The sequence below is a fragment of the Liolophura sinensis genome, chromosome 1 (genome assembly GCF_032854445.1).
Source record: "Liolophura sinensis isolate JHLJ2023 chromosome 1, CUHK_Ljap_v2, whole genome shotgun sequence".
Lineage (NCBI taxonomy): Eukaryota > Metazoa > Mollusca > Polyplacophora > Chitonida > Chitonidae > Liolophura > Liolophura sinensis.
In genome coordinates, this window is record NC_088295.1 from 24,259,415 (window position 1) to 24,329,253 (window position 69,839).

Below are 69,839 nucleotides of genomic sequence, written 5' to 3' on the forward strand. Positions count from 1 at the left end.
TAGGATTGTTTAAGTGAAGTGGGGCTTTTTGGTCTTGGTCTTATCTGATATTCATGTGTAAGATGTGGGTTTTTCAAGTCTTCAATACTTCCTCGTAGGTGCTTTTAATCATGACTTTTTTATCCTCAAATGCTTAAGGTATGTTCATGTAGCATTACATAATCCAGAATGAACTCATTGCCAAGGGCTGTGATACTGATATATTACTGAGGCCAAGTTTTGGCCGCAGACATATATGAAGAATTGAACTAGCAGTGGTGGAGGAGGAGGGCAGGGAAGGGCATTGTGACCGACTAGGCAGGATTATTCTGGTCAGTAGCTATAAGAACCACACCACATACATGTACATTGTACATGTACTAGCACATCTACCCCATTTAGTCAGCTTTCAGTATCAGTATGAAGGAGAAGGTACCTCCTCAGTTTACATTGACCATGGCTGTCTCTGCAGCTCTTCCTGCATGTTAGCAGTGTTACACTGGCAGATGTAGAATAGCTGAAGCAGCAAGTCAACTGGGGTTGCAGTCTATTTCAGTAGTAGTTATATGTCTCATTGCCTATAACCTGTAATTGTTTGAATATGTGTACATAAAGAATGCCTCAAATTTTACTGTGATCTCAGGTTCGTCTTCATATTCTCTACAGGCAGAGTGAAAGTTTTAAAAATGTATATATCACTTGGTTGCATGTTCAAGTCAATATCCTGGCAAGTCTGTTGTTTAATAAAATTATGTTGCAAAACTATAAAGGATCTTAATCTTTTAAGAATGAATTTTCAAATCCTTATTGCCCTCAGATTTTATTGTTGGTTCAAGAATATAGACTGGGGTTGTTTGCTGTTTTGTTTGAATGCTGTACATGATGACATTGTGCATGAACTGTGCATACAGATACATATTTTCATTGTGGATTTCCATCTACAGTGTACCAATGATGCTTAACTATGGTGTAAAAAGTCTTTGGTGTGGTCTTTATGCTGATTGCAAGGTGTGTAGTAACAACTGGTCTGATGGTATTTGACAGCAAGACTTGTGTGTAGCTAGCTGATGTATTATGTGGTTGTGGATTAACTGATTCACATAGATGCAGCCTACTGCTGTGTACTATTGATTCTTCCAAATGACTCCCCTAATTACACTGGCATGGCCGGCGACGTCCCCTGTCTTACCTCAGGCTATAAAACTTGTCTCTAGCCATGCACTGATTTCTCCTGACTTTCAGGCAGACAATTTCCCAATAGTGGTCACCAGATCAGACATAAGCAGTGCTGTAGATATAGTCCATGTAGCAGGTGGATGTACAGTCAGCACCTGGAGGTTACCACAGTACATTACTGAGACATTCAGACTCTCAGATCTTACAGGCTTTCACAGTTTTGGATCATGGAGGCACACAGTTCCAAATAGAACAGCTGTAATCCTGTGATTTGGTATGATGGTAGATGTAGACTCAAATTCTCTCATTGCCACTTGATTTACACATTGAAAATGGGTAGAAATGGGTGAACATGCACTAGTTCGTATACAATTCAAGGCCATAAGTTGTGGCTGATTTTATATGATAATAAGGGAGGAATAGTAAGTTATAGTAAAGATTTTGTGAGTTACACCTTTCAGACGGACTATTCTGGTCACAAATTGATTATTTAAGACTAACAAACATGCATATACATGTAAGTTGTCCGCTAAAAGTACTGTGTACCTCGGGTCATATGTGGGAAGGTCTATCAGCCGTTGAGGTTCCCATTCGCCGACACCATAATACTGGCTGGTATCATATTAGTAAAATATTCTTGATTACGGCGTAAAACTTCAGTCAAGCAGATAAATAAATAAAGAAACAAATAAAGGTACTGTGTATGTCTTTCTTGGTTTGAGAAATCACTGTGGTGGTTTGTGGTATACACCATGGTGTTTTTGAAAGCCCACAGTGGTGAAAGCACAGCAGACAACTAGTCTCTTCGTCTGCTTATTGCAATGGCTGACACCAGTTAAACCTATAAAAACTGAAAAGAAGCAGATATGTAAATGCACCTCTAAGTGAAGTTGACAGGACTTGAATGTCAAGGCTATGTTTAATGTTCTTGTGTTATTGCATAGTTATTAGGCAAATTTTGTGCATCATTTCAGTTTATGTCACAGTAACATTATTGTACAAATGTCAAAGAAGTATTATATGTAGTACCACCACCAAAATGTTGCAATTTTAATATGTAGGTGCTTTGCATAGTGACCATGCAATCTCACTGAAGTCAGATTTAATAGTGGCACACAGTATTCACTGGTCACTAGGTACATATAGATCGGAAGAAATAGCTTCTGTCAAGCCCATCTTTTCTTTGTGCAATCAAATTTTAGTTTCTGTATTTGGGAAAGGTGATGTTTACTCTTTGACATCCTATCTGGTTGTGTATTTTTTCTCTCAGCCATGCTGGAAGGTTGGCGTTATGCTACTACAATTGATTTGGATAGGACAGATTCAGTCAAGAATTTGCTGTGGATAATCCGTGTGGGCTAAGGAGTGACTGTCTGAACCATCATAAACTTTCATTTTAGTAGTGCAGTTTCAAGTCAGTAGGCAAAGTCTCAAAATTTATTGAATAGGCGTTAACATGTGCAGACTAGTATGAGAATATAATGAATGTGACCTTTTAACATGGCTGAACCTGCAGATGGTTGAGGGTTTCCCCCTGAGCTCTACCAGGTTTCCTCCCACCATAAAGCTGCCCACTGCTGTATAAGTGAAGTATTCTTCATCTTGAGTATGGCACATAACTCCAGTCAAATAGATGAATATATCTAACATGGCCATGATGCTATACATGATTACTCATAACACTGGCCTTAGTGGCCGATATGGTTAGCACGCCAGAGCTGGCTTTCTCTCCATGTGCGGCCAGCTCTTGATGGCTTTCTCCACGCCATCGTGTAAGTGAAATAATCTTGAGTACTACATAAAATACCAATCACATAAATAAATAAATTACCCATAATGCAAGCGGAACATTTTTTTCATGTCACTTATGGAATTGAAGCAGTGATTCTGGTTGGTACTTAAGTTTGACTTCTCTGGTCAAGCAGGTGTCCAGACTTACTGACAGGAGCCAGGCACTGCTTCAGATCTACTTGTATGTAATGACAAGGCAATAAAAGGAGCAAGCATTATATCTGATTTGAGTGAAATTGGGTGTCAGTATTAACTTAAGTTTATCTTTATCAACCTTTGATTTTATCTATTTCCTGTGGAGTGTTGGGTTATATACATGAATGTGGGAGCTTGTACCTAATTGTTTTGTACCTGCAATAGAAATTCCTTGGGTCCTGTTTTTTTGAAGACCAGAAATAAATCTATTAAAAAACTGTATTGCTCCCTCTGTGGCGCAAACTACCAGTCATTCTCTGGCAATAAATGCACTTGTATATGTATTTTATAGTCTGTCTGTATTTCACTCAGCATTATATGTTCCTCTTTCTGGACTGTATTGATTATGCGTGATCACAATGTCAGTAATTTAGCCCTAGGGAGGCAACTAAATATAACAACACATCTAATACCGCCCTGTGGGTCGAGGGGCTCTGCATTTCTTTTTTTATGTGTTCATAATTGTTCAAGTTAGCAGCATGGTAAAACAATAGGATGTGACATCTGCCTATAAATCATATATGTACTCACTGCCTGATGGATGTCTGTTTATATGCTGTCTTAGTCATATCAACTTGTATGTACCAGTGCTTATGTATACACAATATCCTGGGAATGCTGACATGCCACGAGACCTAAAAGGTTTATGTGAGCAGGTGATGTAAGTTTATGCCAGTGCTGAGTTCAGTATAATTGCTCAGTCTCAATGTTTAACTTTTTTTTTACTTGTATTTTTAACCTTGATCTTTTGCAAAGGCCAAAGGTATTATGTGTAGGCCACTTTCTACATTTAAATGTGTAAAGCTTAGTGTTTTTGGTAGCAAAAGTGTTTGTTTACATGTCCCTGTGGACTCATAGCTTGTTTCTTCTTCCCTTTTCAGTGGGTTCAATCCCAGCCTTGTTCAAGGAATTTGCAAATTCCCCTCCTCTCACTGTTTTTGCTGGGCAATAAGTGATTGACAACCATCTGACTGTTTGCACGATCCTATTTTGTAGACCACTTACCTGTGCATGTGCCTTCCACCAATATGTTGGGCATATTATATGTCACACATGTGAAAATTTGTCAGTCATCATTGAAAAACTCTTGAGTATGACATTAAACAATCAACTAAATAAATGTTCCATGTATGTTACAGACGTGTAGGAGCTGGCTGTGTCAGAAGGAATCCCTGATTCCATGCTATGATTCCTGATGGGGAAGTGCTTGTCTTGTTGTGAACCAACCAGCCCGTCCTGTGAGCCTACCTTCACCAGCAGTCACCCTCCACCGCCATCTTCCCACGCTCGTGCCGCACCCCTTGTACCCCCCATCCACACCAAGGATGTAAAACAAGGCTCGGGGGATCGAGAGATTCCAGCGCTGCCTCCAGGAAAATTGCCTATTCCGCCCTCGGAAAAGAAGATGTTCGGACAGTACCCCAAACTACCACCAATCCTCAAACCCAATAATGGTGACACAAAACGGCTGTCTGTTGTGTCGCGTGAATGTTCAGACACTAAAATTCAGGCCTTGTTTGAACAATACAAGGAACCCAATGAAGAAGCCATGTTAGCTGAAGGCATTGAGAAGTTTTGCTCAGATTTAGAAGTTAAGCCTGATGAATTCATAGTGTTGGTGTTAGCATGGAAGTTCCAGGCTGAAACCATGTGTAAGTTTACCAGAGAGGAATTCCTCAGTGGCTGCAGAACTCTCAAAGTTGACACAATCAAAGGGTTACAGCTCAAATTTCCAGAAATGCTTAAGGATGTTCAAAATAAGCAACTATTCAAAGACCTGTACCGATGGACATACAAGTTTGGCCTGGATGCTGACACTGGGCAGAAAACACTGCCAATTGAAATGGCCATTGGGCTGTGGAAACTGGTGTTCTCCAAAAATCAGCCCCCAATTCTTGAATGCTGGCTAGAATTTCTCGAAAAGCATCCTAACATACGTGGCATTCCAAAAGACACTTGGGACATGTACCTTAACTTTACAGAACAAGTAGGGGATGATCTGAGTACATACGATGACACGGATGCCTGGCCCAGCCTTATTGACGACTTTGTAGAGTATCAAAATGACAGACAAAATCAGAATGTCTAGGTTAGCTCATCAGATGTTTTACCACACTCATCACTTGCATTGGTCCCACTTAACACAAAAGATATACCAATCCTCATCATGGTTTTATGACAAGCCTGCATTTTACAGTCCCAGATAGGCTGTCTCTGACTTCAGTTCAGTTTACTTTTATTTAAAACTCTCTTAAGTATTGACTACACATGTACATTGCTGACATAAAGTTAGTTAATGCTGTAGTAAATATCTGTATATTGCGCTATTTTAGCAATTTCTTGGAGTTTTAAGTATTGTTTTAAAATATCCATCCATTGTGTTTTAAGTACTAAATGTGTATTTCTTGAATGTGATTTTTGCCAAGTGTTTTGCCTGTCATCATGACAACAAGTGAATACATATGCAAACAATTTGTATATGAATGCTGCCACCTTGTTGGACGTTTGTGTTGTGAAATTAAACTTTAAAACATTAGAATGAGAGAACTAAATGCATCCACAGGACGCCATGGTGATATTTTTCAGCCAATGAATTCAGCAGTAATAGTAAAAGGTAAAATGACTTAATTCTTGACAGAACATGTAACTGTTGTTTATTAAGTGTTAAAATGTTTCTTATGTTTTCCAAAATAGAATTAGAGTGACTTCTACACGAACATGTAAATCAGGAAGATCAAAAGAACATGTACAAATTAATCACATTTTAATCTCAAGACATTTGACCTTTTTATATGAGATCAAAAGATAAGTTGAGTTTGTAGACAAAGTAGAATGTATTTTGTGATGGTGATCTTATTCCATTTTCCTTTTGTCCAGATTGCCATGGATAATACAAGAATTTACTTATTTGGTAAGGTCTTTAATAGATTGTAACATTTTCTTATTGTACAGGATTTACTTGTGTTAATCTTTGTTTGCCCTGAGACTGAGGCTTTCAACATGCTTCATAACCTATTGCCAGTATAAACACTCTAGACAGGTACATGTCTAACAAAATGCAAATGTACAGTAAGGTACATCCAAAGACATACAGTACACATTTTTTTAACCTTGGAGTAAAATCAGAATTTCAAAATAGCTTTTCTACGCCTCGAAAACTGATGCTGGTTTTCCAGGCTGTTCTTTGTTTTTTAATATGTAATATGTTGGAGAAATGAGGTTTCAAAGGCTTAACTTGCCTGATGTTTAGGTTGAGAGAATGGCCTGTGCTAGTAGCAGGTTTATTTCAGCTCTTCTCATTTATTGTACTTACAAAGTATTATGTATTTATTATGAGTGGACCTCTTATCACAATTCAAACTGTAACTGTTGGGCTTTAAAATGCTTAGTGAAGACATTGTTTGAATGAGACATCCAATAAGTTATGTTGAGAGTTCATGTCTCACTGAAATCTGTAAGAATTTCCAGGCTTCTGCTTTTCCGGGACTTTTCAGTAGCAGCCTCTGCTGAGCTTCTGTTTTGTTGTTGAGATGTGTAACATCTTGTTACAGATAGCACTGTTCCTAGCCGATTTTCTCTGTGTCCTTCCACCCTGTGTTTGTAGTCCTCTGATTGTGTCTTCTCTTTCCCAGCCTGGCCTAAAGGCTATGTCTAGTCATTCTGTGTAGTTCACATACATGTATCGGTAAAAGATTTATTTTAACATGGTCACATAGTGGCCCATCATTTATTGTCCAGTGAGTTGGTGGAGTACAATGACATTCTATGTTTCTTGAAAATGTTAAACAAAAAAAAAAACATAAAAAAACATCAGCTTTGAAATATCATCTAAAGTTGTGGAGATGGAAATCCAACAAAGAGTTTGTTGTGTGTTTTAGCCTACTTACCTGAAGATGCACAAGCTGCAAGCATCTTTTCTCCTTAGTTTACCATTCTCTGTGGAAGCAATTTAAGACTGATAGCAGTTTTGGAAGCTCATGATAATAATAGCGATGTGCTCTAGGTTAGTTTACTTTCCAGTATGCCTGAAAAGTGAATGTGTGACTAGTCTGCTTTTACAAAGGCCAATGTTAAACATGTTCACATGTGATACAATGGTGGGGACATGAACTCGAAAACTCTTTCATCTTGTCTACATTGGTGAAAAATAAGCCATATACGTTTAGGTTTTACGTTGACACCCTCAGTGTATGATATACTCCACGTGACCAGCACAGGCTTGTTGAAGATCAGGAAACGTCGGCTTTTACTGCACAATACGGCCCCCAAAACCGATATTCCTGTAATATAAACAGTTCAACTCAATATCCACACAGTTCAATCGATCTCGGTTAGTTGTCGTCCATGTATCTGAAAAGATCGTATCCGTTATTTTTAGCCCAGTCGATGCTATTCTGTATCTTTTATTCTAGAAATAGCCCTGATTCATCTGCTAATCTATTTCTGCAGCACGATCTTTTGAAGGTTTATGGTGGTGTACATGGTGTCTTGATGCCGAGAGATGATGGCACCGGATGCTTCGTGACCAGCGATCTGATCACTATAAGCTTGTGCAGTAACATGCCCCAGTGGGCCAAAGTGTTCGTTTCTGTGAGACGCTAGGAAAAAGCTACAGCTGGTGAAGCGTTAGTCATACAAAGTGAGTGCATGTGTGAATTCATTTCACGTGAATGTATTCTTCCAGTCGTTAAATGAAATCTGTTTCACACTGGTTACCATGGTGGTCAATACATGCCAAGTTCCTGGCAGCCTGTTAATCCGCCGGGGTATGTTATCTTTGAATTCGATCAACATACATGAAGGCCTGCCTCTTCCTGTACATACACGCATGTCCTGATTTGTATACGGATGTGTAGCCTGCACATATTCTGATGTGTTTATTTTGCCTCTGTAAGCCTGTTACAACTACCGACAGATTTGCACGGTGAGAATCGAATTCTGTTATTTGTATACGGTGTTCAGTATTAGTTTGGACATGCACGTAATGAGTACATCTCTGTCAGGAATAACAAGCGATTTATCAAAACCAAAATATAGATTGATTTTGGCACAGAATTCAATGAAGCAAAGAGGAGTAGATGTGTAGTGTATATATGGGGTATGGTTATTATGATGACTGAAACCCGCGTCTGGCGCGGGTCCCACACACTTTTTGAAAGTAGGTTCACTCCTCAACTCAGTCCACTATAATAAAGCCCAAAAATCGAATTGTAAAGTGAGAGAGATGTTTTGTGGGAGAGAGATCTATGTAAGATTGAGTGGCTATCGAATATTGTTCGGTCATTATCTCTGCGAGATGTATTGGCAAAGGCACAGTTTGTTATAAGACATCACGGAGGAAACACTGATTAAATGCATCATCTTGTTTTCTTCACTATTCAAATGGCCATAAATCTATTCATTATTTATGCTGAACGTTATCTTAGCTGGAATATAGCGGACGTCAAAAACATAGACTGCCTTCGGGGCGTCCCGGTTTAATCGCATATAATGAATGTTTGATTTGCCTTGTGACTCCAATATAGGCTTTACATTTCCCCATCCATCTTCCACAATTGCCCCGCGACGCTGTGTGATAGATGGATTAACTTCCTATGTGGAATTTCAAATCGAGACGGAAAAAAGTAGCGTCGGACACATTATTGTGGTGAAACTGAAATAACGTATTATTTTGCTATCCATTTCTGAAGGCCTTGACTGAGAGATGTTTCCCAGTTACATAGTGTTTATAGCATATTTCGATTGAGAAATTGCTTTTATCTGTCATACAGCTTGTTTGATATTGTCAGTGTCTGCCTCCCACTCCGGGTTAATGGTAGGTTTTCCAAAGACATTATGCAACACGATGTGGGCCTTCCGTGTTGTGCTCTATAATGACCGCGGAGAGATGAGTATGGCACCCCTTGTATACAGACACTCTCAAAACAGGCTTCCTGTTGTTGATTTGTGGCGTTTACATTTTTCTACCGATTGTCTGTGTATACGCATATACATACATCCTCACACACACACCTACACACACATGCACTGATACATACAGATGTAAAAGACTCTGTGTTGGGCATGACTTTCAGGCAAACATATTTTGGTTGTGGTTATGTTTATGAAGTGACATGTTTCACAGGCAGGCAATGAGTCTGCGTTCTTCAAGGTTTGACAGAGATGGAAGAACAGAAGCAGTCGTGCGAAATTTTATCAAATGAACAATTAATTAATTTCATTGGTGTTTTACGTCGTACTGAAGAATATTTTACTCATCCGACGGCGGCCAGCATTATGGTGGGAGGAAATCCAACAGAGCCTTAGGTCAAGCGTATGATATTTTGTTATTAACAGAGAAGTCTACATGTACTCTATCAAGTATTTACAGAAACTCTGCATACTCAGCCAGGAATACTCCATGAAGTAAGACGGATACAGGTGAAGATTTTTTTTTAAATCAAACACTGATTATTTTAAGTTCTTGTACCCAAGGCTTCGTTTAGGTAAATGTATAAGGCGTTTTTGTTTGAACTATATATCTTATCCCTTGAGTGGAGTAGTATTGTTTATACTACTGTTTCCATGATGGGACTCTGACGCTCGCGTGCATTTAAATTTCCTTCAATGGGCCCTAACACTTTCTTGTACTGGAATTTCAGAGTCTATTCAAGGAAGAATCTTAACATTGCAAGGGCATGCAATGTATAAGCAGGCATTAAGGTCCAGCGAACGAAACTCTGTAGTGTAAGAAAGTGATAGAGTCCACTCAAGGAAACTCCTGTAAGAATGCTTAAAACGCATGTCAAGGAAACTCACGTGCAAGCAGGTGTTGGGGTCCACTAAAGGAAACTTTTTTTTTCAGACAGGCGTCGTGGTACGCTGAAGAAAAACTTCATTATAAACGGGTATTAGGGCCCACCCAAAGATAACTCCACTGTAAACAGGTGTTAGAGTACAGTTAAAGACATTCTATTACAAGCAGATTTCAGGGTCCACCGAAAGAAACTCCAGTGCAAACGGCCTTCAGAATCCACAAATGGAAACACCAGTGTAAGGTCCCCCCTATAGGCAGACTTAATGAGGCCAGTTAAGGAAACTCCTTTGTAGACGCGCGTTAGGTTCCACTCAAGGAAAACTCCAGTGTAAGGGGCATTAGGTTCCACTCAAGGAAAACTCCAGTGTAAGGGGGCATTAGGTTGCACTCAAGGAAAACTTCAGTGTAAGCAGGTAGCATGGTTCACTCAAGGAAAGCTTCAGTCAGTTTAAGCAGGTAGCATGGTTCACTCAAGAAAAACTTCAGTCAGTGTAAGCAGGTAGCATGGTTCACTCAAGGAAAGCTTCAGTCAGTGTAAGCAGGTAGCACGGTTCACTCAAGAAAAACTTCAGTCAGTGTAAGCAGGCACTATTATCCACCGAAGGAGACGCCATGCCATGTATACATGTACTCCAGTTCAAGCAAGCGTTAGACTGCATTTATGTGCAAGAAGGCTTTGGAGACCCAAGCAAAGAAACGCCAGAGTAAACAGGCGCCGGAGTCCACTCAAATAAACTCAAGTGAAAGCGGACTTCACGGTCCACTCATGGAAACGCCAGAGTAAACATGCATTAAAAGGTCCGCCAGAGGAATCCCCAGAGTAAGTAAGGGTCGGTGTACAATGCAGGTGGATGCTAAACAATTAAAAAGACATTGGCAGCGGAATTAAGATTTGAAAAACTCAATGCGATATAAGCATGTATCCACAAGTGATTTCTCTACTTTCTACACTACAATCCTTCATCTTTATTTAATAGCCTTAGTAAGTGGATTGTTTCAATGTTTCAAAAGACAGGCCATCGCTTCATAAATGTTAAGGACATTTTTAGTTGAAAAACCCTATTCAGGTTACTATTCTTGCTTGGGATGTAGCGCGGTTTAAGGAACTTTCTGATTATGTTAGTAACATCTAGGTGGAATTCGGCAGCGCGACACATAAGCAACATACAGTTACCTTGATAGGTACTGACTATCCTTCCCTATTAGCAGACCTTAATTAATTCAAAGTTGAATACGACATTATGAAGCTGAGAAATAAACTCTGTACAGCCCGCTCCTTTATACTCGCCAAACGTTAATACCTTCTAGTGGTACATAATCATGATACATGAATAAAGGAATTAAGTAGTGAAGGAAGTGTACCACAGTTCACTAGGATGAAATGATATTACCAATTCCCCAGACTGAACATCTTATCTGGCCGAATAAAAATGACGCAGTTTCAATATGACCGCTGTGTTTATATGAACAGTTGCAATAAAGACGTATAGCTGAGATAGGCCTACCTTTATACCTTTTCAGGCTTACTAGCAGAGATATCGTGTATAATACAAATGCGAGTGAGTGATGGAGTGCTTAGGGTTTAACGTCGTACTTACAAATTTTTCAGTCATATGACCACGAAGGATTCCTTAGAGTGCATGTAATGTGCATGTCTCCATGTTGCAGGACAGATTTCCATCGTTCTTCCGTCTAGTGCTGCGTCACTGAGTCGACTTACCGAAGCCAAGTTATTCGCGCCACCCGGAGCCATTACATTCTGATACCGGTCAACCAGTCGTTGCACTATCCCCTTAATGCTGAACGCCAAGCGAGGAAGCTACAACTTCCTCTTTTAAGGTCTTAGTTGTGACCCTATCCAGGATTGACCCTGAATCTACCGCCCCCGAAGCGGAATACAAATATGAGCCTTTCAATGTTTAAATGAAGTGCTGCTGTCTACCCGTATATACGCGTCATTCCAAATCACTGAAAACTGCAGAGGGGCCACTACATGTACTTGAAAGTATAGCTGTAATTTCGATATATATATATAAATTTTTAAAGACTTTTATGCTAATTTTATTTATTAAAATGATTTTAGGGAATTTGACTTTGGATTTTGTTTTAAACCGTTCGACGGTCTGATTAACATTATACCTTAGAACTTGAAATAACATTTAAAAACTTATTATCTTTCTTAAACATAGAACAATGTCAAAGTATACAACTAACTATATGTAATAATGTACGGAATTCTCAAATTATGGACAAAGGGGTATATCTGATTTCCAAATAATACCCCCGAGGCATTTAAAACGCGCCAGATCTAATATTTCTTATCACGTGTATCGGTATAGTGTCACTGGTCTAGAATTAAGCATGACTTTTCACAGCCCACGCCATGCAGCCTTCGTCTATCGGACCTACAAGGATATACTATATATACCTGCATACACATATGAAAAATCTCATGAAAGCAAATCAAACTAACATCACCATCAACCGCATATGTCTACTATGTCACCAGTTGGCGTTGTGATTTAAAACATTTTCCTTTTATGGACTATTTATCTTCAGCAAAGAAAATGTTCAGTACGTGAACGTTATTAACTTAGAAAGTCTTAAAACACAGCTTCAACTTCGTTGCTTTGCTTAACGTTTAATCTTACGAAATAGTCATGATTTTACCTGCTTTTGTCAATGAATAAATTTGCCTTCTTTGTTTTTAACTTTGAGGAAATGTTCAATATCTAAGAGTTGATGTAGAGTGTACAAGTATATTATCTACTTACACCTCTATTATCTGAAACACAATGATGACATAACGACATGATGATAAAAATGCAAATATAGGGCTACATACGCACATTTGTTTGAAGAGGGGTTGCTAGTATTTAGATCTGGTATCAGAAATTATTCCAGCTGACACCTTCCATGGGTTGTATCTTACTTCCATGAAATTCTAGAAGAACTGCTTATTTTTACAGGGCGTCCCTTTCCACTCCTGACGTAACTATTAGCTATATCATCACCGCAACATAGGACCCAGAATTTGGATTCAGAAATTAATAATACTATATCAATTATATGAATTCCTTCAAATTTACAGCGCCATTAAAAAATGGGAATAACAAATGTGTGCCTATAGAGAACAAATTGCATTTGTGGGTACATGAAACACCAATAATACAGGAGTTGACATACATGTACCTTGCTGAATTTGCATAGCAATCGGATCAAAACTTCAGGCATTTTCTTGGGAGGAAAGCAAAGAGTTGATTGTCATTATCCATGAACAATGGAGTCTTGGACGGAACAGAGACTTGTGTGTTGTGGGTCAGCATACATACACACCGGTAACAATTTTCAAAGTGCATGGCGTTAGCCGTGTAATCTTGTCATATCAGCACACATAAATTAGTCTCGGCCAACCATTGATAACAAAACAATTGTCACATGTCTGAAGGTCAAACTGTATACCAAATTGTCAAGTAGTGGTAGTAGTTGTTGTATGTTATATAATAGAGTGGATATATGCACTGTATACATTTTTCATGTCAGCACATATGTTCAGAGTACAGTAATGCTATGAAAACTATAAATCCTTCAGCTCCATTTCTCCATAAATGTCCTAATTCGCTTACTAGTGTCTTGTAATGTAGGTCAGAGTATGGCTGCTGGCCAAGTGAGTCATTTCCCAAACCTAAAATAAGGCTGTGCTGATCATAAAAACTGGTTAGCATTGTTTGAAAACTAAGTCATTTAGGGCTCAAATCGATCTGATTTTATGTATATCGTTGTCAGGGAAGAGGTATACATATGATCGAATTTTAATCAGATTGGGTTCAAATGCCCACAAACACTCCTTCATAAATGTTGCAAAAAAGTCTTCCCAGTTTATCCTTAAGCACTGAATACGTGTGGAGCATGGTGAAATTTCTTCATTCTACTTCTAGGATGCCTTTTATGCATCGTCAAAAGTTTTCTTATCCAGAGCTTTCTGATATACAATTGGCACATTTCATCTCATACATATGATTTATTTCACTTAAATGTTGGAGATGACATGATAATGAATGCATGTTAAGAAAATAATATGGCACTCAAATTCGTAGACCTCTTCATTAATATCTATTAATAATATAATTTCAGACCTATTTACCTTATATAAAATAACAGCACTGGATCCCTTTATCAATCTCAGAACTTATTTCAGTCTAAATTATTGCTGCTTATCAAACAAAGATTTGACAAAATGTTTAAAATAACCCAAGAAACATAATACTAAAAAAAAAAACCTTCTTATGCGCATGAATCTTTTCCCAACTGAAGGCTGCCTGATGTACTGCGTCTGCCTGCACAATAGCCAATACAGGCCAAATCATTAGGATAATTTCTGCAGATCAACATATGCATTTGACACTGGCTCCTCAGGATAAAAATAATCAAACGGTTAGCACAATATAAGTATTGTAATTATTCAGAGCTGCTGTCACATGTAAACAAGTAAATCTCAGGCCTGATCAGGAGTGGCTGGCCCTTATGCCCATTTTGAATTGTAACAATTCTGACTGGTGATAAAATAAAGGTCAGTTTTAAGATCAGGTCTATGACAAGTCAGTATAGCGAGTAGTACCAGACATACACAATATCCTATTATAAGTTGAACGTCTCAAATCCATGTTAAAAAAAATGAATATTGGCTTAAATCGTGACTGACAGAGTTAATTACAATGAAAACATGAGATAGCAGATGTCTGTTGGTGTTATACCCACAAACTGACATATCTGATTCTATCACACTAATTCTTGTCTTCCTCCATAAACAAAGCAATATCATGGACCAAAAATCGAGCCCAAAATATCAGCTTCCAGTTGTCTCCCTTTGCTTGTATACTTGGTTCAGGGCATCTCTCAGCCTACAGAGAGTCTGGAAGTGGGTTTGCATCTTAGCCACACATTTGGTCAGGTGATCCAGTACAGAATCCTGTAAATTATATATAAACATGTCAACCATATTCAAACTAAATTATGGTTTTAGTGAACAATTTTAAACCAATCCAATATAAGGATTTTATATATGGATTTTAATATAATGTAAAAGGATGGACACTGAAAAAACCTTTTTATTCAAGATTATGACAGGATAGGACAATTAACTCTTTAAATCTTCAGCATCACATAAATCAATATTGCTCACTCAGTTTGAGAAGCAGCTGTTTGTATCAACTCAGACATTTTTATGCACAGTGTCCTATAGATTAGAAACTGCAGTAAAGTGTGCAAGTAGACCTGTAGTAACAAACTTGTGACTTGCATTGTCAGCACTGACAGCCCAGTCTACTATGTCTGTACAGGTGGTGATTTGTGTGACAGTAGAAGTGTACTTACAAACTCATATTGTGCAAGATCAGCACTGACAGCCCAGTCTACTGTGTCTATAGAGGTGGTGATTTGATTTTTTTTTCTTTTTTGATTGTTGTTTTACGCCATACTCAAGAATATTTTACTTATACGACAACGGTCAGCATTATGGTAGGTGGAAACCAGGCAGAGCCAGGGGGAAAACCATGACCATCCGCAGGTTGTTGACAGACCTTCCCACATACGGCCGGAGAGGAAGCCAGCATGAGCTGATCTTGAACTCACAGCGACTGCATTGGTTAGAGGCTTCTAACCGACTGAGCCACGGAGATTTGTGTGATAGCAAAAGTGTACTTACAAACTTGTAATGAGCAAGGTCAGCACTGACAGCCCAGTCTACTGTGTCTGTACAGGTGGTGATTTGTGTGATAGTAGAAGTGTACTTACAAACTTGTAATGAGCAAGATCAGCACTGACAGCCCAGTCTACTGTGTCTGCACAGGAAGTGACTTGTGTGATAGTAGACGTGTACTTACAAACTTGTAATGATCAAGATCAGCACTGACAGCCCAGTCTACTGTGTCTGTACAGGAAGTGACTTGGGGGATAGTAGAAGTGTACTTACAAAGTTGTAATGATCAAGATCAGCACTGACAGCCCAGTCTACTGTGTCTGTACAGGAAGTGACTTGTGTGATAGTAGAAGTGTGCTTACAAACTTGTAATGATCAAGATCAGCACTGACAGCCCAGTCTACTGTGTCTGTACAGGAAGTGACTTGTGTGATAGTAGAAGTGTACTTACAAACTTGTAATGGGCAAGATCAGCACTGACAGCCCAGTCTACTGTGTCTATAGAGGTGGTTACTTGTGTGGTAGTAGAAGTGTACTTACAAACTTGTAATGAGCAAGGTCAGCATTGATAGCAGAGTCTGCTACAAACTTGTAATGAGCAAGTTCAGCACTGACAGCCCAGTCTACTGTGTCTAAGGGAGGTGACTTGGGGGATAGTAGAAGTGTACTTACAAACTTGTAATGAGCAAGATCAGCACTGACAGCCCAGTCTACTGTGTCTGTACAGGAAGTGACTTGTGTGATAGTAGAAGTGTACTTACAAACTTGTAATGGGCAAGATCAGCACTGACAGCCCAGTCTACTGTGTCTATAGAGGTGGTTACTTGTGTGGTAGTAGAAGTGTACTTACAAACTTGTAATGAGCAAGGTCAGCATTGATAGCAGAGTCTGCTACAAACTTGTAATGAGCAAGTTCAGCACTGACAGCCCAGTCTACTGTGTCTAAGGGAGGTGACTTGGGGGATAGTAGAAGTGTACTTATAAACTTGTAATGAGCAAGATCAGCACTGACAGCCCAGTCTACTGTGTCTGTACAGGAAGTGACTTGTGTGATAGTAGAAGTGTACTTATAAACTTGTAATGAGCAAGATCAGCACTGACAGCCCAGTCTACTCTGTCTGTACAGGAAGTGACATGGGGGATAGTAGAAGTGTACTTACAAAGTTGTAATGATCAAGATCAGCACTGACAGCCCAGTCTACTCTGTCTGTACAGGTGGTGATTTTTGTGATAGTAGAAGTGTACTTACAAACTTGTAATGATCAAGATCAGCACTGGCAGCCCAGTCTACTCTGTCTGTACAGGTGGTGATTTTTGTGATAGTAGAAGTGTACTTACAAAGTTGTAATGATCAAGATCAGCACTGACAGCCCAGTCTACTCTGTCTGTACAGGTGGTGATTTTTGTGATAGTAGAAGTGTACTTACAAACTTGTAATGCTCAAGATCAGCACTGACAGCCCAGTCTACTCTGTCTGTACAGGTGGTGATTTTTGTGATAGTAGAAGTGTACTTACAAAGTTGTAATGATCAAGATCAGCACTGGCAGCCCAGTCTACTCTGTCTGTACAGGTGGTGATTTTTGTGATAGTAGAAGTGTACTTACAAACTTGTAATGATCAAGATCAGCACTGACAGCCCAGTCTACTGTGTCTGTGCAGGAAGTGACTTGTGTGATAGTAGAAGTGTACTTACAAAGTTGTAATGATCAAGATCAGCACTGACAGCCCAGTCTACTGTGTCTGTACAGGAAGTGACTTGGGGGATAGTAGAAGTGTACTTACAAAGTTGTAATGATCAAGATCAGCACTGACAGCCCAGTCTACTGTGTCTGTGCAGGAAGTGACTTGTGTGATAGTAGAAGTGTACTTACAAACTTGTAATGAGCAAGATCAGCACTGACAGCCCAATCTACTGTGTCTGTACAGGAAGTGACTTGTGTGATAGTAGAAGTGTACTTACAAACTTGTAATGGGCAAGATCAGCACTGACAGCCCAGTCTACTGTGTCTATAGAGGTGGTTACTTGTGTGATAGTAGAAGTGTACTTACAAACTTGTAATGAGCAAGGTCAGCATTGATAGCAGAGTCTGCTACAAACTTGTAATGATCAAGATCAGCACTGACCGCCCAGTCTACTGTGTCTGTACAGGAAGTGACTTGTGTGATAGTAGCAGTGCACTTACAAACTTATAATGATCAAGGTCAGCACTGGCAGCCCAGTCTACTGTGTCTATATTGGTGGTAAGGTCAGCCAGCATGGTTGAGACTTGAGGGAACAGTTCACTGGCAAACCTGCCAAACACAACAAATACTGGTATATTGGTTCATCCTTTGACTCATCTGGCCTCTCTGTAGATATAATTACATGTACATGCAGTTAATATCCTATAACCATTCACTTTTGTACACAAGTTGTCACAATATGTGTTTTATGTGCTTATTGCAAAATTGCTGAACTTGGAAGACCTCAACAAAATTTATTATTTTCTGAATACAGCCTTTGAACATGGTATTTTCTGAATTCAGCTTTCTGTAGGTTAACTATAACTAACTGGCACTCTGCCTTGTTCACCAATAAGACAATACCTGTAGATGTGGCTTTAATCAGATTACTAGTGGGGATTTAAAGCACTAAAACATATACCGATTAGCAATTGACAGCTGTTTTTAAAAAGCTTAAACCTCCATACTATTAAGAGACAAGCCTTGTAGCTGTGTTCTCTACTGAAGTGTATGAATACTAACATGTGGTAGTTTGCCTCCAGTTTGAGGAATTCTCCAATATAAGGCTGCTGTAATCGGTTCAGCAAAAACTCTTTTCCACTGATGATATTTTGTAGGTAGTTATTCAATTCATTTATTTCTTTCACTTTCACTTCTGGAATTCAAACAAAACAGATACATAAGTGCTTATAGTAATATCTCAGCAACTCAATGTTAATGATAAAACCAGACATGTTTACAGCTTGCAATAAATAAAATACATAACATTATACACACAGAGAAGACATTCTGTTTGGCCTCAAAACATGCTCTTTTTGTAATATTTCTACGTTCAAAATGAATCTACATGAACATATACTGTAAAGTACTTATTATTCGCTGGAATTTATTTTTGCAATTTTCTCCAAAACTATGTTTGCGGGAATTAATTTTCGCGTACTTAAGAGAATAGTGAAAAACAAATCTTAAAATCTTCCAAGATATGATATGGCCAAAATTATTCAAGCACGTCAAACAGGTATCACCATGGGTGGTTTTAGTCCTCCTTTGTTTCCTGCGTTGTTGCTAACCCTCCTGATCTGGATCAGAGATTAAAACAATGGGGGATGGCTTATTACTACATAAGAAGATTACTTTCTTGCCTATCATGAACAGTGCTCAAACAGGTGTCAGTTCTTGTCGAATCATTGATGAGAACTTTTAAACACCTGGCAAAGTGTCTTGTCACCTGTTGAGCAGTTCAACACAAAACATATGAATTCACCATTATGGGCACCAGTCAATCATTCTTGATCAAGAAACGTGGTAAATTTTGCATTGTTTTGAGTTTTAATCATCCTCTATAGCAGGTCAGAAAACGCAAACATTGCCACAGCTGTCAATCGGCCATTGTGCTGTTGTACACACTTCACCGTTTGTTAGAAGCTCACTCATTGCACCACAGGAGAGACACAGCCAATGGATTAGCGTGTATCATTAGAAGCCAGCACGTGCTGGTATCTTTTCTTTCACTTTACAGGCATAGCAAAGATTGATCAAACTAAAAACTCCCACTTTGTTTTATACCCACCAAGCCTTAGCACCAGAGTTTGTATATATATAAACCATAACCTTCCCTGGTGTTAAAAAATTTAGCGGGCCCCTCGGGCTTTCTTAGCAGAACTCCCGTCACCCTGGCAAAGATTTCACTTCATTATTACTACTACCTGTAGTATGTGATTCGATATTGGATATTTTTTTCGCTGGAATTATTTTTCACGGTAAATTACTGCTGCAAAATCCGCGAAAATTAGTTCCAAGCAAAAATAAAGTACTTCACAGTAAGTACTACATCCATATCTGGATTTTATGAGTAAATATAAAAGTTAGACCATATTTAAAAGATTAAGCATAAATTTATGACAGTGAATCAATACAGCTAAAAAAACAGTCCAGCGATAACCCTTGATGTCTCTTTTTGCATTTTATTTACATGTACTGTAAAATGAAAAAATGTAAGAAAAACAAAAAAAAAACATCATGAAAACCCGTCTATGAATCTGCATGGAATTCTCTTTCAGATAATGCATACTTTATTTAAAGCTGTTCCATTCCCTTACATCAGAGATAAAAGACATGCTTATACACATGTATTGCACATGCTTTTTAATCAGACCAACCCATACCTAACATATCCAATTGAGTTATGTCCCTTGTTTCTTTATCGTCCACAAATTTCTGCACTTCAAGGAGAACCTATCAATATAAAGAGTTTTACATCAGGCAATAATAAACTTTATGCTGGTACCCAGTTGTCCACTAGCTGTTTGTCAATGAACCTACCGGGGGCTTTATTTTCGTCACTTCAGAATCTAAACGCATTCCTGCAGATTTGTCTTAATGGAATCCATCAGAATCTAGCCTAAATCTTTACATGTACAACAAATCACATGTCCCAGCCATGTCAAGGTTTTAACCCTTAACATTATAGTCAACATTTAAGCCTAATGCCCACTTGTTCAAAGAAGGAAGCTAATATAAATCCGAAATTTGAAAACATTTGGTAATTCTGAAAAATATTTTTGTGACTTTTTGTGGGAATGCAAGGAGATTTCTGTAGTTTTGGCTCATGGGAGTCATGATGATATGCAGCAAGCACTATGGTGGGAGGAAACCGGGCAGAGCCCACGACCATCTACAACTTGCTGGAAGACCTTGCACAGCTGGAGAGAAGCCTGCTGGCTTGAGCTGTACTTGAACTTACAACGATTGCATTGGTGAGAGGCTCCTGGGTCCTTGTGCTGCACTAGCACAGTAACCACCAGTCCACAGAGGCCCCTACCACATGTACAAATAGCTACATGCACTAATCCAGAGTGCACAGCAGTAAATTTTAACAAACCCACACATATACTACCTTATTGTGTTCCCTTCTCTTTGTTGTAATTTCTCTCAGAAGTGAAATCAGTTTTAAAGAGGGGAGTTTTTCTTTTGTCTCTTTCATCATATCTGCACATTCATGATCTGTTCTCTGAAGCAAAAAAATATGGCAGTGAGATTACATTCCTTAACCATCCTGCTCCAAACGTTGCAAGTTCATGACGTAAACGTAACTTCATTCCAAAACAAGCAGCTCAGCGAAATGCATTGAACCGTTCAATGAACGTTAATGTTGTTTTCGTTAGAAATAAAAACATTCTCGGACATACCCGAAGATGGCCTGTTTTCTCGGCCAACAACAAGGCATTTGTCATCGACCTGGAGATTGTATTGTCCCAGGGATTGTGGGACTCGTCTACATCAATGCCAATACTTGATAAAATTGACATTTGCATCCTAAACACTATCGAAACCCGTTTACCATTAAAAACCAAAATATTTGTATTTACAGCCGTGGAAGACAAAATGTATCTTCTTTCGCGAAAGAGCGATGCACATCATCAAACCTCTGCTGCGGCCTTTTCACATTGACGTATTATTGCGCAGATTCGCTATCCGCGTACCAACATTTTACAGTCATCAAAGACACTGACTTTTCTGTAAAAAAAATAATTGCTTTCCGCATTATTATGTGCCTACAAACTTTTTTTATTAAACAATTTATTTTTGTTCTCGAGAATGTTTAATGTATATGTAATACAATGACATATGCATATGGAATGCAATGAAATGGATTATTTTGACGAGTTGCCTGCTAAAGAGAAACCAATTGGTTTTACCCTACGTTCGCACATATTCATTATAAGAGTTCAAAAGCCTCAGTATGCTCCTCAGGTAGATATATTATATTACGGGGCTACCCTGCGACAAACTGATCATGAGGGTTGTTCCAACCTGTAGACGATTGTATTCGTAGCAATGACCGTGTTCCCATTACACGGGAATAAACATGATATTCCAGTTTACCCTGCATAGGCCCATACTGCCAGGCAAACTGGGTACGCTCATCAGATGCACAATATGGGGTTAACCGACCACATTTTAAAAGCTGGTATACGTGCACAGCCGTAATTATCTCATGTACTCTCTCTATTATTCAACTCAGTAAAGGCCAAATTGTGTTTTGACGTGCACGCCATTCACACCAGGAGTTTAATTTAATGAAGATTATGCACTCACGTCGTGTGCAGCTCTCAGGTAATATTTTCCGAGGCGTACCTGTACATGTACATACATACATATGTATGTACATTTTGAGAAATATTGTCTTTTAGCAATATTATATATGCATCGTATTTTCAATACAAGAGCCGTGTATTACTGTATAACATATGATTTATTATCTACTATAAATGATTTGATTGGTATGTGTCTTTTATCACAAAAAACGGCTTAATTCCTACATACCGGTATATTATCATTATGTCAAGTATGGGCCTATGTCCAACTATTGTCTTTATACTCAGCATAAGTAATGATTTATGCCCCTGCATGACAAAATACAAAGCATCTTTATGAGTCACGTTTAATACACAACTAGATCTAACCACAACTACACAAAATACAAAGCATCTTTATGGAGTCATGCTTAATGACTAGGTCAACTAGGTCTATTTACAGAAGATCACATCGATCGCATCGCAATGATTTGTTAATCAAATAACTTTCTGAAATTCCAGTGCATTGACATCGAACAATATATATAGGCTAGGGCCTATATACGTTCAATAACAATCTAGGCCTATATGTAAACTTCTAACATCATACAGTTAAAGTAATTTGTTATTTGAAGAAGCAAAAAACATGCATCACAAACTACAACAAAAACGGGTTTAAATTAAGTTTTGAGAATCTTTTCTTGACAACGAATACCTGTCACAAAGTCACATGCCAGCCACGTATGTCAAAAAGTAGCACCAGCTATTTATATGTTTGCCTTTCACATACAGCAGTGCGAATCGGTAGGTCTATAGCTAGTGTATGCATGTTCACAAAATGTGGTGGTTGTATCACATGGGTGTTGATGAGAGAAATCAGTTTGCTTGAGTTTTCTCTGTTAACACCTAGAAAAATAGTTCGATTTTCTAGTCTCTGTGTATACTTCAAGGCCTATTTATATGTGTTAACACAAAGCGTGTGTATTCTGCTGCATGGTAATAGGCCGGCTATAACTATAAAACTATACACCCCTCACATATATAATAAACATAGCTATAATTTTTGTTTTATTCACAAATGTCATTGTTTTCGCCCTTATGGTCCAAGAGAGAGATCCCCTCCCCCTGGACCTCTATCGAAAACAATATCAATGACGCGCATGATAATGAAGTCCGCTATCCCGTATGTAACCAGTTTGAAGCATTTAATTTCTGTCCTATCAATATTTTAGCGACATCCATGGTTAATCATTTTTAAAGGTTAGACCTCTAAACTAATTATATAGACACAGATCTGTTGATCTGAGCAGAATCTGGCGTGATTACTGAAATGAAAATGCAACCTGCTGTAAGAGTACAATTCTCCTTCACAGGTTTAAGCACGGAGATAATGCAGGATACGCTGTACAATGCAGGACCGTTTTTTTGTTTCTACCGTTACGATGTGAGCATATTTAGGATAAAGGCTTAGTTTAAGACTTTCGTTGCCATGGGCGGTATGTGAAGTTCTATTTTCTGTGCGTGTAATAATTAACAGAGGTAGCCTACTAATATGTTTTAAAATGATTACGCTCTTGTAAAACCCGGTCATTGTGAGTCTCGGGCTGCTGAGTCAGATGTGTGGCAGGGTTTGTGAATTGTGTCTGCAGCGCGAAAACAAGTTGACAGAGCAGTGTACCATTTCGTCTACGTGCTGACAAATGTAACAAAAATCTTATTCAATTGAAAATGAAATAATCACAGAACTCGTTAAGTTTAAGTCTTTGGACACATTAAACGGTATATTTAGGCAAGATTATTGGACTGTTTTCTTCTTGGCGTGCGCAAGGTTTTCCGCCATGATTAACGGGGTGCTGTAAGGCACGTCCGTGAAGGCTTGAGGTTCAAGTTGAGTTTCACACGTTGTACATAAGTTTTTCAGGTAAACCATCAAGAATGTTAAAATTCAACACGTCCAATACATTATTCGGCCCTAGTTACCAAGATATTGTAAATGCATATTAGGGACTAAGCCAGATCTTTTGTAAAGTTGATTAGACAAATTGATGTTTGTAGGTTACAACAACAACGCTGTCATAATTATTAGACATGCGTCATCACGCAAGGCCATATACCCACCTGTTGTTTCCAGCCCAGGTAACCTAAACTTTGTAGATTAGAGATGTATGTTTATGATACGAAGATATCTCAAATATGTTCATGGACCATTGATTCAGCTGGTAATTCGACACCACGAGCCTGTTTTCACAAAACTTCGTAAATTAATTTTTCGTAAATTTTTTCGTAACTGACATCACCAGATGGAACCATAAGCTAAACAACATCTTTTATGAAAAAGTTATAAGAAATATGACAGATTGCGAAAGTGACCCCAGTTGCTTAGTCATGTAGTCATGAGGTGAGGTCGCCAAAGCAAGTGAATGGTAGAACGATTCTGTGGCTCATTATACCCTACGGCCTGGCCAATTCCATCTAATATGCTATTTTAAACTTTTGAAGTTCATCATCCATCCCTGTCTCTCATTAAATATGGTGCCAATTTCAAACTTCCACCTCCCTTCCACTCTTGGCAATTGCACCTGCTCTGCTTATTTCCTTGTCATTTTCCGATGGAGTCTCTAATACTATCCTCTTAATTTACCATTGATACCTATATTATTGAATTTGCAATTTTGAAATGCAATTCTATCACTTGTTATGACATGACATAAAGTCACTATCAATTTCATAATTTTGATTAGCTCAAAAAATAGAAGAAAAAAAAAGAAAGAAAAAAAGAAAAATATTAGTTTGGGTGTGTTATTAGGTGTGATTCTTCCTTTTATGTTAAAACTTAATTACCGTAAATCACTTTTAGCTGATGATTTTAAAAAGTGTATCCCATGATTCCTTGTGTCTGGTTGTAATTCTTGGTAATAAGACATAGCTCAGGTCATTGGGGGTCTGAGGAGTGTGTTCACAAGGTTGTACATGCTTGTGACAAGACCAGTAAACGCGTTTGCGCTTCACCGAACATGCAGCTGTTACCTCTAGTAGAATCGTTGCACAGCTACTGCTAGAATGCCCATCTCACATGTGGTGTGCCAAGTGAGTTGTGCGAAAATGCTTCAGTGAGCAACGAAATGTTAGCACAAGTGCCACCTCTACATATCTTCTTCCAAAATGCGTGTTTCGCCTATGGTCTGCAAGAGTGTGTCATGCCAAAAACAGGCGGATTGAGACTAGACGGTGAAGCGGTAACAAATAGACCTACATTGATAAGCGTGCAGGTCTTTCAAAACATCACTGAACAACGAACATGTGTCCTTAAGTAAATAAATATCCATATGTGTTTTAGAAGCTAATTTACAAATACAAATACAACACTTTTCTGCTGCCAAGTTACTGCAATTAGGGTCCAGCTTAGCAGGTTTACCCTTGTTGCAGTAAGAAAATCTATTTTCATGCAATTTGCTTGAATCAGTACTCATGATCACACCTTACCAATGTAGGCCTTGATGGCCTAACAGTAGCATTCATTAATCTACCCCATGTGGTGAGGGCCAGCAGCCAGGCTGTCACTGGTTGTCAGGGGGCTGATCCCCTGTCATCTCCTTCATCAACTCAATTCAGCTAAACTTTACGACCAGAAATTTTCGGCTAAACTCTATGTGATTTTTGGTATAGGGATTAAATATGTCTTAACGCTTCATTGACATATATCAAGGATGAACTACAGAGGATCATGGTTGCCTTGGAAAGTACAGAGGTTCATCACCCAAGCCTCCCAGGAAGCTGATAAAATATTTTACACCTTATAAGGTTCTAATATGGTGAAACATTAATTTTTTGTGTCTCGATATTCACTTCCACTGTGCAGGGCTAGGCCATCAGTGATAACAAGATGAGTGGAGGAAAAGACGTGGCCTCTAATCCCTTTGCTGCATTATTTTCTCCTGTTCCACAAACACAGCCACTGAATGCTGAGATTACCCTGAGTAGGGGTAAAACACAGAAATGTGATACTTCAGGTATGAATTATCTCATAATTGTATATGGAATATGCATAAACATTTGCACAAATGACGCATTGGGTGGAACATACAGGGTTATCACGTGAGAGTAGCTGGTTACTGAAAGGCTCTCGCTTGCTCAAATGGTAAAAATGCATGCCATGGCCAGATATAGCACATGTAGGGCAATGTTGAACAACTCATAAGGGTGCGGGGTTAGAAAGTTATGATTTCAAGCGACAAGATTTTAATGTTTTCTGTTATTTGGTATATAAAAATGGTGACATCTAGAGGTTTGCAAATCTAAAGGATGCTCAAACTATTCTACGAGATCAACCCCTACACTTGCTCGCTGCGATTGCGAAACCTTGACCAATGTGGTTGTGTTCTAATCCAGCGTCTGCATTTTTGATTACTGCTTAAAGCCAGGTGATTTGCTGGCACCTGATGAGGTGTGGCTTACACTGGGCACTTCTGTTTCCTGTGTCCATAAATTTGACTGTGGTCGTGTAGATGAAAGGGTCTTTATTACAACATTAAGTGCAAATCAGTCAAATAAATAAGTGCTAAAGTTTAGAAAGAAACACTTAAGGTGTGTAATGTAAGGGTTGTTCTGCAAAAATTAATATGTTGATGCGATCTGGTAATATATAATTCTGAGATACTGCAATGGAAATATTAATTTTCAAATTCAGTGTCAAATTGCTTCAAAACATACATTTCATTGCTTGACTAATGTGATAAAATTTTATTTGTCATTGATATTTATGTGTTTCATTTTTGTAGGTGTCAGCACGAATCCTTCCTCAAGCACTGAAACCACCTTGAAATCAGAAAGTACCATCAGCAGTTTGGCCGAAGAAAAACTAGATATTGACAGATTACTGGAAAGGATATTTTTGGTCACCCTTGATAAAGGTTTGTTTAATTACTAAAGCTACAGGTGTACATATTTGTTTATACTCTTTCAACTGTGCGGTTCCTTGACTACCATGACTGCTGGAAAACTTCATTTCTGGAAACAACCTCATTAGACAAACAGAACAGTGTCTTCTATCACAGTACCAGTATTTGAAGTATTCAGTGCTGCCTTTAGCCTCTTCTTTGTGTGAGGCAACACAAAGGTACATTCAGAAATCAATGCAAAGAAATGTAAACCTACAACTGAAGCAGTTCTACTGAGCAGGTAGCTGAATTAATGAACAGTGTGTATCTCTGGGTTGTCAATGTTTGGACTCTCCTTTGCTACTGCAAGTCACCTGGTTGGCGATACCCCGAGCTGTCACTCTCTGCTTCTTGATGCTTTGTTTCAAACAGATAGCCTTGCAAGCTCAAATCACTTTCAGTTTCATCAAAGCTAAAGCTTTAGTCATCGTGCTTTTATGATTGTTAGGGTTTCTGTTTCGCGAAGCAGAAGAGCTACTCGATATAGTTAAGCATGATGACATAATAAAACTGGCTCTTATTTAAAGCTAAGAGCACTTCAACTTTAAAGTGTCATACTTTGGATGCACACATTCTTTGCAAAGTTTTAATTATACTGTTTGAGGTCAACATTAACTCCACTATTTGAGATACAGTTTTATGAAATGTAGCCTTTCTTTTTAAATGTGTGAAGATTTTGAATTCATTCTTCACAGAATCGCATTTTGTGTTAACAGAAACAGGAACAGACTTGAGTCGTCCCATCAGGTGTGTGTTTCTGGGAGATGTTCTGGATTTTCAAGAGGAGCAGACATGGCTAGAAATAGACAAGGTAGATCAGGTAGGTCAGTCAGGTGTCAAAAGAGCCAAGAAGTTTCTATTACAGACTATGATAGCACAATAGCACATTTTTACTCGATTTTGTATGTTTGTCCATCCATATTCGTGTCTGGGCTTTACCTCCGAGAGTTTTCCACATAGAGCTTTAATTTTTGTTGGATACATAGACATACAGATGACGATATGTCGCTACTCACATTTGTCCATTTTCGCACTTGTCATCGTAACCAGGTATGCATTTTCCCCATATATACTATATAAATAGATATGATGTGTCCGGGCTGTAACTCCAACTGTTTTCTGCGTAGAGTTTTAATTTTGGTGGATACATACATACACAGATGTTGAGGCGTCGCATCTCATATTTGTACATTTTCGCTGTTGTTATGATAATCAGATAGCCATATTACTTATATATACTGTATAAATAGCTATGATTTGTGTCCGGGCTATAATTTGTTTTCTGCATAGAGTTTTAGTTTTTGGTGGATGCATTCATATACAAATGACGATGTGTTGCAACTCGCATTTGTTTATTTCCACAGTTGTCAAAGTTATAAGATCGCCAGTTTCCCTTTATGTACTATGTAAATAGTTATCATTTTATGCCGGGGCTATAACTCAATTTCATTTTTGGTGGATACATACATACACAGATGACGATGTGTCACGACTCATAATTTGTCCATTTTCGCAATTGTCATGGTAACCAGAGTGCCATTTTCCGTATATACCAAATAAATAGATATGATTTCATATCCTATATTTTGCAGTTGCCATGGTAACCAGATAGCCATTTTCGTTATATATACTCTATAAGTAGATATGATTTCGTGTCCGGGCTACAACTCTCAACCTCTCAACTGTTTGCTGCATAAAGTTTTCATTTGAGGTGGACACATTCATCCACTTGCGTGGTTGCCATGGTAACCACATACCTATCATCAGCACCTGAATGAAGATTCGTCTCAGGGGTTAAACTCACCACAGTGCTGCTGGTATTCTTTTATAGATTTCAAACAAATGCATTTGTGTTCACCTGTACTCTTGTACCAGATACAGGTGGAAGGCCCTGGGTCAGCATGTTGTAACTTTGGCTTACCTGTCATGGTTGTAATCACTGTGATGTTCTGCTTCAGATCGTGTTTGGTCGACTGATGTTGGAGGACCCAGGTCAACATGTTGTGGTCACTCGAAAGGGTTCAGACAGTGGGTCAGAATTGAGAGAGGCCAGTTTGGCAGGGGAGACAGAGGTGCTTCGCTATCTCTTTACATCCTACCAGAGACTCAAAGAGATTTCTCTGGAAACTAAGGTATGTTCTTAATGTTGCATGCGATGTATGTTAACAGTAGTGAAAAGAAAGAAAGAAGTTAAAAAGCCAAAGCAAAAAAGGAAAAACAAAGAACAGCAAAGAATGTTTCATGCAGTTTTAGGATTGAAGGTATGCTTTCAGGAAATTATACATCATGCACACCCCTTGCCGGTTTTGACCCATATACAGGGCACCATAGGGTAGGTAAATATGTGCAGCTGTCTTAAAGTAATCAGGCATTAAATAAGTATACATGTACATGTGTCATTGTTTATGCTTTTAATCACTGTTGGGGCTTGTAACACCGGAACTAATAATACATGTGACGTATGTTTTTGCCTGAACGCTGTTTCACGGACTTGGAAGAGTTCAGGTATATGTTTGTATTTATTTATCAATCTGATCAATCTCTGTCGCTGTGCTCCAGAATGTTCATGTATGTGGCAACACATGGGTGGAGGAAACCCATGGGTCTGAGTAAACCAGTAAGCCCTTAACCAGGTGCCATGTTTTTGTGGCTTGGACTTCATTATCCAAATGGGACCAACATGCTTTTACAGTGAAATAATGCTTTAATCTTATCGATATAACTTTGAATGTGTAACCAGAAGTGAACGTAAAAAGTCCATTGGGCATGATAGCATTTGGCCAGGGTTTTTTTTCTGTAATTAATATCTCCATAATTACTGATAATATACATCTATTACTATTTGTCTCAAAAGAGAAAAGTAACATCCTTTATATGTAACAAGTACGTGCAACATTTTATTGAGTTAATAGAACTGTATGATAGATGGAATTAAAACTAATGACTAGTAACATACAGAAACTGTTCATATCACACCACAGTTTGAATTCATAATTGTACACAACCTTCTCTTGTGCTAGAATTTATTTGTTTGTTGTACATCAGTCTCTACAGACACAGACAAATTACAGCACACAAACAATCACAGTCGGTTTAATTTCATGCATTCAGCATAAAGCCAACATAAGCATTTAATCCACTTCTTAATAGTGAAGTTAATGTAATAACAAATTACCTCATTTTGTAAACTTAATTAACAAATGAACTTGAAAGTACTCTATGAGTGTAAGGTGTTTTTGTTGTACATACATGCAGTGGTATAAATTCACAGTTTTAACTATTGTTAGATCAGCTTTATTACACACGTCTACCAAACACTACAGTTGGAAAGGTCTTTACACAAGTATTTCTTGTCTATGTTATGGATATATGTACACAGAGTGGAACAAAAGTCTGCACCCATGGGCAGTTTACTACAGAATTTGTTTTCATTCATTTTTAACATAATTTTGATCATTTAAGTATCATGTATGATTTTACATGACACCACATTTCTAGGGAAATGGAGTGGACGTCAAGGGCCGGTTGAATGGCCACCAAGATCTCCAGATTTGAGTCCTTTGGATTTTTTCTTAAGGGGACATCCTAAATTAGTGGTTTCTGCTAACAAACCAAGAACATTACAAGCACTAAAAGGTAACATCACACAAGAAATTGGAACAATAAGAAGGAATAACTCTATGCTTCAAATTGTCCAAAAATCATGTGTCTCCCGAGTAAGAAAGTGTTTAGAGGAGGGTGGATGTCAGTTTGAACACTTATTGTAAACTGTAAATTCTTATATAGTAAGTTGCCTATGGGCCCAGACTTTTGCCCCCACCCTGCATACTCATATGTTCATTCTGGTAAACTGTTACATTTCAAAAACTTTACTTGGTACACAGCAATTATTTAAAACACTTATGAAGTTTCCTGCCAAATAGGGTTGAACAGAGTTGTGAAATGGGTTTTAAAAATGTAAACACCAAAGTTTTTGTTATATATCTTGACATATTTGATCAGTCAATCAATGTGTAATCATTCGTGTGTAAACCAAGTCGTGATTACCAATCTAGTTAGCAAACAAATTAGAGGAATATTTCAAAGACAATACAATGTACATGTTGCTTTTCATCAGACGACACCATACATTTGGCTCACAGACTTGGGAACACAAAATTACAAGTTACCCAGATATGTCACATATATTTATCCTACATACTACATGTATAAACCTCTTATATAGTGTGCACTAGTTGAATGTGTACATGTAAACAGTGGCAGTGATTCAGCTGGTTCATATACATATCTATGTACAATGTGAGTTGTTTAAGAAATAGTTAAAAATATAATGAATGAAAAAGTAGAAGTACTGTACATAAAAAATTCAATTCATACAGAGTACGAATTTTTAAGATTAATTTTATACTTTTACGCAAGCTGTATTAGGTTACATGGTGTATACATGTATAAATGAGGTGTGAGAAGGTGATCAGTGATGTCAAAGATGTTCATACACTTGTAGCACAAATAAATGTCTTTCTGGGTCATGGTTATGAGTGCAGTGACCCAGGAGCCTTCCACCAGTTAGGTCGCTGTTAGTTGAAGTCCATCTCAGACTGGCTCCCTCTCCAGCCGTATGTTGAAAGGTCTGTCAGCATTGTGCGAATGGTCATGAGTTTCCATCCGGCTCTGCATGCTTCCCTTCCATCATGATGCTGGCTGCCGCTGTATAAATGAAATATTCTTGAGTGCGACGTAAAACCCCAATTAAATAAATAAATAAACCACACCTTAATAACAGTAATATTGTGAAGACTGCACATGATGATCCTGGCTAAAATTGCTGCAAGACTGCACAAGTTGAGTCATAATTGGGTAAATAGTGTCACACAGAAAATCAATAGCTATTTGTGCTGATTTTTTTTTGGTACATGGTCACTGCCTTGTTTGATCGTCTGTGAGTCATAGCCTAGATTAACCAGCTCCAGGGTAAGGAGCTATTAAAGGTCAGGACTGTACAAATGTTGTCTTCATGAAAATAAGAGCTAGATATATTCTAAGGAACAAACTACATATTTCATTTCTTCTTATCTTGATGATTGAAACATTTCACCAGACAGTGTCCTTTATAGCAATACATATTAATAGCATTTCCATGTGTGTGGCAACATTTCCTGCTGTCTTGTCTTCCAGGGGTTCGTTTACCATACTAGTATTTCAATGCTCTCTATTTCTTGTTTATGTGTGCACTTGTGGTTACATGTAAATATACTTATGTTATTAAATGTAAATATACTTTTGTTATTAAATGTAAATATACTTTTGCTGGCATACTTTTTCTGTTTTAAATTTGGATTGAACAATCCTGATAAATAGGTATGAAACCCATGTCAAATTCAGCCAGTTTATACTTGATATACAATTTTGCACATAATTAATCATCTAATAATTACTGAAAAAACATTGGTATTGACATGATTGGGCTGACTTCTTGGCCATTGACAAATTACATGTGGATACCATGAGATATTTAGGACATATTTTTCTTGGTGTGCCTCAGTATTTTTCCATTTCCCATGTGTACAGTTTTAGATCTGATTTGCCATACTTTGCTGTTCATTGTGAAAAGTTATATTACATATATTGTTACCATTGTTATGTTATAAGTCTTTATTCCCTCAGACACTGGTCTCTTTGTGAGGTTTGGTCAGTGCACAGGTCATGTTGGCCAGGGCAGCACACGGTAGCTCCGAGCTTGTCGGATCATCTGTCTGGTTTGAGCCTGGCCGATCCAGCAGGTCAATTTTGTAACACTGCTTGATTGTTTCACGGAAACGGAACTTCAGACACTCTGCCTTGATGGGATCTCGTCCATAGAAAAACTCAAAAAGTTTAGGAAGAGTTGCTGCAAAGAAAGTAGCAATTGCTTGTCCCAGAGTCGTCACATTTGCGATTTTGAAAACGTCCACGGTCAGGGCTACATACACGAGGAATATGGCTATCAGCAGAATTTTCAAAAGCCCATAAAATTCGTTCTCTCTCAGTGGCATGTGCTTTTCAATAATTCTGTCATACAGGACTTTAGGTATCATAGGTATGCCATCTTTGTTGTAGACAACCAATGGACAACCACTGTTGGCTGCACACTTTCCATCGTCCATATCATTCTGCAGGGCAATGCACTCCTCAAAGACAATTTTCTTCATGGACTTGTACTTCTCATTAAGCCTGTGTGTTGTGCCAAGCAGATAGTACATGGCCACCACTAGAATACTGACAACTGGTAAGGTGTTTGTGTAATGCTTGACTGTACCTTTGATCGTGTACAGGACAAACATCGTGACAGCCTTACAGGACTTGAGGAAAATTAGCAGGGCAAAGATCAACCCCAAGGTGACGATTAGGATAGAGAGTAAAATGAGCACAACTTTGCCATAGCTCCTGGTTTTGTACCTCATATGAAGCAGACTCTGAAGTTCCCCAGCTTTGCGCTTTGTAGTGATTATTTGCATGATGTTGTCACACGGGATGCAGTTTAGCAGGGGGAATAGCCACAGAAGACAAAAGAAACAAGCAGTCATTTTGAAAGGTCGGTGGAAAAGGCATTTAGGAGATGGGTGCTTACAGCATGGCTTAGTGAGAGTGTGAAGAACTTCTTTAAGCCAGAAGATCCAAAACCTTGGTTCCCAGATCAGAGAAAACCTGTATTGCATTTTCTGGTAGAGCAGTAGGAATCCATGCTTGGTGTCACATGGGCGACAGAGATATGATGGTAACTTAATACACCCCAGATATTCATTGCTTTCAGTAAGTGTGCTTAGAACAGTCTCTAAATTCCCTCTCATGGACAGGATTAATGTCATGAGAATGTACATGCAGAGGTAGAGAGAAGCCACGCTTAGGGTCGGATAGGTGAAAAAGGTCCCCAACCAGAAGTGGTCAAAGATCTCCAGATCGGTTATTTTCCCAGGAATGCCAAGCTCTCGTTCCACCAGGTAAAGATGACTTACCTTGTCCGAATAGAGGCTGATGTCCAGTGCAATGAGCAGGTACATGATGGCTGGGTACAGCATGGTGAAGAAACAGAAGCGTCTCAGCCTGCACAGCCAATCCCCTCTCTTGTGCAACAGAAACAGGTGCTTGATTGGCTTGGATATCCTCAGAGGAGTTGACGAGTCAAACACAACATACAGCAGTCCTCTCTCTTCATCAAAGTCTTCACCAGAAGTGTTGTTGTGGTTTGAAGAATTCAGATAAGAGTTTCCATTCCCCAGAATAATTCGGGAAATGGATCCGTGGCAATCAATCTCAACAATACTGTTTTTCTTTACATTCTGTTCAGGCCATTGAATACCATTTCTATCATGGTCTTGAGCTTGTTTCTTGTTGGAAGATTCGTTTGCTGGATACTCTGGAACCAGAGAATGGTTGAGACTTTCATGTCCGTCATTGTTCTGCTCGGGAACCTGGACAACAACAACATCATCCGACTCGGTAGAGGTGTTACTAGATTTGGAAATCCTGAAATCATTTGTTGACACAATGGAAGATCTGTGATCTCTGTCCACTTCAGCCATCCTTGACAGAACAGAATTCAAAATGGCTTCATCAAACTCTGACATTCTGGCAGAGTAGCGTTTGTTGACAGACAGACTGTCAGAGCTGGGATAACTGGGAGTGGCTGCAGAATCATGGGGAGTTAGATCAGCAGTGTTGCGGGAAGACCCTCGTGCTGAGTCAGATCTGTCATCATGTCGGAACTTACTATGGGTCAGCTTTAGCAGCATAGCATTACACAAGTTGTCATTTTGTTCATTGTTATGAACTGTCTGGTCATCAGAGACAGCGCTTGTTCGTCTTTCAGTCATTTCATATTCCTCGGTTGTTTTCTTTTTCTTCTTAGTTTCTTTCCTCCTTTTCTCCAGTGTGGCAAATGGATCTTTGATAGTTATCCCATCTACAGTTTGTGTGACCAAGTACATCTCCTCTCTCACATGTAAAACTTTCAACAAGAGGGGGCTTACCAGAAACAAGAAGAAGAACACTGTGTTTACAAATGTCCCATCTACATCCTTTTTCAAAATCAAACAGGTTTGGGCTTGGCTGTTGTTGCTGTAATGATCATATTTCCCTGATGTGGGGATGTCGCAGCACTTGTACTGGACATAGAATCTTGCTGACACAGCATTGTAAGATGCTAGTCTGGCATGGCACACTGATGACTTTAAGGTGCTATCCTTGCCAACCACTCTCATGATATTAGAGCTGATTGAAGCCATCAGTTGATTTTCATCCATTTTGAGGCAGTCTTCTGGAAGGGTGATGTCCATGATCATGTGATCTACATCTAAAGTCAGTGTTGTCAGAGAATACACATGGTACCTAAAATCCAACTCCAACAGTGGCCGCCCTGCACTGTTGTCCACCCATACCCAATCCATGGGTTGTAATATGGCACTATAGTTAGTGCCAATCTGTACATTGGGTGTAAAGTTCAGTTTGAGATAAATCAGTTGTTTCTCATCATCCTGAATAAGTGTTTTGAGCAGATTCTCAGTTTTGGTGGTAAGGTTTCCCTGGCAGTGTGAGGCAGGGCTCAGGGTCAGAGATTGTACCATCTCATATTCCACCTGTGGAAGTGGAGATTCTAACTGTTGATTCATAACTGCATGTCCAGACATGGCATAAACTATGATTAAGAGTAATGGTGACATCATCAGAGTAGAAGGAAGAACTTGTTGTTTGACTCCAGTTTCTGACTGATACCTGGCTGTGGTCCACCGTATTGTTATCAGTGCTAATGTCCTTTTTAACACTCTCTGGCTAGTGTTTCTTGCGAGTGAATGATGGGAAGCAAATGACTAGTCTCACATTGGTCTGTGTTGCTATTCAAGATATTCCCTTTGACATTGTCCTGGTTCTTCTCAGGTTAATATATTCCCCCCAGTTCTACCTCCACTCATCTATGACTCATCTCTTAGATTAGATGCTCAGCCTGATGTCTCCGCCATCTCAGACTTGAGTAAACTGCTCCCTGCACAGACAACAATTGAGCCAATTTTGTGGCAATGTATCTATATTCCAGAAGATGTTTGTCAAGATATTTTTGCTAGTATAGGTAAACAACAAGATATTATTAATGTGAACTACCTCTTTCTACATGTACATGTACACATATACATTCGGACATTGAATGTTAATTAACAGTTATTGTACAATTTAAGTCATATGATTTGTTTTGTGTGGGGATCCATACAGTAATTTTTGGAACTAAATAACTTTTGGGAAAGAATATAGATTAGTTATTTTTTTAATATGAACATTTTGTTATTATTGAATTGGTGGTCATTGAAATGTTGTGTAAGTAAAATTTATATTGAAATACATATATAAATTTGATTTTAAGGGAAGATTTTTGTAAATTTAAACTTACTGGTGAAGGCAGGTGTCAAGATCAAATGTCAGATACAATTACTGCCATTTATTGATTATACATTTTTACATATGTTCTCAGATATTCAAATGGTTTTAAACATCTGTTTGCATTTTGTGACCTGTTGCTTGTCAGAAAGCATGCAATTATTTATCTATTGGGGTTAGATGGCCTGTTTAATATATATAGAGAACAGGGATTGGTTGCTGTCATGTTTATCTCCCTAATATAATCAAGTTGCAGCGTTACATCAACAGGATATTGATCGCTTTTCAGCTCCACCAGGTCTTTGAGCAGAGTCATTTCCTCATTCAGTTTCTGGGCTTGGAATTTGGCCAGCAATGTGCTGTCTTATTGGAAGATCAGTGGGGCGTATTGAGTCATACTGAAAATGTTTCGACAACTGCAGTGAAAAAACGATGTTGGCTTATTCCTAGAAATCGAAGCAGTCTTGTAAATCTTGTGACCATTCAGTGTTGGTTGGGAGCTCATTGATCAGTTGATATCATCAAGAGATGCCAACGCTACTAATCAGAACTTTGCGAGGCATGGCAGAGCTGCAAAGAAAAAAAAAAATTTTATTGCATAATTTGAAATATTTTGATAATTTCAAATATTGAATGAAACAACCTTTACACTCATTTTTTACTATTAACAACTGCAAGTTTTTTGTTTTGAAGAATGAGATAATTTGCTACTTTCAGTTCTAAAAGACATAAAATGTGTACATGTACTTATGTATGGCGGTAACGTGCATTAGAATGAAAGCAGCCCTTTCTTTTCATAGAGATTCTGCTTTGAAGGAAACTTGGGTTAACAGAACCTGTAGGTTAACTCTGAAGGTTAAATGATTTGTTAGTGTACAGTTAGTATATCATGGGACAACCTTTCTTTTCAGCTGTCATATCTGATGTAGAAAAACTGTTTGGAATAGTTGTACCACATAAATTTGTTGTATACTGAATGAAATATATACTTACAAATACCTGGCTCGATCATGCCCCAAATGCATGAAATATAGCTGAAGTGATGTGTATAAATAATTGATCCTTGCACGTATAATTGTGACTGTGTGTCTTGGCACTCGTGTTAGGTTACCTCCGGTCAGCTGTCGGCACTGATGGTTATTATTGTCTTCAGTCTACATTCGTGTAGTGCCCTGAAGCACTCAGCATGCTACTTCTGTGGCCAAACACGCAGACTACTTTGTATTATTAGTTAAAACACTACGACTTGACTTGATCAAATACAATCTGTGGACAAAGTCATATCAGAGCTGTCTGAAAAAACATTGATCTGATTTCATTAACTTGATACGCATCCTCATACAGTCTTAGAATAATACTTAACCACTTCAAGCCTATTATTGATTGTCAGGATGCTGGCAATGTTAAATTTATTCTCCCTTACAGATGTGGAATTTGTAAACATTTTATGTAGAGTGTAACAATCCAAATGATGCCTCTTCGTGTTTTTTTTTTTTTCTCATTCACTTTTGAGTTTGCTAAATAGCTATAGCAGGAAAATGTTGAATTATAGATAGAGTATTTTTTATAAAAAAAAACAGTTGACAGTATAAAAATGTACTTGTAACATTTAAGATTATATGGTAAATAACTGTTTATTGTAGATTGTTGTATTGTGTAAACTTTCCTTAAAATGGTTCTGAAGGATATGTTAATACCCTGATTTGGTCTTTCAAAGGGCCATTTTCATTTCTTGTGTCATCTCTTTTTTCTTGATTAGAAAAGTTTAAAGTTTACCAGTCTAGTTTAACAGTTAGTGATCTAGTACAAAATAACATTTGTAGTTGTTTTCATTTTTGACCCTTCTCAGATAAGTTTGTGAGTTTAAGCCTTATTCATGTTAAACACAAAGGCAGCAAATGTAGTGAACTTCTCTTTAAATAGTTTTCATTAAAACTGTGTTTCTGTTTCCACACAGGTAGCGAAGTACACCTGTCATTTGCAAAAGTGTGAAGATGTGATACTCATGAATGCCAAGACCTGTTTACAGCACCCTGTATTGTTCCCTGGACAGCAGTTTCATAAACAGTTTGTGGACATCTACAGGGAGAATGAGCATGCCAAGATGGGTAAGCAAATGTGTTGTTACCTGCATTCCTCATTGTTATAACAGTCTATTGTTGTGACATGTGCCTTAGTAATAGCTGAATGCAGGAGCCTACAAGATATCTTAGGGTGATAAATGAAGTTCCATTTCATATTTTTTATGAATGAACTGTGTGGCAAACAAGGGGTCCCTGTTTCATTATTGTGTTAGTACATGTGCTCAGTGGATTATCATATCTTTTTTTCTTGAGGAAGCACTATAAGGGTTTATCCTGTCTTGTTCCTTCAGTGAGGTAGCACTGTAATGGTCTATCTCTGTCTTTTGCTGTCTGTGAGGTAGCATTGTATTAAATGTGTTAGCTTGCCCTGTGCCACTGAGGTAATACTGTATTGATTTGTCCTGTCTTGTTCCATCAATGAGGTACATGTAGCAGTACAGTGGGTTGTCCTATCTTGTGCCATCAGTGAGGTAGCACTGTAATGGGTTATTCTGTCTTGTGCCATCAGTGAGGTAGAACTGTAATGGGTTATCATGTCTTGTGCCATCAGTGAGAGGTAGCATTGTATTAAATGGGTTATCCGGCCCTGTGCCAGTGAGGTAATGCTGTATTGATTTGTCCTGTCTTGTTCCATCAGTGAGGTACATGTAGCAGTACAGTGGTTTGTCCTATCTTGTGCTATCAGTACGGTAGCACTGTAATGGGTTATTCTGTCTTGTGCCATCAGTGAGGTAGCATTGTAATGGATTATTCTGCCTTGTGCCATTTAGAGTGTGGTAGCACAGTAATGGGTTATCCTGTCTTGTGCAGTAAGTTAGGTTGCACTGTAATGGGTTATCATGTCTTGTGCAGTAAGTTAGGTTGCACTGTAATGGGTTATCATGTCTTGTGCCATCAGTGAGAGGTAGCATTGTATTAAATGGGTTATCCGGCCCTGTGCCAGTGAGGTAATGCTGTATTGATGTATCCTGTCCCGTTCCATCAGTGAGGTACATGTAGCAGTATAATGGGTTGTCCTATCTTGTGCCATCAGTGAGGTAGCACTGTAATGGGTTATTCTGTCTTGTGCCATCAGTGAGGTAGAACTGTAATGGGTTATCCTGCCTTGTGTCATTTATAGTGAGGTAGGACAGTAATGAGTTATCCTGTCTTGTGCAGTCAGTGAGGTAGCACTGTAAGGGGTTATCCTGCTTTGCGTCATTTATAGTGAGGTTGCACAGTAATGTGTTATCCTGTCTTGTGCCATCAGTGAGGTAGAACTGTAATGGGTTATCCTGTCCTTTGCCATCAGTGAGAGGTAGCACAATATTAAATGGGTTAGCCAGGTCTGTGCCAGTGAGGTAATACACATGTCAATTTAAGTGTTAAATGTATTTTGCAGTTACAACAAAACTTGGACATGGTCAACCTAAGCACTGAGAAAGGTTAAATGAAGAGCGGCGTAAGGACGTTGCCAATATCTGAAAAACATAGCTATATTTGATCAAGATTTCCGTGTTGAATGAGTGGATGATATGTGTTGGATATATATCTAGGATCTTAGGGGAAAACAGGCTAAAGAACATCAGTGTGCTAGTTTTGGCCTGATGATATTTGTACATATGTGAAATATAGGTTGCCATTGTTTTTCATGGTACTTTTTCAGGAGGAAGTGGAGATCACATGGTAGAGTTTTTTGAGAAGGTTACCATGGAGATAGATGAAAACAGGGAAGACGGCACCCTGCTTGAAGCCTTGAAACCGGTGTTTAATTTAATCAAAGCAAAAATTGATGAGGGAAGCAGTTTTGGAATAAACAATACAGCGGCCTTTCAGCACATGGGCATTCTGTATTTTTTTACCCGGAAGAAATGTACGGCAGAGGTAACTTCAGTTCTATCACTTTATGAATTTTTACGTTTGTATATAACACACGTAAAAATTATTATCTGCTGTGAAAATAATTTTTATGTATTATTTATTTATTTGACTGGAGATTTATGCCGTAGTGGGAGGAAACCAAGCAGAGCCCGGGGGGAAACCCACGACCATCCGCAGCTTGCTGATGGACCGTCCCACATACCGCTGTAGAGGAAGCCAGCATGAGCTGGAATTTGATATATTAAGTCACATATATTTTATCACTTTTTGATAATGTCAGTAGTGGGAAAAACATGATAAAATTTATGTCAATGAAGTATCAATTATGACATCAAAGATCAAGCAAAGTGCATTGATATGTAGCTTGGTATGGAAAACAAGGCAAAATAGCAGTGATATCCCACAGAAAGTTGAAGTAGTACTCAGTCTCTCAGCCCCTTGTTAAGTCTCAAAACCTGTCCACCAACAGATTGGCAAAGCAACAACTTAGCTGCTTGTTACAGCTATAAAACATGGCTCTGTTGAGTAGTAAATTTTGGGGGTATATTTCTGATGGGCAGGGGCAATCACTGCATTAGTATGTAAGGTTTGATCTCCATTACTAACAAATACAGAGTCAAAAGTACATGAATCAACATTTGGGACATGATGAATTTATCTATGATAGCGCAATATGCCATGTTGCACTATCTTTCCATGTGTAGTCTAGCAAAGAGAGCATGTTTCTAGCAATATATAAAATAAAATTCTGGGTCCAAAGGTTAATATGTATAGTGTTCATTTAAAATATTTTTCTTTGTGAAGTATATGTCAGAAACTGTTTTACTATCACTTAAAGCTTTTTCTGAGATCTGATGGATTTTGGCTGTTTACTGGCTACACTATGAAGCCCTTCTGAAGGTCTGTAGGATGAGAGTTTGTGCTGTCACTATGCCAACTTGAAGATGTTAAGGATGTAGAGTTTTGTACTGTTAAGCAGTGCCCGTTAGAAAAATTTGTGATGTCATTTGCGCCTGATCTGCGTATGCAATTCATGATACTCTACAATGGCCCTCCTTAGGATATAGAACCTCGGCAATACACCCACCTAATATAAAGTTGATCAAATGAATGGTTGGGGTGAAGATAAATAAGTGACAAGCCTACGGACAGTCTGAAGGACACACAGAGATCTGATAAAAAAAAAGTGCTAATGTCCCTCTAATGTGAGGTGTGCCGTCCCATAGACATTTACTATGCATGGTTTCAGGCATTCATGACCTACAATGCCCCTGTGTACTGGGATATTGCTCAAGCCTATGAGAAGACGTTGCTGGGCTCTCTACTGTCAGTGAGCTGTATCCCTAAAAGCCCTCAGCAGCCCACAGACCTTTTCCCCAACCCCTCCGAGATGACCAGGCATGACCAGGTCTTGGTAGATTCAGGGATATGGCAGGTAGGTTATACTTTACACATGGTTATCCTAATCTGAGTACAATGTGGGATTCTGAAATGGAAAGTTTTTTTTTCTACATGGACATTGCAATACTCTAAAATTTCTATTCTCTGCAGTGATTATTTCCCTGTATAGATCAGACGATATTTTCTGATTTTAAATCTTAAAAACACTTTCCAGAGCAAAACGACACTGTTGTCTATTCATATTATCATATATATTTACATAAGAAAATTGTGTGTAACTTCACATATTAATTGTGCGTGTAAATACCTCAGCTTTTATTACCCCTTAGACGAAAATTGGTCTGGGTGGAGTATTGTTGTAGCAGTCATTATCATTCCGTCCACATGGTTAATAAGGCAAAATGAAGAAACCTTTTTATTTTTGATACCTTAACCTATATTTTTCAAAATCATTAGAGTATTTTAAACCATATGTTGTGACCAGGGCATATCTCTTGAAGTTTTTAAGCAATCTTCATCAACCATGTATGAGAAGTGCACCTAGTGATGTAGAAGACTTCATTGACCTTGCAGTACTTTTTCAATGTTGGTGGGCCTGCCTGTGCCTCCATTACCATGTGAACACATCTCGTTCATGCAGCTATTCTAATGGGCGGAGGGCATTAAGCACATCACACAATATACTTTTGCATAGTGCACTAATGATACATCTGTATAATATATTCAACTGCTGCTATGTTGTCTTTCACAGTCGTTACTGACCCTCACTGAGTGTATCCATCGTTTGCTCTTCTCCATCATCAAGCTCTCACCAGATCTCAAACATCAGGTTCTTACGTGGCTAGGCAGCTGTCTGCATGCTAACAAAGGTAAGCAGAACCATTTCAAAAATTTCAGGACTTAATGAATTTACATTTTCATTGTCAAGATGACTTGCAAAAGAAAAAAATATTGTGTTTTGTTTTTTTCTGAATTTTGTTATGGATAACCTTGGGTCTGTACATAGGTGTAACATTCTATGTTTTGTTATTCTGTTCCTGAAAAACACAAAGCAACAAAAACCATCAAGTTTTATAGATACCTATGTACCCCTATCAATCAGTTTTCCGTGAAAGTGCAGATATGAACTGTGTTTTGTGTTGACAGGTCGATCTAAAATGCATGTCAGTGGGGTTTACTGCACAGACGGCTTCTCTCTAAATCTCTGTAATGTCTTACTGAGATTTTGTCAGCCTTTCTCAGAGCCTAACTCTACCAAACTGCTCAAAATACAGCCCAGCTATCTCACTGCTACACCTTCTGATGATGATGAGGCCAGACAGATGAATGTCCATTTAAAGGGTTGGTAGCGATATTGCCTACGGGATACTAGTGGTGTGAAACATACATATATATTCATTCTGTTGTAACTGTGATAAATACATTTTTGTATTTATTTTGTAGCTGTTAGAGCTTAACTTACTGACACAAAGTACACTAGCCAGTTGATGTAAATTGCTTGACCTGCCATGCCATCGAAATACACGCTCAATGACCGTGGACATTGAAGATGCTAGATTTGATGGGCCCACATTTAGTCTTGTGTTGATGAATAAACTTAATTCTGTATGTATTGTTGTTAACCTTTGTATCACTCTCCAGATTTAAGCAAAGAAACATGTCTGATTTCTTGTGATGGAATTCCCAAGCTTGCTCCTGCAGCCACATACAGCTTCATCACTGAGTGTTTCTATATGGCCCAGTATAGTATACATCAAGGCTTCTACCCTGTACATAACAAACTGAAGGAGCTAAACAAAGGGATGCATGAGTTACAGAGAATGTACGCCGAGCTGCAGGCAGCCGCTGGTGCCCAGGTTGCCCAGGTCAGGATGTTGAAGCAGGAGATGGAAAAGGGTGAGTCACAGAAAGCTAAAGCTGTTTACTGTGGGCCAGGTTCTCTATGAAGTATCATTGGGGACAGTTTTGAACAGAAAGTATTTTACTCTCTTGAATGACGTTAGACAAAAAGAGAAAGAAAAAGAGATAGAAATGTATGGAAATACAGAGCATGTACTTAAACTTTTCATGTATTTTGCAGGCATGTCCACCTTTCTGAGTATCAAGGCAGCACTAACAGAGCCGACACTGTTAGACTTGAGTGTGAACTTCCATGTTGCCTCAGCCACCTGGCTTACCCATCTAGCTACCACAGACTCTACGTCTGAGTTCATTCCTGTACGATTCCCTCTGTCTTCCACTGTGCCCAATGTACTGGCCTTCATTCCTGAAATGTTTGTGGAAAATCTCATTGATTTCATGTTGTTCCTACATCGCTTTAAGGACAGTTTGTTTGAGGTAAGTTTGTACCTTTTTTTTTATTCTTGAATTCACAGTTTTTTAACTAGTGAACAGAAAAAACAGTGCATTCAGTGTCATGATTTTACCCCTCTTCCAAAGTTGACAAACTTCTACAACATGTACAAATAGGCATGGGGAAGATTCAAGAACCATGTAAATTGCTTGTGCACTTGTCTAATTTCTACAAAGTCATTGGGTTGATTTATAATGTGTAAGTTGTTTGTCATCAAAGGCTTGTAGACTTAATGGATTTTAACCTGTTCATGAAGTTGTCCTCAAACTTGTACCATATGTGCACCCACATCTTTGTGTATAGTCATGTAGAAGAATCTGTTTTATTTATGGTCTATTGGTGAGAATCGCCAGAGGCCCATCATAGAGGCAAGAAAAGATGTGAAGAAATTGCCCAAAGTAGTTTCACCCAAGTACGACGTGTCAGTACGCTTAACGCAGTAAACCGTGTGTTATGGTCAAATATTAGCTTCCTTTTGTGATGTTTTCTTCATTGTTTTGTTGGGATTTATATCTTATGATTATGCATTGAATAAAAATTTTAGTGTTTGGAGTCGTGCTTTCATTAGTTATTCATTTAGTTTCGTATCATGAAAGGTTATTGAATGCGCTTTCGCTATTTTGAGGATCCTGAGGGTCAATGTCACATATCAGTCATCATCTTGATTGCCCGTGATAGCATATGTAGCAAAAAGATTTACACTATGTAAGGTAGCCTACGTTACGGCAATCAAGTGCTTAGTTAGTCACCAAAATGGGGAAAATAAAGAATGTGGAAGCTATCACATGGTGGGTATGACATTTGACCTGAACCCAAATGTTTCATATAAGGGGCGTGCAGGCGTAAATGGGATTAAAACTTAGATGATGCGATTCTAAAACTAAATCAGAGCGCACTGAATACGCATGGCGATTGGTGTGTACGCCTAAATTCCTGAAAGCTGTAGTGTACATGCGAAATTTATAGCAAACAGTCCTGTCAAAATCGAAAGTAGATCTCCAGTTTACGTGCGCGACGCTCCCCACGACATGTTAGTTTTGAGAAAGTGAAGGTTACAACAAAGGCTTACGTACCATTACCCACCGCCGTGGAGTTTAACTACTGTGATATTTGTATTTGTGTCATTTTGTAGTGTTTGCTTTGAAGAAGATGTTGCAAGGGCTAAAAAAAATGGTCATTTGAGATACCATGCATCAAGTTATTGCTACTGTACTGCATTAAACCATCCTACTATCGCTTCCAATGTATGGTTTCAATTCTACACCGATCGTCAGTTCTTTGTGCTATGTTAAAGTGTCATTGATGGTCCAGTTTCCAACGTGTACCGTGCATGCATCGGTGATTTCTGAGGAGAGAAATTGCATTTCTAATGCAATGAAATACAACGATCACGAGAACAGCTAGTGTTCAGAAACACTTTAGATTTGTACTATATACTGCCAATAAATAAAACACAAATAATAAATTTTTGTCTTCTAATGTGCATTTAGCATAACAAGCGTACTGGGATATCATGGTTTGATCCCAAAACAGCAGCTGTCTGTGTATACAGAAATGTTTCCACAGGTAAAAAAAAAATTACCTGTCGCATAAGGCAAGTTACCATAGAATGAAATAATACTGCAACCCCTGCTGTCAAAAACAAAATGAAAAAAGAAAAAACCAGTAGGCCTGCAGGTTAAGATGTAATAAATAAATGTAGGCTTATGAGCGTAGTTCAGATTCATTGCTCATGAGGAAGAGCTGAAAAAATTAATGTATTCTAGAATGTTATGACAAATCGTAATTCTGGGCATTCGACATGTACATACACACACTTGTTGTCCTATAATTAGCTATAAGAATCTAAATACCGGTAGGTTTATGTAAGCCTGTAGATGTATGTCTTTCGATTTTCCCAACCCCCTTCACTCATTCCACTTCACACTTTCCAGGTGTATTGCTGGGGACCCAAAATAGTTGAGTATTTTCAAAAAATGTGTACTGTGGTAGACTTACCCAGACGAAGATTTAATTGGATATAATCCTGAAAAAGCTGACAGATTGCTCATGTATTTTATGTGCCCTTGCCATATTTATGTTGTTGAGATACAACTATGCAATGTAAGGACCAAACCATGTATTACGATATGTTGCCTTGATCTGTTGCCACATATGTTAGCATTACAAATAAAGAAGATTTTATGTTCACATTAACCTAAGAAATAGAAAAGTTAATGACGTAGTTACAAAAAAAAAATTTCGGGAAAATGTCTACAATTCTTACAGAATATCGTAATATGACGTCTGGTGCAATGCATTCTCTTTAAAGTCATGTCATAATGAGGTGGGGCCGGGTCCTCCATTACAGACATAATAACTGATTGGCCCTTTGTGGGTGGAGAAGACCAGTGAAGATAAAGATAAGATAGCTTGTACTAGAAGATAAATGGTCATTAGTTACAAGAAAAATAAAAATAGAAGAAAAGCAATAGACCCATTTCACAGTCCTTGGGTGCTAGTTTTTCACTGATATTAACCATTTTTTTCAACGTTGATGGGCCTGTGCCTTCATTTGCCATGTAACAGTTTATCTCTTAATGCTTAAACCCTAGTTTACCAATCTCACACTGCATGTAGATGGAGGAATTGGAAATAGCCTTCTTTGACCTTGACATAATTTTGACCTTGACATTATTTTTTCAACATTTTTGGGGTCGTTTAAGTTGGATTTGGTGGTGAGATGTAAACTTAATACCTCTTGACATCTTTAATAAATTTCTTTGACACTTGTACCACATGTACATATACCTGACACCACCTACAGTACATGTAGAAGATCCTTCTTGTCTTCACTGACTTTGACCTGTTTTATCTGTCCTGTTGCAATGCTACCACTTTCTTGGATTGATAATGTGAATTAATTATTAGGGTATCGAAATGATATCTTGACCATGTTGATTCATGTGGATGTTAATTTGTGTTTAAGGAGAGCAGTGTACTGATGTACATGTAGATCTGTGTTTGTGTTGTTAGTCAGAACAGAACCAGCTGGAGCACATGATGACATTCATCCTGGTATTCATGGGAAGTCCTGCTCGTATGCGAAACCCTCATCATCGGGCTGAGCTAGCTGAAGTGTTGCGAGCACTAATGCCCACCTCTTCAGAAGGCTCACCATTTAGCAAAGGACTCCTCTCAACGTAAGCATACATGAACTTGTGCAAGATTTTTGTCTTGTGTGTCTTTACACCATTTCCTTGACATCATATTTGTTAATGCTGTGCTGTAGTTTCCCAGAAGCCTTGCTGGTTTCCTCCACCAATAAATCTGATAGGCATCTGACCAGTGAAATATTTTGAAGTATATGTATTGTGTGAAACACTGATGTGAATAATAAACACTGTTAACAGCTGTTTAAGATGCAGCCACTGGTAGAACATGTAGCTGAGATGTTAGTTCATGTGTTTGATGCAATATGCTTAAGTATGGTGTGAAATACTAAACAAGTAAATAAATATCGGTACTTTTGTATTGGCACAACTGGTAAGGGGAGACTACTCCTAGTGTGACGTGTAACCTTCAGAAGACTACTGTGTACAGTGTGCCTGTCAATTTTGTATTAGTGTTTACTAACTTTGTATAAGAAATGAACATGTATTCTACAATGTAACACATGCTTGACAAAACCTGATATAAGTCTTAGTTGCTCTGGGTAACAGGAGTCACATATTCCCCTGGCCTTTGTTTTAGGTATAACCGAGAACAGCTGTTCAAGACTCATCCCCTGGTAGAACATGTAGCTGAAATGTTAGTTCGGGTGTTTGTTGCAATCGAGATGACTGGACAGAATGTAGAGTTTGAAATCAAGTTCCAGTACAGACAACCCATGTATGCCGTCCTGGACTACATCTGGAAGATAGATGTCCATAAGAAAGCTTTCATTGTGAGTAAATTGGTGTGTTAAACAACACGTACATGTGTCGTCAAAGTTTTGTGACTCATTGTCTGTAGTGCTCTTGTGTGATACCAGGTTTTATGAATTGTTATTTGTAATGCCTTTAATTTGTAGTGCAGTATTTATATGGCCTGCCCGGTGGGAGGTAATGTCATACAGGGAGCATTGGCGCTGACATCTAATAGCAGTTAAAGCTTTTTTAAGGATGTTAAGGATGCTAAACTGGTTTCTTAAGAACTTCATGTACTAAGCTCAAGATGCAAACAGTTTTGCTCTGAATTGGAATAAATGATAATAACTGTAAATTTCTTTGGCTTGAATGTAAATGTCATGAAAGTACTTAATCTATTGAGCTGAAGTGGCTTTCATGTGCCTACTATACACAAGGTTTTTACTATCCTTGTTGTGGATTGTGTGGACACACTAAAAGCGTAATCCATATGTGAGATCCCATTATGCAGGGGATAAAAAAGAGAAGCTTAACTGAACAGCAGTACTGACACTTGTTTTATTGGTGTTGGTCAGTCAGTTTGATGGGTAGACTTCCAGTGTAAAGATTTACCAAGTCACTGCTCTTCTTTTCGCATATGATAAATAGTCTGTCTGTGACAGTATAATGTATGTGTGTCAAAATACTATATTTTGGTTTAGAGGTCAGTGATTGAACCTCACTTGAACATCATGCATTTTTACGAACTGTTCAGATGGGCTACCTTTGTTCTCTGAATGCCTTGTTATTAGTGAAAACACATAGTCTGTGTATTTATGTTAGAACCTTCAGTTCAGTTGCATTCTCTTGTCACCAGAAACTGGCAAAAGAAGCTGAGGAGAATATTGAGGCGACTGATGCACCTCTGTTTCTGCGCTTCATCAACCTGCTGATTAATGATGCTACATTTCTGCTGGATGAGGCCCTTCAGGTATGGTCATTTCACCTTGTCAAAAATGTGCAAACACTGGCAAAATGCTTCTATTTTATTTTCTGCGGAAAACAAAACTATCAAACGTATTGATCATAAAAAAACACATCTGAAAGATTTAAAAAAAAAAATGAATAGATTAAGTGCATTTAAATGTTTGATTTCTAGAGTGGGCTTCTAGATATTGGACCATATTTATATATTGTGTTGTCACATGGATGCCTGTTACATTAATGTTTGGCTATTGAGAAAATCCTATTGAAGTATGTGAACTAATTTTGACCATAAATACATGTACAGGATATGGATATGGTCCATAATTAAATACCACTGTAAAATTTAGAAGATTTAAATACCTTGAATTCTATTCTAAAAGATGAAGAAAAGTATGTTTTAAGGACTGCTCACAAATATACCTGTCCATCTATATTGCTTGTGTAATCTTTTGAGCAAGAAGTTTTTGTTCAACTTCAAGACACATAGTCTACCCATTGATGTCTTGACCTGAATAATTTTTTTAGAGCATTGCTTTATTTTTACATATTTATCAAGTGTTTCTTGCTGTTCCCCATAACTTTGAAAGATGCGGGGAGGGATAAGTGCGTGCTTTGGGTTTAACGTTGTACAAAACAATTTTTATGCACCCCTGCTAATAGGCGAAGCATACTAGGTTATAGTGATTTTGTCCATCTGTTTGTCCATCCCTTTTTGTGTCGGGACTAAAATTCCAACAGTTTTCAACATAGTTTTAATTTTTGGTGGATACAGAGATACACAGATAACGATGTGTCGCAACTCACATTTGTCCACTTCTGTGGTTGTCATGGTTACCAGATTGCCATTTCCTTATGTATACTATATAAATAGATATGATTTTGTGTCCGGGCTACAACTCCATCTATGTTCTGCATAAAGTTTTCATTTGTGGTGAACTCATTTGTCCACTTGCGCAGTTGCCTTTGTAACCACATACCTATCATCAACACCCATGAAGATTCCCCTCAGGGGTTATACTCACCATAATGCTGCTGGTATTTTTTTTATATATTTCAAACAAATGCATTTGTTGGGGGATAAGTTGTGTTCACCTGAACTCTTGTTCATTCATATGAAGGAGGCCTTAGAGTGCATGTTGCAGGATGGATTTCTGCTGCTCTTTTATTTAATGTTGCATTACTGAGACAACTTACCGAAGGCAAGTATGTCATCCGAGCCATTATACTGATATGCGTCAACCAGTCGTTGCACTTCCTAATGCTGAACGCCAAGCAAGGAAGCTACAACTTCCTCTTTTGAGGTCTTAGGTGTGACCCGACCAAGGATTGAACCTGGATCTACCTCGGTCTCGTATTAAAGTACGTGTATATGTGTATAACAATTTACAGTACATTGTTACATAGTTACTCTGAAATATGTGTTTACCAAGTATGTAAATTAGTTTCAGTATTCAGTGTTTCTCTTGTTTTATTTTCTTGTTTTATTGAACACTGGTTACCTTTATATGTATTCCTTTGGAATCACTATTATTGTATTTGCCTGCCACTCTACAGTCACGAAGAAGAACATGTATGTATTCCCCGACAGTCACAACATTCTGTCCTTTCCTGTTGACAGTACATGAGCGAGTTAAAGGTGAAGCAGCAAGAGAAGGAGAGTGGAGCCTGGTCTCAGCTGTCTCAGGAAGAGCAGGCTGCAGCCTACAGTAGCTTTCGCACCACCACAAGACTCGCCCACGTGTATAACATCATGTCCAACAGCACCATCCACACACTTACCTTCCTGACAGAGGACATCCGCTCCATCTTCACTCACAGCGTCATGCGGGAACGTGTGGCCAGCATGCTGAACTTCTTCCTTTTACATCTGGTCAGAGCCTCATACATGTCTTTAGCTTTACTTGTGACTTAGCAGTGGGGAGCATCTTTATTTAATCTGCCTGAATTTCTGTGTGGTACTTGTGACGTAGATTTCTGAAAAACTAAGACTTAGGACTACTTTCTAATTTTACAGATTTTGGATTTCTTCCAAATTTGCTGCATACTTTCTCCTTGCTGTGGAAATGGACTGATTTTTCTGTATATTTAATAAATGAAATTTCATTGAAAACAGGTGGATGGGTAGGTGGGTAGGTGAGGTGCGGGATTTTTGTTGGAAACACCCTGTCTGTCCGTCTGTCTCTGTAGACACGATTTTATCCATGCATTGCCTCCCAAACCATTGCATCGATTCTGAGAAGCTTACCATACACCTTGCCTATTATCTGAACTTGTGGATACTAGTTAAATTTTAGGACTTTACGTAACTGGGCCTTCCATGTGTTCAGATTTTGTCCGTGCATCTCCTCCCAAACTACTGCACAGATTTTTATTAAACTCACCATATATATGGCCTATTAACTGAACTTGTGCATGCTTACGTGTAATGGCAATCAGGTAATTATTTTCATAATTATCCCCATTTAGGGTGGGGGTATAACAGTACTTTTCCATGGAGATGTATTCAGATTTTGTCCATGTAACTCTTCCTGCAGTACTGAACCTACCTGTATTTCCATGATACTTCTTCATCTACATCTTGCCTATAACCTAAACTTGTGCATGCTCAAGTTCAGTGACAATTGGGAAATTATTTTCATAACAACACCCGTTCAGACACTTAGTGTAATAATGGAATGTCATGTACACTGAATTGTCTTCTAATTGCTACATGTCTCCAACTGGATGTTACCAGTAGTGCAATTACAAAGCCATGTGCACTGCAGACAGTGCTGTTGGAGTGGTGCGACATCACAAAGCCATGTGCACTGCAGACAGTGCTGTTGGAGTGGTGCGACATCACAAAGCCATGTGCACTGCAGACATTGCTGTTGGAGTGGTGCGACATCACAAAAACATGTGCACTGCAGACAGTGCTGTTGGAGTGGTGCGACATCACAAAGCCATGTACACCGCAGAAAGTGCTGTTGGAGTGGTGCGATATCACAAAGCCATGTGCACCGCAGACAGTGCTGTTGGAGTGGTGCAACATCACAAAGCCATGTGCACCGCAGACAGTGCTGTTGGAGTGGTGCGACATCACAAAGCCATGTGCACCGCAGAAAGTGCTGTTGGAGTGGTGCGACATCACAAAGCCATGTGCACTGCAGACAGTGCTGTTGGAGTGGTGCGACATCACAAAAACATGTCATGGATGCAACGTCACAAACACAAATCTCAAACTGTGACAAACACCTGAACTTGTCACGATCATTCTGAACAGTGAACCTGGGTAGTATTAATTTTACTGTGCATGTTATAAATTATTTAATTTGCACTCATTCGTTGTATATACTTTTGGTGAAGTTAATCATAATTGATAATTCATTGAACTAGTGCAGTGCTTATTGGATACATTTGGAAACAGTTTCACTGTCATTATGAAGCCCTTTAGTATATCTGACAGATGTCGGATTTCTGACAGATGTAGGATTTTTTGCTGAAGGAATGAACTCCTAAAGTGTTACACTATATATGTTAGTCTGTTTATTTTGTTTGATGACAGGTTGGCCCAAAGCAGAAGAACTTTGCTGTGAAGGACAAGAATGAGTACGAGTTCAAGCCTCATCAGATAGTCTCTGACATCACACAGATGTACATAAACCTGGGTGAGAATGATGACTTTTGTGCGGCTGTCTCTGCTGATGGACGATCATTCTCCCCTGACCTTTTCCCAAAGGCCGTCATTGTCTTACAGAAAATTGGCCGACCTCCAGAGATTATTGGTGACTTCCTGGCCCTAGAGGAGAAAATCAATGTAAGACATCTGTGGTTATAAACCTAAAGCATTTACCCAATGTATGGCAATCTTCAGGTGTGTTTACGCATTGACTTTAGAGTGCCATATCAAATTTAGATATATGTTTGTTCAACACCATGAAAGTGGTGAGAACATTAAAATGTTCTCCATGTGCCCATTCTTTACTTGTCCTTCCTGATTTCTGGTGAATAGCATATCTGGAAGAGTTTTCAACTTTATGGGAAGGCTCATGCTGACCTGTACTCAAGGTCAGCAGTGAGTCAGTGGGCGTTGATTTTCATCACTCTACATAAGCCAGTATGGCTATTGCTGGCCACCATGCCCTTCTCTTATAATAAGTTAGCATGTTCTGAAATTGGCAGTTTGTTTCATATTAAGACAGTGGGGACCTGTAGGCTACTGATTTTGTCTTGTGTTAAACATTTGGAGAAGTTTATCACACGTTTTGGCATGTAAATTATTTTACACTCAAGCTAATGTTTCAAAAACATGAAAATAGTGCTACATTTTGTTGTAATTCAAAAAAAAAAAAAAGGTTTTACCTTCCTTGGCATGAACAAAATGTGATATATAAGTATAAATCTTCACAGTGTATGCTATTTATGGGAATCATGTACATATAATGTACATTGTGTTATGTATAAATCATGTGACTATCCGTGAATCAAAGACGCCATGACAGCCCAATCAAATAAATAAATGAGAAACACAGGTGAGGTTAAATGTCCTGGGCTGTGTGCTAAGCCTAAATGTCACATAAATAAGACTGATTTTGAGTATGACATGAAACATTAATAAGAATTCTGAGAATTACTGGTAAAAAGTAGTTACCTGTAAATAGATGTAGCCAAAGCTCTGAACCTTAGGTGGTGCGAAGTATAGTATCAAATTCAACATCCAATGCAAACAACAGGTCTGAATTTAACTAAATCTAGTGACTGTTTACCTTTGTGTTTACTGTGTCACATATTATGTTTTACATCAAACTACAATGTTTCTCATACACATCTACCAATGCTAGCACACCCAAAAATGATGACTGCACGTCCAAATAATATTCAGCAAACATTAATACAGCATTCTCAGGCAATATTTAGACACCCAGATGCTGTGCTACAAACCCAGACAGTATATGGCACACATCCATACATGTACAAGTTTCAGCCCATCCAAACACTAGGCAACATTATACAAGACCAACATGTATTGGTGGCAGCTTCAGCCTTAATGGTGTTGTCTACTCATACTGTCTGTCTGTCTGTGTCAAGGCTCTGAGTGAGAAGCAGCAGGAAGAGGAGGATCTGGTTGCCCACGCCCCAGAGGAGTTCCTTGACCCCATCATGGGCACACTAATGAAGGACCCTGTCTCCCTGCCCACTTCCAAACAGATTGTGGACCGCTCTGTTATAGCCAGACACATCCTTAGGTTGGTGTAACCAGGAGAAATAAGTACTGGCAGATATATATATATATATATATATATATATATATATATATATATATATATATATATATTAAGGGGAGATAACTGCTGTGATTCTTTAATAACACTTGGGGTACAGTAATCGCCAGTGATGTAAGGGGGAACTGTGAATTCGTGGTCAACAGCCAGTGAATGCCCAGTGGATTGTCCAGGGCTAACTGAAAAAAAAAATCCCAATAATCTTCACCAAAGTTCTAATTCCTGTAAGTACAGATACATGTAGACTGTATTTAAACTGCTTTGATGCTGAATTGTGTTTTCACTTCAGTGACCAGACAGACCCATTCAACAGACAGCCTTTGACAATGGATATGGTCATCCCAGAGACAGAGCTTAAGGAAAGAATACTGTCGTGGGTTGAGAGTAAGGGCAAGTCTACATGAGAATAGTTCCGACATCTGTATGGAAAGAGTTGTTGTCCAGGATTACTGGTCAGGGATAATAACAAGTTGAGGATCGAAGATAAGCTGTGTTTATGTGCAAACAGAAGGTCCAGGTCACGGGGAAATGACAACACTCAGCCCAATATTATAGATTAGCACATCAATATACTCTAAGAATTTTGGAATTCATTAATTTTCCATCATTCCATCATAATTTTCCGTCAGATAAGAAGGACCTAAGGAGGTGAAAAAGTAACCTGATAAAATGAGAATGTTGGAAGAGGTGGAAAAGGTAAAGGAGAAATCTACTCATGGCTCTGAGTTTAAAAGTTAGATGCTCGATTTAATTGACTAGTCATATAAAGCAATTATAGGGGCATGATATTTGTGAAGAACGCAGTGCCATTTGGATCATTTTGACTTAGTCTTGTGTTTTCGTTAGTGTGTTTCATTGAAAGCATTGTGTTAATGGCAGAAAGGTGCGGCTTAACATTGTATTATGAAACATATATGTTCATTTTTTTAAATAAAATTCGCCAGTCTTTTGTCCCTATATTACTGGCTATATTTGATGGCAAATGGTCAAAGTTGGGCTCTGAGAGCTGATCCATGGTACTTTAGATTTACAGAGATTCTGGATCTAGCCACATATAAGTGGCCCCTAATACATGTAAGTGGCCCCTAGCTACATGTACATGTAAGTGGCCCCTAGCTACATGTAGGTGGCTCCTTAACCATTGCCTACATTTGCAGAGATATTGTGGAGAAAATCAAAGGACAGCCATAAATACAGTTTCTTACCATGATACAGGTAGTTATATGTAAATGAGGCTGTGATTGAAGTTACCCATAAATCTGGCAGCTCTTGTATCAGTGAAAAACTCTTTCAAAATGTGTTGAGCACCCAGTTAGGTAATAAATAAGTCGATTGGAATCCTGTTCTGTATATGAGATGTACATTCTGAGGACTTTCTCCTGGTTGAAGAGAAACCCTGTATAGTCACAGCTGGTTTGTGATGTGCATCTCAGATGTGCATCGTGATAGGACTCTTGTATTCATATAAATGTCTATTGACTGGGATGACACCACAGCATTTTGAGGAATTCTAAACCAGTGGCATCGTCAAATTCACATGCAGAATAGCGAGTTTGTACTATCCTCACACAGAGCATTACAAACTGTTTTCACCTATAATGTCCTCTATGCTCTGTTTTCTCACTGATTTGTTAACAGAGTGGACTTGAGGAACCTGACAACTGGGACAGACCAGTGCATCTTTATTAATAATCCATTATCAGTTAATACACTTTTTCTCTGACTAAGATATTTCTTTTTCTCTGATCTAAGATTGAGGTCTGCTCCACATTCATCAAAGTTCAAATAACTTGAAGGAGTTCACAAGTACAGTTCTGTGAACAGTATACATGTAACAACATGCAGCTTCTAGTACATGTATTTCAGAATCCAGCTGAGTATGAGGATGTGCGTCACAAGTTGTGTGGAGAGACCAGGAGGGAATTCATCTTCTGTTGCTGACTGTGCACTCAAATTAATCAGGCAAATGTGAGCTGAAATAAATGTACATTAATAATGTAGGTACTGGATCTCTGATATGATTTGTTACAACTGCTGTAAATGAACATCATGTTGCCTTTCATATGTGTAAGATCTGTTGGGTTTCTCATGATGCTAGTGTTGGTTTTAAAATCCTGATGTATTCCACTATTCCCCATCAGCAGTCAATACAGTATGAGAGACCCTTCGCTAGGGTTAAGTCAATTCATTTCAGTAGGTCAATTTACAATCTGAATTACCATACTGCACAAAAAATGCCAGCAATTCCCAGTCCTGTGTAATAATAATTAGATGTGATTTCATCTATGAATACATTGTCCTTTTTAAAGCTATGAGCACACAATTATGTGAACATCGACAAAAGCCTGTGGCAGCAGCAAAGCAAGAATATTGTGTTTTTATTGGACGATATTGATGTTCTTGTGATGATCAGACAATGTTGAGCACGTTGGGTATTGTTTATAATGTCCTTGATTCTCATCTCAGCATCAGGCTACATCTGGTATCAGGATATACTTCCATTTAAATTATGTTGATGAGAGGTTGAACAATGATGATTAAAACAAAGTTATACCTTACCCCACTTGCTGGGCTTACAAGGGAATATTTTTATCACTACATGTGTTACAGTCTTAAAGTTGAATTTGTGTGCATATGGTTTAATAAGAGAAATGTATTAATGGTCTGTGTTCATTTTAATGTATATTGAAAGATACGTATCTGTACATATATACATATAAATGTGTATATTTAATTTTTAACTGTGATTCTGATGTACATTGTATGTGATGTTGGTGTGGACTTCTGGAGGTTGCGTAGTTGTGGTCTCTTCAAGTTCTTGAATATGCGATATGTATGCATCATGGCTTTAGTTTCAAGAAGTTTGACAAGGTACTTGATAGGGTGAAAAAGATTTCAAGCAGGTTACCTGAGGAAGTGATATTTTTCCTAGTGTTTCAAACCATTTCCTGCTTTTAACATGTCATTGCCACAATATGGCCGAAATGCCACGATTGTAATGGCATTAAACCCAAGTCATTCATTCTGGAATGCTGGAATGCATATCAACTCTTGGGTACTCGTGTGTCGCTAAGTGCGGCGCTCCAAGCTCCAAGTCTGGAGAAGGTCTTTTGTAGCGATTAAGGTAAACAGTCACTAGATTTACTATTGACAAATACAAGCGTGGTTTTGTATCAGAATTCTGTTGAAGTTTTTAAAGTGCTGTTGTTGTTGCTGATGCACAGTTATGATACATTATCATAAAGAACCAAAACCACAGAGATTTTAAATATAACTAACTGTCATATCCAGTGTACTGTACTTGTTGTTCTTTTTTCCCTCATTACTTCTTATTTATACCTCTTGTTGGGATTTAACACGTTTTGTTTTGGAAATTACTGATTTTCATTTACAGTGTGTGGCATAGGTACACAGGGAATTTGATTCATGCAGGCCATACTGAGGTCACAGGTCTAGGTTATTGAAAGGTCATGCATGTGCTAAAGATTTTGTTACCAAATTTGAGGTAAATCGTTATTGGAAATTCTGTTAAAGTTGATAATGTATCATCTTTACACTGAGGTTGCTCAAGTTGATGAACATTAATGTAAAATTAAAGGTCATGCAGAAGTTGAAATATTTGAAAGGAAAATTGCTTTGTTCAAAGTTTCTTACTTTTCCCAGAGATTTTTTTACATGCATTCCTACATGTATTTTTCTTTAGGTATTGTTATAATGCCACAGATTGTGAAAGTTAGAGGTTTAATTTTCCCATTATTTTTCATATTAGATTAACAATAAAGCATCAAAACAGTGGGTGCTTTATTGTTTGTCATCAAACAAAATGTTCTAGTTTTAATTCAGGAGGCAATGCCTTCTAATCTGCAACAACCGTGACTCACGTGGCAAAGACACTGGCCAGTTTTACTGAAGAGACTGATTACTGCAAGTACACAGCACTGAGCAGTTGCGAGGTGGTGACACCGGCCACTGTGAACACACAGCACTGATCAGTTGTACTGAGGAGACACTGACCACTGTGAACACACAGCTCTGAGCAGTTTTACTGAGGAGACACTGACCACTGTGAACACCGCACTAAGCAGTTTTAAGTAGACACTGGTCACTGTGAACACACCGCGCTGATCAGTTTTACTGAGGAGACACTGACCACTGTGAACACACAGCACTGAGCAGTTTTAAGTAGACACTGGTCACTGTGAACACACCGCGCTGATCAGTTTTACTGAGGAGACACTGACCACTGTGAACACACAGCACTGAGCAATTTTTAAGTAGACACTGGTCACTGTGAACACACAGCCCTGAGCAGTTGTGAGGTGGTGACACCGGCCGCTGTGAACACAGCCCTGAGCAGTTGTGAGGTGGTGACACTGGCCACTGTGAACACTAGCACTGAGCAGTTTTACTGAGGAGACACTGACCACAGCAGTTTTAAGTAGGCACTGGTCACTGTGACTGACCATATCCTTAATAGCAAACATTGCGGCGAACAGAAAGGTTGCGGCAAAGTTGCTGCAAGCAGGGTTTTCAAATGGGGATGAGCTTTTATTTATTTATTTGATTGATGTTTTACACCGTACTCAAGAATATTTCACTTATACGAGAGCGGTCAGCATTGTGGTGAGAGGACAGTGGGCAGAGCCCGGTTGAGTTCCAGCATGGTTTAGATGTTTGAATCTTTTGTATGTATTGTTTTGTGCATTCTGCACAAGAGACCTCTACTTGTAAACAGCTCCTGATTGGTTTGAGTTTGAATCTTCTAACCGTGTACACCCAAATATTAGGACAGGCTACCACGATGCTAAAGCCAAACCAGTCTGTGGTTTAGTACCCCTGTTTAGTTGGTCCTTTGTTGTTTCTTATCTTCATAAATGATATAAATACTAATATTGAATGTGACATAAATATATTTGCTGACGACACATCCTTGTTAGAAGAAATTAAAGATTTACCAGTCTCAGAAACTAGACTGAACCGTGACCTTAGCAAGTTAGCATCGTGGGCAAATCAATGGTGTGTCACATTCAATGCTCTTAAGACAGTTTATTAGAAACTTAATTAATAAATGTAACAAAAAACTGAGTATTCTCAACCGATGTAAGAAATGCCTTACCCGAAAATGTTTGAAAACTCTATACTTCAGTCAAATAAGATCTACCATCGAATATGGTGAGATCCTGTTTGACAATTGCGGTATAGTGTTGTCTCAAAAACTTGAAACAATTCAGCGAAGAGCTGCTCTTCTCTGTTCTGGGGGCCTACGTCGGACATCGTATAGTAAATTATTAAATGAACTAAGATGGGAACCGCTTTTTGTGAGACGTAGATCCCACAGAATTCTTCTTTTCCATAAAATTATAAATGGGCTATCGCCTCCTTATTTGAAAAAATTACTACCATGCGGAAATGAAGCTGTCGTCAGTACATACAATCTACGAAATAAGCACAACATCCGTCTTCCCAAAGGTCGTATCCAGTTGTACATGTCGTCATTTATTCCCCAAACAATTAAAGATTGGAATTCAATACCTCTCCACTTTCGTCACGACTCTCTAGAAAAGCTTAAATCTTAAATCTTATCTTAAACCTAGTTTTTTTGACAGCACTACTATTTCCGTACTGTACGATTCTTTTGTAACATTTTCCTCGATACTGCATTGTAGGATGTGGATGGGACTGAGCGCTCTTCACGCAGACTTATTTACCAATGTCCTTTCAGATGACCAGTCTTGTCATAAATGTAATTACAAATGTGAAAATTCTCATCATTTTCGTATTGAATGTCCCGCATATGCCGCTCAGAGGAAGCACATGTTCGACAGGTTTACTAAAACGATTTCTCCAAATGCTCACTTATCTATTTTCCTTCCGCATTGCTCAAAACATATCTCAAATATTTTACTTTTTGGATCAAATGACCTATCTCTTGAAGACAATAAAACCATATTCTGTTCTGTGCACAAATTCATTCAAGATACTCGAAGATTTATCCATCGTACTCACCAAGTAGTTCAAACAAGCTCCTTTTAAGGTACAAAGTGCTAAGACTGAAACCCATTCTTAAATCTGTTATATAATCGGTACTTAATGAAGTATATGAGTGTGTGCAGAATTGGATGCCTATGTGTATTGTAAATATTGTAAATATTTTATTCTTCACTATCAAGTTTTGATTATATAAATGTATGATGTATATAAGTTTGAGGAGACTCCCTAGTGACTCATGGGTTGTGGGATATCCTCAGTAAACAAATAAAGAATTAAATTAAATTAGTTCTCAGTAGCCACGTCCATCCATGTGTCCTTTGGAAATCCACGCCTTCAAGGTCAGTCTTTAAGTCAGACACACAACTGTGGCATGCTGTGTGTCGCTATAGGCAAGCTCAGTGTTGCTGGAAACAATATAAATTTTATTTCTGCTACAGCCTTCGCACTCTGTGTGTTACGGGCAGACATTCTTAATTTCGGCACACCCTTTCACACGTTTTGTTCCCTTAGCTGCACACATTCTAAATTCCGGTACATTTTTCGCACGCTCTGTGCCGCGCACGACACAGTCTTAATTCCGGCACATTTCGGCTTTGGGCCGGAACACTGAGGTGTGCAGAGGCGGCACTCCGAAATTTATAAAAATTGTGCTTTATACCTGTACACAGACACAGTGGTTGACACATGGCAATGATACATATTACTCAAAGGGTATTTAATTTAACAAAATAACACTTTTAATACACGACGCTCTTTTGGTTTATAGATGGCAATTAGCACGGATTTGGTATGTGGGACACTGGGCTTTATGTGCATTGCAGATGGCTTTTCTACAAAGCTGGGCGGATGTATTTATTTTTTTATTTTGTTATTAGATAATAACGTACTTGCTGGATTTTACGCTTATACCCCTGCAGATACTTCCATATACATATATGGCTGGAGTACCCTAGGTAAACCATCAACCTTCGACAAGTCACTGGCGAGCTTTCTCGTGTGTGATGTACAGACACATGAAAATTGACTGAGACCTCAAGTCAGGTAGCAAATCGGCAGCAGTGAAAAGCCTAGACCAACTGTATAGACCTCAAGACCGAGAGTAGAAGGTAGCTGACCAGCAGACGTCACAGCCAATATGCATTATCCCGATGATAAGAAATGACGCTGTTCACCCTTAGTTGAGCATATAGACATAGGACACAAAGAAAACGGCCTGCATTAACCTAATATAGGCCTTATACCTATATATATATATATATATATATATATATATATATATATATATATATATATATATATATATATATATATATATATTATTATTATTATATTTAAGAAAACTTTCAGATGATTCTTTTTGTAAAATTGCTTTACCTGAGCTTTTTCTGAGTTAAGAGAAATGACTACAGAGCCCCAAATATACATATGAATCGATAAAGTGGGAGTTTAAAAAGTTTTAAAGTTTATAGTTTTTTGTGATGCTTCATAACCGAGATAACGCAGTTCAAAATATAAGCATGCAAAATAGCGCAGATTGAGAAAATCAAAAGAGCAGGCATGTTATCAGTTCTAACAAATGAGAGTTGTTTCTATTAGCCGAGGACGCAGCTGTTTCCGCTTACTTCACCCAAACCCTGTCATTGCCCGGTGAGAATTCCTGATTAAAAGTTGATTTATAGAATTGCCATGCACGTTCGAAAAATGACATGACACCCCATCCAGTCACATTATACAGAGAATGGGTCAATCAGTTCAAGAACAATTTTTAAAGGAGAAGAAAATGAAAATATCAATCAAATACCACTGAAAAAAAGTATTCTTTTCCTCGCAGGTGCATGCCATAAAAAATTCTAATATGTACTTCAAGTGGATAAATTATAGTTAAAAGTCAGTGGAAAAATCTGCTGTGGGCGACTCCATTTTGCCTAAGAACTAGTTCTGAAGTCTTTTGTGTTAGGAGGAGAATTGCCGTCGGAAACCGCCGAAGTGCAGTTCGTACATTTCCGGTAGAACTCTTCTTCCCAGAACGTAGCGAACAGTATTGTTCGATTTCCGCTTGACGATCGGGAAACTGGGATGTTGGACGTAGGTTCCGAGTTTACTCGACAGTTTTAACGACATTGACCTAGCATAAATTACAATGTGTTAAAGATGGAGGACGCGATGGACTCGCAGCCCACAGTGTCATGTTTTTAGGTTTTCTTCTCGTTTAAAGTCTCTGGTATGACCCGACCCAAGTTTGATCAAATGCAAGTCTCCCGACTCCGAGGCGGAAGCTCTACCCACAGGGCAACCGAAGCGGTCCGCTAGATCCTTCACATTCACCATTATATTGGTAATCTGCTAGCTTCTGTCATATGTAACAAGGGCTGCCAAAGATATATATTCATATTAAATGAAACTTCAGACGGTGCCCATTTGCTTGACACAGAAAAACATGTTATCAAGGTCAAAGCAAAGAGCCATCTTGAAGTCATACGCAGTTTATTTCTGTGCCCACGGGAACATCAAGTGGACTAACCTGTAGGAGATAGGGTCTTCACAGTTCGTATTTTATGACAGATAGTGCTAGTTCAGGTATTTTATATTACCCGGGCCCTCGGTTTGGTAGGACCGAGACTAGAGTGAGAAGTGGATGTATTCCAATGTGCAGAGTATGCTGCTAACTTCTTTGAGACTACATTTAAAGGAGATGGCATGTGGACCTTCAGAATAAGCCCAGAATTGTTGTGACTTTCGTGTCTATTGGTTGTGTATCTTTCCAGTCGTTATTTTGAGTCATAGTGAATAGTTCGTTACACGTTAAACCCCGAGCGATGATGATGATGTTGTTCCATATGTAAACAAACTTTAGATGCAATTGATCATCAAGATAACTGGTACATAAACGTAAAAAAGAGCTATAAGAATTATTTTACGTTGGTATGTAAATGTAAAGTCATTTATCTGTAAGGTAGATATGGTAGTTGGAGCTGGTAGGGCCTAATGGTAATTTGATATGCTTTACTAATTGGGGTTTTGGTTGTATTTCCTTGTACAGCTTGAACCACGAATGCACGCACTATCATGCAGGAATAACATTCAAGATCATGGTATAATTATAGAAGTCATGGATAACAAATCAAAGGTTAATTTTCTTGAGACAAAGAGCTGAATAAAGTGCTTCGTGAGTACTGAACAAGGTGCTTTCTGAATTTGTCCACTGCACAAAGTTCAAGAACAGTTTTGTCAAAAATGGAGCTACTGGAAAGTGGTGTTGGAAAAATGGATAATTTACCAGACTTTCTATTAAGAGGCATTGAGCCTGGTGATTCTGTAAGCCATGCAGGCTCAAATAAAAGTAACCTCTCAAGATCCTCTGTAGCAAGTTCTAAGGTGAAAGTAATGGCAGCAAAATCGACAGCTAAGGCTAGGCTTCATAGTCTTGAGAAACAATTCGAACTAAAGCGGAAATAAATGCAACTAAAAGATGGAGGAAAGATTAAAAATGAAAGAAGAGATAAATGCCTTAAAAGCACAAGAACATGTTTATGATGAATTTGATAACAAATTGATTGGTTCTACTGATGATAGTATGTCCAAGTTAAATCCCAGAGCAGAGGAGTGGTCGCCATTGTCTCCAATAATAAGTAAACCACCACTGAACACGGCACAGTACGACATGTCGGAGACCAATAATGAACACATTAAACAGAATGAATATCCGCCATTTGTGCCCCAATTGACCCCAGTAAATCAAAATAAAATCACCAATGATGCATTTCGACGAAGATCCGTTGAAATATTGGACGTTCATCAGGGCATTTCAGTACCTGAGAGCATGAAGTTAAAGAGGCTTCTGCAATACTGCACGGGAACAGCCCAAGTGAAGGGTACACAGAGCCCAGAAGGTTATTGGCTTAAAAAGGTTTGGAAATCAATTCACCGTAGCAAAAGTCTGGACTAAAAGAATAGCAGAAGGCCCCCAAATAAAACCATTAGATGTAGACGGTCTTCAGAGATATGCGGACGGCTGTGTTGTCATTTTAGAGGCCATTGGCCGAATGAGTGAAGTTGATAACCAAATCAGCATGTCCAAAATAGTAAACAGATTGCCATTCTATCTACAAGGTAGCTAGAGAAGAGAGGCTATAAAGGAACTGAGAAAGACCAGACAGTATCCAGACATTCAATTGATGGACTTTATTTAAATGTTGGCTGAAGAAGCCAATGATCCGGTATTTGGAGTTGAATGTAACCGTAGCAAGTTCAGTGAGTCAAACATGAGATATCAAGATAAGGGGATTGTGTCAAAGTCAAAGACTGCTAATTTCAGTACTAGTGCAGCTGACGTAGACTCAACTGACAACAAATCAAGAAAATCCCTTCGCTGTCATATGTGTTCAGGTGAACATGGACAGTACAAATGTGAACAAGTCAGGGCCATGAAGCCTGAAGAGCGACTTGACTTTAATAGAGGTAAAAGACTGTGTTTCAGTTACTTTCCCTCTTAACACGTGGCAAACGAATGCGAGAAGTCATATGAATGTCCAATCCGTGGGAGTGGGAAAAAGCACTCAAAACTGCTTCCTTTGGGCCCTGAAAAGTTAAACAAGCTGTGGCAGTATGCACCCTAATAATGCCTATGGCATGCCAAAGACAAGTGAGTTACAAGTGTGCAGCTCTAGATGCGAGATCACTGGGGCCGGTGTGACCAAGATTGCCTTACGTATAGTTCCAGTGAAAGTACGAGCCAACGGTGGGCAAAGATTTATCAAGACCTATGCTTTGCTGGACAGCGGCATTACGAATACCTTTTGCTCCTTTGTCTTGCTTGATAAACTAGGAGCGAGTGGAGTTTAAACCAAGTTGTCCCTGACAACCCTTGAAAAAGGAGATAGCAAGCCTGACGTCACTCTTATGTCTTTGTAAAAAGCAGATATGCAGGAACGGAGGGTAATTCAGCTATCAAATGTGTTTTCTGCTAGCAGGTTGCCAACTTTGAGAGACAAGGTGGCAGTCCCGGGCGACTTAGACCAATGGGCTCATCTGCAGGGAGTAGGCATACCAATTGTAGATAATGTAAATGTAATGATATTGATTGGACAAGATGTTCCGGATGCATGGGTTCCAATTGATGTAAAGGGAGGCCAAGTGAACCAACCTTATGCCACGCGTATCATGTTTGGATGGACGTTAAATGGACCACTGGGAAGTGAAAAGAGTTTCTCCCCTGTCTCGAATTTCATCCAAGCTGATAAAGAGTTGCATCAGCAGGTAGAAACATTTTGGGAACTGACTGCCAGTGAGTCGTTGTCAGATGATGTGACTCAGATGTCAAGGAATGACCAGAAGATTTCCGATATTTGGAGCAAAACAACCAAGTTGGTTGGAGGGCATTATGAGACGAGGATTCCTTTTAATCAGTCTACACCTGATCTTCCCAGTAACTACTCAGTTGCAGAAAGTCGCTTCGAGGGCCTTGGCAGGCGTCTCAGGAAGGACCCTGAGTTATTTGAAAGATATAACGCAGAAATTAAAGAACGTGTGAAAAGGGGATTTGCTGAAAAGGTTGAAGACAAAAGGGTGGGCAACAAAGGAAAAGCATGGTACCTTCGGCATCATGCTGTCGTGAACGAAAAAGAAGTTAAGAGTGGTGTTTGATTGTGCAGCCAAATACAACGAAACATCCTAGAACGACGAAGTTTTGCAGGGACGAGATTTAACAAACAAACTTCTGGGAGTACTGTTGCGCTTTCGCGAGGAGACGGTTGTGTTGATAGGGGATGTTACGGCGATGTTTCGCCAAATCAAGGTATATTTCAACTCCTATTTCTTTGGTGGAGTGATGGTATCAGTGGAGGTTCAGATATCTACCGAATGACTGCTCATCGTTTTGGTGGTGTATGGTGCCAAAGCTGTGCAACATTTGCGCTATGGCGAACAGCTGAAGATCACGGCGGCGAATTTGACTAAGATGTGGTCCTGACAGTAAATGACAATTTCTGTGTAGACGATTGTCTGAAGTCAGTTGCCTTTGAAGCCAAGGCAGTGAAGTTAGTCGGTGAGTTGTGTAATTTGCTGAATAAATGGATAAGTAACAGTCGCAAGGTTCCCAGCTCGATTCCCACAGAGAAGAGAGCTAAAGGAGTTGCAGATCTAAACATGGAAAATTGCATATTCCCGACTGAAAGAGCCTTGGGAGTTCAGTGGAATACAGATACTGACAAACTCGGCATCAGAGCTCAGATTAAAAGCAAGCCAATGACACGCTGGGGTTTGATAAGCGTCATAAGCTCCATTTATGACCCTCTCGGATTTGTATGTCCCTTCATTCTTCAAGGCAAAAAGATATTTCAAAACGAAACCAGGTTGAAGAAAGGTTGGGACGAGCTTCTGACACCTGAAAATGAGAAGAAATGGTCCAGGTGGATTGCAGAGATACTAAAATTGGAGAAGTTCAAGGTCGAACGCTGTATCTTACCAGGTGACTTTGGGAAGATAGTGACCCGAGAGTTGCATCATTTCTCCGATGCGTCTGTGGAGGCGTACGGTGCTTTTTCTTACCTTAGATCAGTGAATGGAGAAGGTCGAGTTCATTGTAGTGTTCTCGTTAAGAAATCAAGGCTTACAATAAAGCAGATACAGTCCCTCGTCAGGAATTGACGGCGGCGGTTATATCCGTGAAATTAGACGGAGCCGTTTGAAGAGAACTAAAGATGGAAATCAATGAGTCGACATTCTGGACTGACAGCACAGTAGTCCTGCAATACCTGAAAACAAGCGTTTTCAAACGTTTGTCGCCAGCCGTATATCCATCCTTCTGGACGGAACGTCATCAGTTTAGTGGCGACACGTGGACTCTAATCTCAATCCTGATCCTGAATTGATAGGTGCCTTACACCGCGGTCAATAATACCACGGCGGCCAGCATTACGGTCTTAGGAAAACAGTCATAGCCCGGGGAAAACCCATGACCTTCGTGTGCATGTCAGGAAGCCGATATAAGTTGTGCTGTGAATGTTAACGCTTGTGGAACAGTAATCTTTCCTAAATCCCAAATGTCCATAAGTACACATAGACGGTATAAATCTATTTGACGCTGAATTGTGTTTTCCCTGCAGTTACCAGACAGTTGGTACTTGGGCCAAGGACAAGCTTTAACGGGTGTTCAACGGACAGCTTCAGACAATGGATATGTTCATCCCAGAGATAGAGCTTAAGGAACAAATACTGTCGTGGGTTGAGAGTAAGGGCAAGACTACATGAGAGCAATGCCGACATATGTATGGAGAGTTGAGCATGTCATCCAGGATTATTGTTCTGGGATAAAACAGGTTGAGGATGAAAGATAAGCTGTGTTTATGTGCAAACTGAAGGCCCGGGACTTGAAATGACAACACTCAGCCCTATATCATATAAACATATCAGTCAGGATCACTGATGTTGAAAATCGTTCGACGACTTATTTGGGAAGATTTATCTTTGTTTCAGGAAAACTATGGCGTTTATTCCCCACAATAGAAAATTCTATTCTGTGTTATATACCATCATACAAATGTACAGATCATTTTATCTACACTGTGAAGCTGAAGATTGATATAAGCTTTTCAGTACATACACATATTATTATGATTCATCAGATGGGGTTTGTTGGTAAACCGGAGTGTTTAAACCCTGAGGCGTATAATTTGGAAACTGCAGTGCTTGTCAATAATTCATATCTGTTGCATTATTAAGATGACATGCCTGCAGTGTTTGCACAGTAGGTATTTATCCTGGAAACTCGTCAAGGGAATTTCGAGGGGGCATACGAGGTGTCAGGAGAATTGTAGGAATTTTCATTCAGAACATAATGTAGGAGATGAAAAAAGCAATGCAAGAAATTTGATGAAGAAAAGGTTATTACAACTTTTTTATTTAGGCTTACTCTCCCCAAGACAGACCATTCGAATCTATCGAGCCGAAGACGACAAGCTACCCGCCTCTTCACAGGCTACAGGCCTCTGCATGAGGTTAGTACCTTTCATATAAATAGAGCATGACATTAGAAGATAATACGTGACACAACTGTTCAGACTGAACAAGCGTAATTGAGAGCTGACAATTAAGGCTTTAATATAGGAGTGTTTTTGTGATGGAAAATGTGTAATTACTGCATGTACAACCTAGAAAAGGACGTTTGAAACTCCACTGAAAACACACAGGTCTTTATACCGGAGTAAACAGTATTTCAAAAAAACATTCAGTTAAGCTGAAGGAAAAAATCAAATTTTCATGTTCGCTTAAAAATGTGGACCTTTTATTATCTCCGATTATGGTTTTCAGCTATGCAAGTAGGCCTATATATATATAATTAAATGATATATTAATCATGAAAAAGACATAGATTTCCACAACATGAAACCAAAGCCATATTGTGACAAAATGTGCATACATTTAATAAAGAGCGTTTGCGATACTCGCACGACAAAGCTTAAGGGATTAAAGATTGGACAGAATTAAGCAAATCAAAGCTTAATAACCTGTCAAAGCTGACAGGAGCTGGTTTGTATGCATGCACAAATTTTTACTTGATTGCACCAGACCAAAGCCACTTTGTAATAAAAAGGTGCATACAATTAGTAAAGATCGTTTGCAATATGTTCCTACGCAACGATAAAGCCCGATCGATTAAGATTAGTCACAATTATGTAGATCGTAGCTCATAGCAGCTGTCGATATCTCCAGGTTCATCAAGATTCACCCGCCATTTATCATGCGGTTATTCAAAGATTTACGACGATTACCCGTGGTTTTTCTTTATCTTGTCTTAATCTGGGATACTGGGCAGAATTTTTTTTCACCTATTGACAATTCCGAGGGTCTCCGTGGCCGAGAGGGTTAGCACGCTAGCGCAGCGTAATGGCCCAGGAGCCTCTCACCAATGCGTTCGCTGTGAGTTCAAGTCCAGCTCATGCTGGCTTCCTCTCCGGCAGTACTTGGGAAGGTCTTTCAGCAACCTGCTGATGGTCGTGGGTTTCCACCGGGCTCTGCCCGGTTTCCTCCCACCATAATATTGGCCGCCGTTGTATAAGTGAAATGTTCTTGAGTACGGCGTAAAACACCAATTTAATAAATAATCTGGGATATTGTATGGATCCTAATATGCCTGTCCATTTAATATGCCAGTCATATCTGTAACTCCATGCTTTGTCCATAATATGTCCGTCATACGGCACTATGGCTGACACACATATCCTTGAAAAAATATGGAAGTTGTTATTTATGTGGGGTTTTTTTCCTTTACCCAAAAATCTTGGATGTTTCAATACTTTTCATCTGCTGTTAGCAAAATGTGCGGCGTAAATACATGTATATGCGTGACTAAGCTATAAACGTTTGTCCAAGAAATTGTATTACGGGACGGGTGTAGTTATTCGTGTTGTAGAGGTTTGCTTTTCACATTAACGTCATTTTCGCCAAGGTTAACGCAATAAGGCTCATACAAACTTCTACATGGAAGAGATAGCCTGGGCTTCCGTGGCCTGGTGGGTAACGTGTTAGCGCAGCAGAATAACCCAGAAGTATCTCACCAATGTGATCGCTGTGTGTTCTAGTCCAACCCATTCTGGTTTCCTCTGGGTGTACGTGGGAATGTCTGCCAGCAACATGCTGATAGCAGTGGGTTTGTCCCGAGGTTTCCTCCTACCATAATGCCCGATGGACGTCTGCGTATATGTAAAATAGTCTTGAGTGTACGTCTTTGTTACTTTACTTTTAACGAATTTGTTACTTTATCAT

At 38.8% G+C, this 69,839-nt stretch overlaps 4 protein-coding genes across 4 annotated transcripts in view; 3 read left to right on the forward strand and 1 right to left on the reverse strand.

Annotated features, from left to right (window-relative positions):
* LOC135473729 (DCN1-like protein 3) overlaps positions 1–7,698 on the forward strand; it is a 13,588-nt gene extending 5,890 nt beyond the window's left edge. Inside the window, exon 2 of the mRNA XM_064753602.1 lies at positions 4,281–7,698. Within this exon, the coding sequence (XP_064609672.1) occupies positions 4,337–5,230 (894 nt within the window). The 5' untranslated portion in view covers positions 4,281–4,336 and the 3' untranslated portion in view covers positions 5,231–7,698. The remainder of the gene's footprint in view (positions 1–4,280) is intronic.
* A 5,496-nt stretch (positions 7,699–13,194) lies between these two features.
* LOC135482147 (HAUS augmin-like complex subunit 2) lies at positions 13,195–21,221 on the reverse strand. The gene is made up of 6 exons (XM_064762001.1): positions 21,048–21,221; positions 20,756–20,869; positions 20,025–20,094; positions 18,382–18,514; positions 17,820–17,928; positions 13,195–14,906 (listed from the first exon to the last, which is right to left on the reverse strand). Exons 1-6 carry the CDS (start codon positions 21,171–21,173, stop codon positions 14,784–14,786), a joined length of 675 nt encoding a protein of 224 aa, XP_064618071.1. The 5' UTR covers positions 21,174–21,221; the 3' UTR covers positions 13,195–14,783.
* A 2,574-nt stretch (positions 21,222–23,795) lies between these two features.
* On the forward strand, positions 23,796–57,065 carry LOC135478740 (ubiquitin conjugation factor E4 A-like). Its single transcript, XM_064758647.1, has 19 exons — positions 23,796–23,855; positions 25,795–25,945; positions 26,714–26,845; positions 27,589–27,692; positions 28,831–29,004; positions 38,232–38,382; positions 40,004–40,221; positions 41,468–41,653; positions 42,371–42,488; positions 42,766–42,960; positions 43,261–43,515; positions 43,700–43,956; positions 46,988–47,154; positions 47,705–47,897; positions 48,716–48,829; positions 50,444–50,695; positions 52,370–52,621; positions 53,893–54,050; positions 54,376–57,065. The coding sequence occupies exons 2-19, from the start codon at positions 25,819–25,821 to the stop codon at positions 54,488–54,490; spliced, it is 3,168 nt and encodes a 1,055-aa protein (XP_064614717.1). The 5' UTR covers positions 23,796–23,855; positions 25,795–25,818; the 3' UTR covers positions 54,491–57,065.
* Positions 57,066–66,221: 9,156 nt separating this feature from the next.
* LOC135472767 (uncharacterized) lies at positions 66,222–66,722 on the forward strand. Its single transcript, XM_064752474.1, has one exon. It carries the CDS (start codon positions 66,222–66,224, stop codon positions 66,720–66,722), a length of 501 nt encoding a protein of 166 aa, XP_064608544.1.
* The last annotated feature ends 3,117 nt before the right edge of the window (positions 66,723–69,839 follow it).

Bases quoted from the DNA above. Each gene is read 5' to 3' on its own strand.
- LOC135482147 (XM_064762001.1), bottom strand. From the start codon at position 21,173: ATGCAAATGTCAATTTTATCAAGTATTGGCATTGATGTAGACGAGTCC. The intron at 20,870-21,047 runs GTATGTCCGAGA...TTTTTGCTTCAG, and splicing joins AGAAAACAGGCCATCTTCGG to AGAACAGATCATGAATGTGC. The intron at 20,095-20,755 runs GTAGTATATGTG...TTATATTGATAG, and splicing joins AGAGAAGGGAACACAATAAG to GTTCTCCTTGAAGTGCAGAA.
- LOC135478740 (XM_064758647.1), top strand. From the start codon at position 25,819: ATGAGTGGAGGAAAAGACGTGGCCTCTAATCCCTTTGCTGCATTATTT. The intron at 29,005-38,231 runs GTATGTTCTTAA...GTTTCCACACAG, and splicing joins AGATTTCTCTGGAAACTAAG to GTAGCGAAGTACACCTGTCA. The intron at 43,957-46,987 runs GTAAGTTTGTAC...TTGTGTTGTTAG, and splicing joins TTAAGGACAGTTTGTTTGAG to TCAGAACAGAACCAGCTGGA.
- LOC135472767 (XM_064752474.1), top strand. From the start codon at position 66,222: ATGGAAAATTGCATATTCCCGACTGAAAGAGCCTTGGGAGTTCAGTGG.